The sequence below is a fragment of the Bactrocera neohumeralis genome, unplaced genomic scaffold, assembly GCF_024586455.1.
Source record: "Bactrocera neohumeralis isolate Rockhampton unplaced genomic scaffold, APGP_CSIRO_Bneo_wtdbg2-racon-allhic-juicebox.fasta_v2 cluster10, whole genome shotgun sequence".
Taxonomy (NCBI): domain Eukaryota; kingdom Metazoa; phylum Arthropoda; class Insecta; order Diptera; family Tephritidae; genus Bactrocera; species Bactrocera neohumeralis.
The window spans coordinates 1181688-1253776 of NW_026089623.1; the positions used below are offsets into that span (position 1 = coordinate 1181688).

Consider the following 72089-nt stretch of genomic DNA (forward strand, 5'->3'; position numbering starts at 1 on the left):
ACTTTTTCCGTTTTTTCTTTAATTGCAGACAACATCAGACAACGAACATTCGAACGGTGAGCATATTTGTTGATAAGGTTGACGTACCACATCATCTGCAGTCGACACACATCGAAGACCCTATCACTTGGATTGACTAGCCTTAAATCCGCGTCATCCTTATAGTTTTTCGCTTTGATTAGGGCCTCCGAATAAAGCGATAAATCACTTTGTGTCTTCGTCATTGCTTTAGCACATTTTTCGCAATGGATTTTACACAAAATTTTCTGGTAAATACCATAGCCAGTGTAATACCGCTTGATCTGGACGTCAGCTGTGTCGTCCTCTTCAACAAAGTTTTCGTCTGGAATAGTAAACGATTTCAGGTCGAGTTGCTCAGATTCGTGTTCAACTCCCTGTACTTCGAGATGACGATCTTCGGGGCCTAAGTTCCAATCTAAATTTATGTCGTCATCATCCTCACAATTAGCCCCCTTATTTTGAAAATGTTGCCTTAAAATTTTCATCGAAATTAAACGACTTACTATGTGGGGGAAGGTGGGGAATGTTGGGCCAGCGCGATATTTTTTCCCCTAGTATGGGTTGACAGCTGCAACCAACTGTCATCGGCTCGTCTCATACTAAGCTCAGTTTCTATATAGCACTCGAGCTGTGAACACGTGTTATAACCTCTCTGCGACAACAAAAAGAAATTCGACACTCCGAAAGTTTTTTTTCAACTCTGTGTACAGTTGATTTTTTTCACATTTTCCAATAAATTCATCCAGGTAAATATGTTTATAATATTAGTTGAGCCTTTAGCCTTCGACACACAAAAGAAATTTTGCACGAATTTACATTGTGTTCATTATCCACCGCCATTTTGCAAATATGAGCGTTTGGGGAATCTCGGGTTGTTTTTTACATTTGACATGCTAACTTCATATATTTGAAGTGATTTGTGGTCAAAACCATCGCGCGCAAAGGACAAAAGCAGGTCGGCTCATCAACATCTGCCGAAAAAGGCACCAATGTGTCTTTGGCTTTGGCCGTCAGCGCTAGTGGCCAGTCTATACCGCCATTCTTCCTCTTTCCCCGCGTCAACATGAAAGAGATTTTTATGACTCATGCGAGTCATGGCGCTGTTGGTGTTGCGAACGGTTCTGGTTACATGAACTCTGACGTATTCCCTCAATTCATGCGTCATTTCATCAAGCACACCGGTGCTAATGCCGATTCACCACCATGTTGCTGCTGGACAACCACGGTTCGCATTTATCGATCGAGGCGATAGATTTGGCGTTGGATCATGGCATCACGTTGCTGTCTTTTCCGCCGAAATGCACGCACAAAATGCAGCCGCTAGATGTGCCGCTCCTTGTCGCTCAGTGCCTCGATGTTATGTTAACGCCGAAAACCATCAAATCCGGCTTCCGAACAACTGGCATCTACCCGTTCAACCCGCAAATTTTCACTGAAGTTGACTTTGTCGCTTCGGAACTGAGCGGCAACGTCGAGTTCTTGCCTCTGGTGATGCCATTGTGACTGCTGCGAATGAGGAGGTGTCAACGTCGGAGGCATCGACAAGTGCCCCAGCTTCAACAAGTGATGCTGCATCATCGTCGTTGTCTCCTGTTTCGGCTCCACAGCTCCGTGATGCATTGAAATCGGTTGGCCCGTTGAAATTCGGCACACCTGCGCCGAAATCAAAACGTGACCGCAAGACAATGGAGTCAACGATTTTGACATCGCCTGAGGTTGTCGCAGATCTGCGTGACAAGGCCGAAAAAAAGCGGCAAAAATTGACGAAGGCAGCCAATGAACCAGCAGCCAAGAAGCAAAAAGGCCGTGGCAAATCGAAGACGCCACGGAAGAGAAGCCCGTCTCCGACCGAAACCGACATCGAAGAGGATTTCGATTTTTGCACGATTTGCAAGAAAAAGATGCCGAAGCACGAGAATCGTCAAAACACGGCCCATTGCATCGTTTGTGAACGAGGGGTTCACTTGAAATGTGCCGGACCGAACCCGAACACTTACACCTGCATCCACTGCGAGTCGGAATAATTTTTAATTCCTATTTTTCTTATTATTTATGAATCTCTCTTTCATTTCCATTGATAAATAAACGTTTTTCATCGGTAACAATCATGTTTTAATCGATTTATGTAAATGAGCGATATGTATTTATACATACATATGTATGTATGTATGTATCTACAAAATAAAACTCATGCACTTTTTAAATTTAAAAAAACATCACTTACCAAGGCTAAGGGTGGGCACAGCATGTGCCTTTAACTTTTTCACACCCACAGCACTTTGTTCAAAGTGCTTAATGCATACAAATGCATTGCGGGTGGGTAAATCCTGCGTTGGTGGGATACGTAAATTTTCCACCCACTTCAAGAACTCCTCATCTCTCTTTGGGAATGAGAAGAATCTCCCGGAAGATTCTATCTCACACTCGCGAATGCGACACTTCCTTACATTAGTCATTTTTTATTGAAAATTATTTAAAACACTTTAAAGACGAATTGGCGACCGAGTTAAACTTTTCGCGACGAAATTCTATCAGAACTAAAATTCCGTTGACGATTTCTTTTTCAACTTTCATTTTTGGCGCAATTTCCCCACCCAAATATATTAGGATTAGAAGAAATCCAACTACTTGCGTAGACATACATACATAGAATACAAGAACTTTTCCACCAACCAGAAAACACCTGCATATAAATATATGTATATGTTTATATTAGCTTTAACGTACATTGGCTCTCTTTTATACATATTAACATATTTTTTCCCATTGGCTCTAACAACTACTCACTTCTGTTATTTTCGTGCCCCTGATGTTAAGTGGTGAAACACGCTAATAATTTTCTGTGGTGAAACACGCTCATCCAAAACAGTAAATATCCCAAAATCGAAATATCCTGCGCAGATTGTGGGGTCTCCTTTTTTATGGATTGGGCATAGCACACTTAAATTCCAATCGTTGGGCATGCTCTCGTCCGACCATATTTTACAAAGAAGCTGATGCATGCTCCCTATTAGTTCTTCGCCGCCGTGTTTGAATAGCTCGGCCGGTAGTCCGTCGGCCCCTGCCGCTTTGTTGTTCTTGAGGCGGGCAATTGCTATTCGAACTTCTTCATGGTCGGGTAATGGAACGTCTGCTCCATCGTCATCGATTGGGGAATCGGGTTCTCCTTCTCCTGGTGTTGTGCGTTCACTGCCATTCAGCAGGCTGGAGAAGTGTTCCCTCCATAATTTAACTATGCTCTGGGCATCAGTGACTAGATCACCTTTGGGGGTTCTACAAGAGTATGCTCCGGTCTTGAAACCTTCTGTAAGCCGCCGCATTTTTTCGTAGAATTTTCGAGCCTTACCCCTGTCGGCCAGCTTATCAAGCTCTTCGTACTCACGCATTTCAGCCTCTTTCTTCTGCTGTCTACAAATGCGTCTCGCTTCCCTCTTCAACTCTCGGTATCTATCCCATCCCGCACGTGTAGTGGTCGATCGTAACGTTGCGAGGTAGGCAGCCTGTTTTCTCTCCGCTGCGACACGGCACTCCTCTTCCTACCAGCTGTTCTTTTGCACTTTCCGAAAACCAATGGTTTCGGTTGCAGCTGTACGTAAGGAGTTTGAAATGCCGTCCCACAGTTCCCTTATACCGAGTTGTTGACGAGTGCTCTCAGAGAGCAGGAGTGCAAGCCGAGTAGGAAATCGTTCGGCTGTCTGTTGTGATTGCAGCTTCTCGACGTCGAACCTTCCTTGTGTTTGGTGGCGCGCGTTTTTTGCTGCACAGAGGCGGGTGCGAATCTTAGCTGCAACAAGATAGTGGTCCGAGTCGATGTTAGGATCTCGGAGCGCACGCACATCTAAAACACTGGAGACGTGTCTTTCGTCTATCACAACATGATCGATCTGGTTGGTAGTTTTTCGATCCGGAGACAGCCAGGCTTGATGAATCTTCTTATGCTGGAATCTAGTACTACAGATAACCCATTTGGGAATGTTTCGTCGTGGAGGCTGAATTTACCGACCGTAGTGCCAAATATACCTTCTTTGCCCACCCTGGCGTTAAAGTCGCCAAGCACGATTTTGACATCGTGGCGGGGGCAGCTCTCATAAGCGCGCTCCAAGCGCTCATAGAAGGCATCTTTGGTCACATCGTCCTTCTCTTCCGTCGGGGCGTGGGCGCAAATCAGCGATATGTTGAAGAACCTCGCTTTGATGCGGATTGTGGCTAGACGTTCATTCACCGGAGTGAATGATAGTACTCGGCGACGGAGTCTCTCTCCCACCACGAATCCTACACCAAACTTGCGCTCCTTTATATGGCCACTGTAGTAAATGTCACAAGGACCTACTCGTCTCTGTCCTTGTCCCGTCCATCGCATTTCTTGGACGGCGGTGATGTCAGCCTTTATTTTTGCGAGGACATCAACCAGCTGGGCAGCGGCACCTTCCCAATTAAGGGTCCGGACATTCCAGGTGCATGCCCTCAAATCGTAGTCCTTATTCCGTTTGCCATGGTCGCCATCAAAAGGGGGGTCTCTCATCCGAGGCTGTTTCAACTTTTTCATTGGTATTGTTTTTTTTACGTGGCGGGTCCCAAGCCCAGCGCACAACCCTATGTAGGGAATGTTTCGCCTTCTCACATTAGCTCGCCCTCGAACGGATGTTCTTAGTCTACCTAGAGGATACTTGGTCAAAAACCGGAAGTAGTGAGCTGCTTGAGCCATGTGTAAAAGAATCGTTTCTGGCCACTCCCCAGTGAATGGCGATCAGAGGACTTTCCTCACTTGCGTGAACTTCTACACATGACTCCATCCATAAAATCTTTGCAAATATATGATTCAATAAGATTTGTATTACTACCAAAATATGCATTTTATATAGGTTTGGTACGACATACATATGTATATTTATATACTTAAATAAATATTTGCTTTGGTCATTAAACTTTTCGATATCATGTTAAAAGACCAAGCGGTCGCACATTTGTCCATATACATATCATTATGTGTGCATGTAGACAAATATAAAAGAACCATACGCATAATGTTTGTAAATTTGTCTACATGCAACAAATGTATGTAAATATGTACATCAATGCTTCATGCGAAATTTCCGTTGACGCGGACAACCAATGGCGAAGCTCATATTTTTTGCTTTCATGTCAAAGAGTCAATGTGTCGAAAGAATGACGCGACGACAAAGCTTCACAACATTGTTGAAAATCCGAGCTGTGCCGAAAACACAGACGAACGATCGCCAATTGCCACTGCTTCCCTTGCCGCTGTACCAGCTTCGCTTACAAACCAACGTAGATATGTATGTTTGTGTGTGAGCTTGCATACATGCCGACTCAGATTTTTGCAAGCCGCGTAACAATATTTTGTACATTCCTTGACAAATACAGTCAATCCCGGTTATGTGCCACAATCAAAGATACAGATTTTTGTGGTTTGTTAAAAAAAAAATTAATATGGCACATAAGCGAGTGCGGATACTTAATCGAGTGGTACTTAAAACAATAATTTCCATGTATATCAAAAAACAACCGTGAGATGCAGCAAGATATGGGGCAGTTAAGAGGGCTGATTTTATTTAAGCGGAATACTACTTAACCGGGATTCACCGTACACATAAATAGAGGAATATTGAATATTTTCTTTGGCACATTTCTTGACTTGAAAATCGAAAAATAAACTATGTTGTCAATTTTATTCTATACTTATATTTGCGGGGTTGTCTTTTTTCTTCTCATACAAATATCAGAAATTGTTCAATTTATGATTTTTAGCTTTTGCCATCGTTGCGAAAAGACGCTTGTTGGCAAAGGCATGCTCGGGGAGATGTAATGGTATTTGCTTTTATGAATGAAGCAAGTTTGCCTGTTGAAAGTGTGCTTGCGTTCATGAATGAAAATATTGTTGTTGTGTGTTTTTCTACAAATTTGGGCATCGACTTGGCTGCCATATTGACTTGTGACGCCGCTGATGCTACTTGAAACCATTGTGGTTTTTGTAGAACAATATTCGTAGTTTTTGCGGGTGACATACATATCTACATGTGAACGTATGTATAAGTATGTACGTTGTGTATGCATTATTTGTGTGGGAATGTCATGCGCACATATTTACATGTGTACTCATATTTGTATGTTGGTTGGTATACATTATTTGTTCGGCAATGTCGTACACATATGCGCGCACACTTTTTACTGATAAATGATATTACGATTTGAATTTGAATTGTACTTACATATGTATGTACATATGTGTATATGTAATTATGCGATGATATGTAGATGCGTATGAAAATTAAATGCCATATTATTGTAATATGTATACTAAGTTTTTATGATATCCTGCCAACCACGGCTACCCGCTTGAGACAAATATTCCAATACAACTACATATTTTTTCTCTATACACTAACACCAACGCACATTTTCGGGTTATTTTTTGTTTACCTAAATGCGATGAAAAAAAGTTTCTTTCATCTCTTGATTTATTCGAATGAGTGCGAAGGAGAAAACATTATTGTCAATAGTGATAAAAGAAAATCCCAAAAAGGGTAATAAAAAAACGATTGAAAGACGCATGTCATTCGTGATCGTACTATCGTAAAGGAGGCTCGTACAACAAGAAGGTAAGTGAATGATTTTTTTTAAATAATTTGCAAATAATTACTTTATTTGTTTTTATAGCATTGGAATTAGCAGCTGCAGCAATATCATCAGAAGCAGCAAATTTAAATTGTTAAGTAAGTATGTGAGAAAAAGTGTGTGTTGTTTGAAATTGGATTGCGCAGTTCAACATAATACGCAAAAATAATTACATATGTATGTACATAAGTATGTATTTTATGCGTTTAAAGCGGCCTGCACAATCCAATATAATATGTGAAAACAAATGTTTGCCTTATTTTTTAAATAATAAGATAATATTATTCTTTTATTTCAGATATTATTATGATTTTTATTTAATTATTCTTTTCAGATTTTATCACTATTTTTATTTAATTAATCTTGGCTTTCAGAGTAAATTCTATTTGTATTTAATATATTTTATTCTTTCAGATAATATTAATCTTTTCTTTCAGATATTATTATCATTTTATACAATTAATCTTTCTTCAATGTAATTATTATTTATTTTCAGGTATTAATAATCTTTATTTTATTTTCAGGTATTTGTCTTTTATAATATTTTTCCACTCTTTTATTTTCAGGTTTTAAAAATTCTTTTCTTTATTTAATCTTTTTTCAGATATTAAATATTTTTTAAATTAAATATATTTTTATTTATATAAATTGTAATAAATTTTTTGTAAACATCTAAAAAATAAAATAAAATAAAATAAAAATTTTGAAAATTAAAAAGTTTAGTTTGAAATTTTAAGAAATTTTAAAAGTAGGAATCACAAAATGCAACCCTGCATCAGCTATTCAAAAAGAGAAAATGCAACCCTGTATCAGCCGTTGATTGGGGAGATTAGAGCAGGACAGATATACTTTTTTATATGACACTGCTGAATGAGCGCAACAAAGATGTATGATCACATGTATACGTACGTGACTGGGTAAAATTGTCGCTCGGCCTATGTAAAGCAGAGAACGTATATTTATAGAGAAGGTTCACGATGACGAAAATTTAGGGATATTTCAATTTTGGGATATTAACTGTTTTGGATGAGCGTGTTTCACCACAGAAAATTATTAGCGTGTTTCACCACTTAACATCAGGGGACACGAAAATAGCAGAATTGAGCATTTTCAGTGTTAAATGAGAAAAATAATAATTCCAATGTTAAGGAATGTACGCTTACAGATTCGCATATTTACTATGCGCAAACGATGCTGCATATATGTATGTAATTTATAGATCGGTATACATATGTTTGTATGTATGTATATTTGTTATGGAAGCACATAAGTATGTACATATATATTTTAAAATTGAGCTATTTTATGATGAATTCCATAAAATCTTTGCAAATATATGTATAATTCAATAAGATTTGTTATATCGGGTGATTTTTAAGAGCTTGATAACTTTTTTTTTAAAAAAAACGCATAAAATTTGCAAAATCTCATCGGTTCTTTATTTGAAACGTTAGATTGGTTCATGACATTTACTTTTTGAACATATTTTCATTTAAATGTTGACCGCGGCTGCGTCTTAGGTGGTCCATTCGGAAAGTCCAATTTTGGGCAACTTTTTCGAGCATTTCGGCCGGAATAGCCCGAATTTCTTCGGAAATGTTGTCTTCCAAAGCTGGAATAGTTGCTGGCTTATTTCTGTAGACTTTAGACTTGACGTAGCCCCACAAAAAATAGTCTAAAGGCGTTAAATCGCATGATCTTGGTGGCCAACTGCCCATGCATCCCGAAAAATGCACTGTTTGGTGTGGTTTGTACGCTGGTGGAATCATTGGACCGTATTTTTTCAAAGATGCTGTTGGACGCAACGTTACGGTGAATGGCGATCGCTATCGTTCGATGCTAACAAACTTTTTGTTGCCAAAATGGAAGAACTGAACTTGGTTGACATGTGGTTTCAACAAGATGGCGCTACATGCCACACAGCTCGCGATTCTATGGCCATTTTGAGGGAAAACTTCGGAGAACAATTCATCTCAAGAAATGGACCAGTAAGTTGGCCACCAAGATCATGCGATTTAACGCCTTTAGACTATTTTTTGTGGGGCTACGTCAAGTCTAAAGTCTACAGAAATAAGCCAGCAACTATTCCAGCTTTGGAAGACAACATTTCCGAAGAAATTCGGGCTATTCCGGCCGAAATGCTCGAAAAGTTGCCCAAAATTGGACTTTCCGAATGGACCACCAAGACGCAGCCGCGGTCAACATTTAAATGAAATTATCTTCAAAGTAAATGTCATGAACCAATCTAACGTTTCAAATAAAGAACCGATGAGTGTTTTTTTTTTTTTTAAAAATTATCAAGCTCTTAAAAAAATCACCCGATATAAATTAAAAACAATTTGTTTGTCCCTAAAAACAGACTTATAACAATTTGTAAAAGTTTGCATTTGCCTCCCCAATTGATGACGATTGAGCAGACGTTCCATTGGAATTTAAGTGATGCTTACCCAATCCACAAAAAGGGAGACCCCATAATATGCGCCAACTACCGTGGAATAAGCCTCCTCAACATCACGTGTAAGGTTCTATCGAGTGTATTGTGTGAAAGATTAAAGTCCACCGTCAATAAACTGATTGAGTTATCAGTGAGGCTTAAAATCAAATCAACTACTACCAATATGCCAAATTAGAGAAAATTGAGAATACAAAATGCCTTGCGATTTCACCACAGCTGCTAAGAAGGAGAAATTTACAGCGATGTCTGAATTTGGAGAACTTGAAAACACATCTCATTTGTGGCGCGTTGAACAACACCAAGCTGCGCAGTCATTTAACGAACATCGCCGAGCCGTTCGATGGCATTCGGGCTATTACATTTGTCCGAATAGACGGCCATCTGAAAATTATACGCTTTTTAGAGGAAGAGGAAGGCCATCATTTGAAATGACCAGGTGGAGAAGGATCATTTTGGAATTTCCATTGCCGCCACTATGAAATTGTAAGAAACGACTGGCGCGTTGTTGTTAACTTTATAATCGTAAGCTAATTACATCAGAAAAGAAGAAGTAGTATGTATAGTTGACTTTTGACCGCAAATATCGATTTGTAAGACTTGTATAATTGAAATGCGGAGAACATTTTTTTCCTGTTAGTAGTGTGACTGTGCCAAAAATGGGTAGAATCGGATCAATATATGTTTTAGCTGCATATACCAAAAAGAGGATTATCAAATTTCAGGGTGATTTCATGCAGCCAATTTGGGAGTTATCTACATGAAAATTAGAGAATGTCTTTTACTCATAACAGTGTATATTTTACCTAAAATTTATAAAATTGAGCAAAACGACCTCACCCCCACATAGCTATTATCAGGATTTTCGAACATAGCTGACTTTATTCCATTAGATTGATGATTGCATAAAGGTACTTTATGAAGCCAGGGAACATTTTTAGCATCTAGTATGTTAACAGTATGTACGTTATGTAAAAATATATAAAATTGGGTTGATGCTAAAGTCGATACTTAATATAAAGTTTTGACAGCACCTGAAAAATTCCGCAGTCTTTGAACTTTGCTAGTTGCAAAAGTATAAAATGCTCATAAACCGAACTTATTCCTACATTACCTTTTATAGTTTATAGCTACCTTTAAGGTAATTGAAAATACTAGTAATACGAACTTTATTATTGTTTACTAGATACTTATGGACAAGTGTCGAGATTGTTTGAAGCGATTTGAAGGTACCGTTGTAAGAGGAAGGTGAAGTCCTCCTGATTAAAAAATATATAGGGTTATAGGCACCGCAAACGCTTAGTTTACGAGATATTCGACCTTAAAGTTCAAAAATTCGCAAAATTTGAACATTTCAAGAAGCTATTTCACCACGTTAAACCCACTTTATTCACATTTTTCTCTTCAAATTAATTAAATTACACTATAATCTTTTAAATAAATCCGCATTTTACACTTTTAGCAGGTTTTTTATTTAAAAAATCTTTATTTTAAAAATTACATTTTACACTCGTTTGAACCTCATTTGTTTACCAAAAATTACGAAGAAATGGAGGGCTGCCATGTGATGACAAGGCAATTCGGTGAAATTCCTCTTTTTCGCAAAAACTCCTCTATTCATGCATATGGATATTTTCTTTTTTAAATTTATTAAGCAAATAAGTAATATTATATACATGTATTAGTAATATTATATAATAATATTATATATACATATGTATAAGTAATATTATATAATAATGTTACGTAATAAAGGTTGTAAGGTTACAGTACAGTACGAAAACTCAAATTTTGTTTCAATATGTATGAGTGCATGATAACCGTAAAATATAACCACTTTATATCCAAAACTCATATTTTAAATATAATAATATATACATCGTCACCTAAAATACAAACCAATGTATCATAAAATTATAAACAAATTTAAATATGGAAAACTTTTAAATATTGGATATATACATCGATATAAAGTGGTTATATTTTACGGTTATCATGCACTCATATTGAAACAAAATTTGAGTTTTGGATATGTAGTTATATTTTTGGTTATATCAAAACTCATATTTTTTAATATATAATAATATATATATCGTCACCTAATACAAACCAATGTATCATAAAAAATAAATGGAAATCGCTGACAGAAATAATAATCAAAATTTATCAATTTTATAACGAAAACTTAAATTTTGTTTGAATATGAGTGCATAATAACCAAAGAATATAACCATTTTCACCACTTTATGACAAAAAGTCAATATATTTTTTATTTTTAACGCAGAAAGGAGTACTACGCGAAAGTACTTCAGTCACCCTGGGTATTCGCTCGACCAGGGTTATTTTTTTAAAGCGCGGCCGAAAGCCGCCAACGCAGAAAGGAGTACTTCGCGAAAGTACTTCAGTCACATAAATTACGTATTACACTTATACATATGTAGAAAGTATTTTTTTATAGTTAATATAGAAAAAAGAATCACGCGATAAAACAAACAAGGAAAAATTGTTAAAAATCCTACATATTTACCGTTTAAGATGTGGCAAGGCTCGTTTTCCTCATAATTGTAAGCAATCTAACCTTTTCAACGATGAGTGTGCTAAGTGATTTTTAAATTAATAAATTTAGGTAAAATATAGCAAAATAAAAGTGAAATGTAAGCTTATTTCAAAGCTTAGAGTGTGTATTTAAATACACAAAGTAAAAACTGTGAAAAAATTTTGTGAAACATAGAGAAATAACATGTTTTCTTAGTGCAAATTTTTGAACTTTTAATCGTGAATATTTTCAAAAATATTAGTAATTTTTTCATTATTTTTGGATATTCCTCCTCTGGAGAAGCTCCCCTATCCGTACATCCCCTATTTATACGGAAATTCGGTTTTTTTACCCCTCCGCCAAAGTAATCGGAATCGTGCCAAAAAAACCAATGTGTACTTATCTTTTCCTCTAGATTTGGTATCCACGCATGTGGTTCACTATATGGGATGTTTTACACGAACAACCACTATTTTTCACAACAAGAAACTGGAAGTATACACAAAGTTTCAGGATCGCAAACAAAAAACACGTCTGCCTCACACGGTATGTTGCAAAGTTTCCAAGAGTGACGATACGGTTGTCCGTTGTTGTTGATGTTTTTTTTGGTCGACCGCGAGTTACAACATTCTTTTTCATCTTTAGGACATTCTGCACGAAATACAATGAACGGTCTAATGTTTTAGCGATATTCCTAAGACTTTGGGCCTCTTTTCTGAGATTTAAGACGATTTCCTTTTCCTCCGCACTGCAATGCTTTTTTCTACCCATCTATACAATTTTTTAGTTTTCAATGCGTTTTAAACATGGAGCTATACAACCGAAAAAGCAAACCATTACAATAAATCGTCCGATTTGCTGAAAATCTTAAACCAATTACCAATGTACTTATTATTTTGACCAATTAGAAATACGAGCATCAACAAACAATTGCCACGCTACAAAGAGGGGATTCAGTATTTTCTTTTCATTATAAAAGGTACTACAATATCGAATTTAATAAAATTAACCCTTAGTTGCATTCGTGTACTTCACCAAATATTCAAAATTCAATCATGAATGCAGCCTAAAGGAATGTACTTATTATTTTGACCATATGTGTATATATCAACTGACTTATAGAATCGTTTTTGTAAACAAAATAAGGATTCCTGTTTTGTTTTGGATTAAAATGTAAGAAAATACCTTAATATGCAAAATTTTTGGAATATGCTTTTCGCTATTGCATATGCACAGTGGATATATATGTACAGATCATATTACATATGTAAATTAGTAAAAATGGCTTTTTTACTGACACAGCTGTTACTCGCTTTATTCTTTATTCTTAATGTCTAGCATTCCACTTCAACCTGACCGACTTTCTTGTTTTGCTCCACGGAGAAACGGTTCTGTTCTTATTTGTTCTTTCGAGCTGCAGCAGAGAACGTATATTTATAGAAAAGGTCCAACAACGGACAAGCGTGTGAATTGTCAAAAGCTAACAAAATGCGATGAGCGTGTTTGACCACAGCTAGCTCAGAAGGAGAAATGTTAACAGTGGCGTGTGAACAGAGCTGAGCATTTAATGAAAATTATGCTCTGAAATATACATTGCTATTACAGACGTATGTTGGCCTTTTGCTTATATTTTTATACGTTTACATGCCATCATATTAATTGATGATTATCATTTTGCGTATTTTTATGAATATATGCAAAACTAATAATATTCTAATTAAATTATGCTATTTCCAAAACAATATTTGTAGTTAATGTGCAACGAAAAAGAGTTATTTTTAAATATTTCTTATGTTTGATACTATAATATATGTATTTATAAATATGTTTGTATATATAATATATATATATATATATATGACATACTATCATAATATCATAAGGACTTAATATACATATTACAATAATATGTCATTTAATTTTCATACGCATCTACATACATATCAGCGCACAATTACATAAGCACATACATATGTATGTAAATACAATTCAAATTCAAATCGTAATGTCATTTATCAGTAAAAAGTGTGCGCGCACTGCTCTATATGTTTGTACATGCATATGTGTACGACATTGCCGAACAAATAATGTATACACAAACCAACATACAAATATGAGTACACATGTAAATATGTGCGCATGACATTCCCACACAAATAATGCATACACAACATACATACCTATACATACGTTCACATGTAGATATGTCACCCGCAAAAACTACGAATATTGTTCTACAAAAACAATAATGGTTTCAAATAGCATCAGCAGCGTCACAAGTCAATATGGCAGCCAAGTCGATGCCCAAATTTGTAGAAAAACACACAACAACAATATTTTCATTCATGAACGCAAGCACACTTTCAACAGGCAAACTTGCTTCATTCATAAAAACAAATACCATTACATCTCCCCGAGCATGCTTTTGCCCACAAGCGTCTTTTCGCGACAATGGCAAAAGCTAGAAATCATAAATTGAACAATTTCTGATATTTGTATGAGAAGAAAAAAGACAACCCCGCAAATATAAGTATAGAATAAAATTGACAACATAGTTTATTTGTCGATTTTCAAGTCAAGAAATGTGCCAAAATATATAAAATATTCAATATTCCTCTGATTTATGTGTACAGTGGATGCCGGTTAAGTAGTACTCCGCTTATATGGGAATCATGCCTCTTAACTGCCTATATCTTGCTGCATCTCACGGTTGGTTTTTTGAAATACATAGAAATTATTGTTTTAAGTACCACTCGCTTCAGTATTCGCACTCGCATATGTGCCATATTAATTTTTTTTTAACAAACCACAAAAATCTGTATCTTTGAATGTGGCACATAACCGGCATTGACTGTATTTGTCAAGGAATGTACAAAATATTGTTACGCGGCTTGCAAAATTCTGCGTCGATATGTATGCAAGCTCACACACAAACATACATATCTACGTTGGTTTGTTAGCGAAGCTGGTACAGCGGCAAGGGAAGCAGTGGCAATTGGTGATCGTTCGTTTGTGCTTTCGGCACAGCTCGGATTTTCTACCAACAACACAATGTTGTGAAGCTTTGTCGTCGCGTCATTCTTTCGACACATTGATTCTTTGACATGAAAGCAAAAAATACAAGCATTGAGTGTACATATTTACATACATATGTTGCATGTAGACAAATTTACAAACATTATGCGTATGGTTTGTCATATTTGTTTACATGCACACATAATTATATATGGACAAAAGTGCGACCGCTTGGTCTTTTAACATGATATCGAAAAGTTTAATGACCAAAGCAAATATTTATTTAAGTATATAAATATACATTTGTATGTCGTACCAAACCTATATAAAATGCATATTTAGGTAGTAATACAAATCTTATTGAATTATACATATATTTGCAAAGATTTTATGCAATTCATCATAAAATAGCTCAATCTTAAAATATATACATACATACATACATATGTATGTACACACTTATGTGCTTTCATAACAAATATATGTATGTATGTACATATGTATACCGATCTATAAATTATATGCAGCATCGTTTGCGCATAGTAGAAAAGGGAATCTGTAAGCGTACATTTCTAAACATTGAAATTAACATATTTTTTCCCATTGGCTCTAGCAACTACTCAGTTCTGTTATTGTCGTGCCCCTGATGTTAAATGGTGAAATGCGCTAATAGTTTTCTGTGGTGAAATGCACCCATCCAAAACAGTAAATATCCCAAAATCCAAATATCCCTAAATTCTCGACATCGTGAACCTTCTCTATAATATCCCTGTAGTTCGGCTGGTGTCAAGCGATTACCAGAGCGCGAATTCTACTAGCGATTTCATGCATTACCGCTAGTTAGTCTTTTCGCAAATGATTTGTAATGCAACGAGGCATCGAATCTGAAGAAACCCACCCCTAAAAAGCGAAACTCAATGCGTATATGAAATTCCAATAACAACAATGTGCGAGCAGATCAAAATTCAACAGAAATTTAGTGTCCCGTACTATTCCTTCAGAAATTCGCAGGAATTGTAGTTCGATCGATCGCTCAGTCTGCCATTGTCATTTTTACACTAAATTGTTTAGATCTTGAGTGTCAATTGTAGTTGAAGAGCAGTCGAAAAAGGTCAATAAAGAACAGACATTCCTTAAATAAAAATAATTTATTTTAGTGTTGTTAGTGAAAAAATTAAAGTCGAATAAAAAAATAAAAAAGTGAAGTGTAAAGTAATTTATAAGGTATACATTAATACCATAACAATCAATCAATATAATATTAACGTTAAAAAATTTTGCAAGCGAAATAAAACAAATAATAATAATAAAGTAGTTATAATAATAAAAAATAAAAACAAATGAAGGTAGCTAAGAAAATTGTAGGTAGGAGACCGAACCCAAAACGAATTAAAAAGACTTGCTACAATCAAGTATATACAGAAAAGGCATGTAAATGCGAAGATAAGGAAGCTTTAAAGGCTTTCTTCGAAGGTAAAGTATAAGCTGCCAACAAGTATATTCCTCTTTTCATTCATATATATTTTTTATTTCTAGAACTGATGGAAAGAAAAATGAGCCAAATTTATGCACAGTACCAAGTGCTCCTAGAAGAAGTAGCGCAGCAGAAAGTCCTCATTCAGCAGCTTCTAAAAGAACGCACCGACGACTCATCGATAATGAGAGAATTTCCAATTAAAAACAAAACAGATTTGGGCCGAATTAATGAAAATATAGAAGTTCGCGGAAAGAAGAACTACGTAAGTAATATTTTTTCTTTCGATTTCCTTATTTAAAATACGTTTCAGTAAATTTCGATTTTTTTTTTATTTTTACCGTTTCAACCCTTTACTTTCTTGCAGATCAAATGTATGACTCAAATTCTTCATCGTTCTGGAGTGGTGAAAAACCTGAAGAATATTATAACAGACGAATTGGCCATGCAGTACAATATTAATGGAGTGTTGGGCAAAGATTCGTTCAAAGGCTTTACAAATTTTTTCGACGCCCTTATTGGTAAGAACAAAATGCTTTTTAATTAAAACAGTTAATAACAAATATATTTTAATTATTTTAGAGTCCATTCCTACCGGGATAGACGCTGGATCGCCAGAGAATCAACTGCGCCAAGCCCTTCAGCGTCAAAAAAAACGCGTAATAAAAAAAATCATTTAGTAAATAAAGAAAATAAATGATTAATAAATAACAATATAATGTAAGATAGTACATATTTTAAAACTACTAAGTAAGAAACTAAATTAAAAAATACATATGTATAACTGAATTTAATATATCTATTGCTTTGAATTTCATAAAAATTTCTTGTATTTTCGTAAAATTGAACCAGTAGAATCGCTAGCGAATTAGAATTAATGAAATCGCTAACGATTTTGAATTAGTCAAACCACCTGTAATTTCGAATTAACGAAATCACTAACGATTTGGAATCAGTCAAATCACTAGCCATTTTGAATTAATGAAAGCGCTAGTGATTCTGTATTAGCGATTCACTTACGATTTTGGAACTAGTCATTTCACCAATGACTGGTAATGCAGCGTCGCACCGCTCGATTACCCTCGTAGGACATTGCAATGTAAAAATCGTTAGTTAAATAACATTGCGAGTAATCGGGCTGGAACTGGTTCTAATGATTAGGAATTAGTCATATCGTTAGCTCTTCCCCGATGGTAATGAACTACAGGGTAATAAGTCATGTCATGATTTCAGTCCCTGAAGGCGTTGTATGTACATACATAGTACATACATATGTATGTACGTGTGTGCATGCTACATGTGCATATGAATACGTAAGTTTTAAATTATAAAAAGTATGATTTATGTACATACATACATATATATTACTAGTTTTTTTTTATATATTATGATATTATTTTACACAGATACGTATACATATGTATGTATATTTTATACACATATCCCTGCCAACCATGAGCGGGTAAAACACCAGATAATTAGCGGGTAACATGGTGGTAAACATATAGAATGTTTCTTAAGCCTGGCAGATATTTTACCTACTCACGTACGTATACATGTGATCAGACATCTTTGTTGCGCTCATTCAGCAGTGTCATATAAAAAAGTATATCTGTCCTGCTCTAATATCCCCAATCGAAGGCTGATTCAGGGTTGCATTTTAAACAGCTGATGCAGAGTTGTATTTTAAACAGCTGATACAGGGTTGCATTTTTTGATTCCTACTTTCAAAATTTATTAAAATTTCAAAGAAAACTTTTTATTTTTTTAATTTTTAAATTATTAAATTTATTATTTTTAATAAATATTTATATAAGTATTTATATAAAATTGTAATTAATTATTTTAACGCTAACATTTCATAAATAAAAATATATTTAATTTAAAAAAAGAATTTCATCTGAAAAAAGATTAATTACAGAAAAGAATTATTATTAGCTGAAAATAAAGTGAAAAAAGACTATAAAAGACAAATACCTGAAAATAAAAGAGTGGAAAAATATTATAAAAGACAAATAACTGAAAATAAAATAAAGGTTATTCTTCTTCTTAATTGGCGTAGACACCGCTTACGCGATTATAGCCGAGTTAACAACAGCGCGCCAGTCGTTTCTCCTTTTCGCTACGTGGCGCCAATTGGATATTCCAAGCGAAGCCAGGTCCTTCTCCACTTGGTCCTTCCAACGGAGTGGAGGTCTTCCTCTTCCTCTGCTTCCCCGGCGGGTACTGCGTCGAATACTTTCAGAGCTGGAGTGTTTTCGTCCATCCGGACAACATGACCTAGCCAGCGTAGCCGCTGTCTTTTAATTCGCTGAACTATGTCGATGTCGTCGTATATCTCGTACAGCTCATCGTTCCATCGAATGCGATGTTCGCCGTGGCCAATGCGCAAAGGACCATAAATCTTTCGCAGAACTTTTCTCTCGAAAACTCGCAACGTCGACTCATCCGTTGTTGACATCGTCCAAGACTCTGCACCATATAGCAGGACGGGAATTATGAGCGACTTATAGAGTTTGGTTTTTGTTCGTCGAGAGAGGACTTTACTTTTCAATTGCCTACTCAGTCCGAAGTAGCACCTGCTGGCAAGAGCAATCCTGCGTTGGATTTCCAGGCTGACATTGTTGGTGGTGTTAATACTGGTTCCTAAATAGACGAAATTAACTACAACTTCAAAGTTATGACTGTCAACAGTGACGTGAGTGCCAAGTCGCGAGTGCGACGACTGTTTGTTTGATGACAGGAGATATTTCGTTTTGCCCTCGTTCACTACCAGACCCATTTTCTGTGCTTCCTTGTCCAGCCTAGAGAAAGCAGAACTAACGGCGCGGGTGTTAAGGCCGATGATATCAATATCATCAGCATACGCCAGCAGCTGTACACTCTTATAGAAGATGGTACCTTCTCTATTAAGTTCTGCAGCTCCAACTATTTTCTCTAGAAGCAGGTTGAAAAAGTCACACGATAGGGAATCGCCTTGTCCGAAACCTCTTTTGGTATCGAACGGCTCGGAGAGGTCCTTCCCGATTCTGACGGAGCTCTTCGTGTTGCTCAACGTCAGTATACACAGCCGTATTAGTTTTGCGGGGATACCAAATTCAGATATCGCGGCATAAAGGCAACTCCTTTTCGTGCTGTCGAAAGCAGCTTTGAAATCGACGAAGAGGTGGTGTGTGTCGATTCTCCTTTCACGGGTCTTTTCCAAGATTTGGCGCATGGTGAATATCTGGTCGGTTGTCGATTTTCCAGGTATAAAGCCACACTGATAAGGTCCAATCAGTTTGTTGACGGTGGGCTTTAATCTTTCACACAATACGCTCGATAGAACCTTATATGCGATGTTGAGGAGGCTAATCCCACGGTAGTTGGCGCAGATTGTGGGGTCTCCTTTTTTATGGATTGGGCATAGCACACTTAAATTCCAATCGTTGGGCATGCTTTCGTCCGACCATATTTTACAAAGAAGCTGATGCATGCTCCTTATCAGTTCTTCGCTGCCGTGTTTGAATAGCTCGGCCGGCAATCCATCGGCCCCGCCGCTTTGTTGTTCTTCAGGCGGGTAATTGCTATTCGAACTTCTTCATGGTCGGGCAATGGGACGTCTGCCTCATCCGAGGCTGTTTGCTAATTTTCATTGGTAGAATTTTTTACGTGGCAGGTCCCAAACCCAGCGCACAACCCTGCGCACAGTGATTCGCCTGGATCATTGTAGGCGGACAAAAGTCAATGTAAACAATCAAATAATTGACAGTACTCTGATTATAACAACCCTTGATATGTCACAATTTTAAGTAAGAATTGCGCAAAATATTCTAATACGGTTAACTACGACAAGTTTATTCGAAGTGATACGGTGTTATCATTTTTATTTTTTCAATTTAAATAATAAATACCATATAAATAGTGATTTAAAAAGGTTTGTAGAGGAAAACACGACTGTGGATGAAATGGACTTTAATTTAGATGGTATGTATGTTTATTTTATGCAATTTAATACTTGGTTTACGTTTAGCTAATACGTTGTACGGGGTTTTGAAAACTCATTTAAAAATTTTTGTGTTCTTTTTATTTTAAAGTGCTTAAAGTATGCAACTTTTTTTATCCACATATATCCAAGCTAATGTTTGAATATTGTATAGGTTGCCGTTATAAGCTATACAATGACCTTTGATCGAGTACCACATCTTTCCCCCATAATTTTTAATTATTTTTTTTCCAGATCGAGTTTGCTCTATTTCAAAAATGGAGTTATTTGAAGAATGGCGAAAATGTAAAATAGAGCAAAATTCCCGGTTAGTGGATTATGTTTTCAAAAAATTTAGTGCTACAGATGTAACGCCTGATACACAGAGGGATATAAAGTTAAAAATTTCGAGTGTTTCGTCAAAATTTTCCAAAAAATGGACTGAAGCAAATATGATTATTGAACGTTTTTTAAACAAAAATCGCAGTTGGTTAGAAGGAGCAGATTTACAATTTCACCTACAAATGGAACATACCTGTCCTACCTCATCAACTGGAAGCAATCGACCTCAAGGTAGACCAAAAAAAAATTTTGAAGAGTCGTCTTTTAAAACGAAAAAACGAAGGGTTGAAGACTTATTAGAATCGCGAAGTGCCATCGAGTTGACCGTAGCCGCTGAAGTAGCAAATCGCTTGGAGGGTAATAGAAACATAACTACTTCGATTAGAGAAAGTTTGAAATCTTCAGAAAAAAAGAAGTCTGGTAATACTACATGCGAAGGCAGGCAATTGACAAGCTTATTATGTTGATTCTAAGTGCACAGTTACTCGTATACACAGACGCGAAAATGGTCATTGAAGGCGGGACATAAAGTTTTTCCATCCTATTTTAGTTTACGTAAGTCAAAAATTTAAATTTAATTGTCCCGCCTTCAAAACCATCAAAAGTACCACGTCAAGTAATATGTGACCATGACGATAAAGATTATGTAGTACCTGATTCAGATGAATCTAACAGTGATGATGAGGCATTTAACGAGTAATGATGTAGTAGTATTGTGTGTTATTGTGTGTTTTTGTCTTTTTTATGTTATTGTTAATATTAGGTCTGTTCGTAGAAAACCCCCTTATTAGTCAGCACGTTTCTCATTAGTTGAAATGTAATGGACTTACAAACAGATGTCTATGCATTCCAACCAATGAAAAACGCGATGGTTAGTAAGGGATTTTCTACGAACACACCTATTATTGTTATTATAATTTTCTCTATGTTCAAATGAATGTTATTGTATGTTCTGATATTAAAAAATAATTAAATATATTTTTTACAAAATTTTTTGTTTTCTATACGTAAATCTAAAAAAATATATTAATTTTTTCAATGAAACTTAAGATAATTAATCAACACAACCAACATACATATATTAAATTTCAAACTAAAATATTTTTGTCCCCCTAGCTTGTATTAAACGATACACTGTGCTGCGGAGGGGATGTTTCGCCTTCTCACTTTAGCTCGCCTTCAAACGGATGTTCTTAGGCTACCCAGAGGATACTTGGTCAAAGACCGGAAGTAGTGAGCTGCTTGAGTCATATGTAAAAGAATCGTTTCTGGCCACTCCCAAGTGAATGGCGATCAGAGAACTTTCCTCACTTGCGTGAACTTCTACATATGACTCCATCCTAAACCTAAACCTCCATTAAAACCTGAAAATAAAAGAGTGGAAAAATATTATAATAGACAAATACCTGAAAATAAATAATTATTAATACCTGAAAATAAATAATAATTACATTGAAGAAAGATTAATTGTATAAAATGATAATAATATCTGAAAGAAAAGATTAATATTATCTGAAAGAATAAAATATATTAAATACAAATAGAATTTACTCTGAAAGCCAATATTAATTAAATAAAAATAGTGATAAAATCTGAAAAAAAAGAATAATTAAATAAAAATCCTAATAATATCTGAAATAAAAGAATAATATTATCTTATTATTTAAAATATAAGGCAAACATTTGTTTTCACATATTATATTGGATTGTGCAGGCCGCCTTAAACGCATAAAATACATACTTATGTACATATGTATATAATTATTTTTGCGTATTATGTTGAACTGCGCAATCCAATTTCAAACAACACACACTTTTTCTCACATACTTACTTAACAATTTAAATTTGCTGCTTCTGATGATATTGCTGCAGCTGCTAATTCCAATGCTATAAAAACAAATGAAGTAATTATTTGCAAATTATTTAAAAAAAATCATTCACTTACCTTCTTGTTGTACGAGCCTCCTTTACTATAGTACGATCACGAATGACATGCGTCTTTCAATCGTTTTTTTATTACCCTTTTCGGGATTTTCTTTTGGCACTATTAATAATTATGTTTTCTCCTTCGCACTCATTCAAATAAATCAAGAAATGAAAAAAACTTTTTTTCATCGAATTTAGGTAAACAAAAAATAACCCGAAAATGTGCGTTGGTGTTAGTGTATAGAGAAAAATGTGAAGTTGTATTGGAATATTTGTCATATGTAGGATATAATTAAAAATTTGGTATTAATTTAATATTAAGTAAAATATTGCCTTATATAAAATAGTTAGTTAATTAATTAAAAAGTAATCAATTTGTGAAAAAATAATTTTCAAATCAATTCATATAATTGCACATAAACGCTGGAGGATGGAGTCATGTGTAGAAGTTCACGCAAGTGAGGAAAGTTCTCTGATCGCCATTCACTTGGGAGTGGCCAGAAATGATTCTTTTACATATGACTCAAGCAGCTCACGACTTCCGGTCTTTGACCAAGTATCCTCTGGGTAGCCTAAGAACATCCGTTCGAAGGTGAGCTAAAGTGAGAAGGCGAAACATCCCCTGCATAGGGTTGTGCGCTGGGTTTGGGACCCGCCACGTAAAAAGCCTACCCCAATGAAAAACGACAAACAGCCTCGGATGAGGCAGACGTCCCATTGCCCGACTATGAAGAAGTTCGAATAGCAATTACCCGCCTGAAGAACAACAAAGCGGCGGGGGCCGATGGATTGCCGGCCGAGCTATTCAAACACGGCAGCGAAGAACTGATAAGGAGCATGCATCAGCTTCTTTGTAAAATATGGTCGGACGAAAGCATGCCCAACGATTGGAATTTAAGTGTGCTATGCCCAATCCATAAAAAAGGAGACCCCACAATCTGCGCCAACTACCGTGGGATTAGCCTCCTCAACATCGCATATAAGGTTCTATCGAGCGTATTGTGTGAAAGATTAAAGCCCACCGTCAACAAACTGATTAGACCTTATCAGTGTGGCTTTAGACCTGGAAAATCAACAACCGACCAGATATTCACCATGCGCCAAATCTTGGAAAAGACCCGTGAAAGGAGAATCGACACACACCACCTCTTCGTCGATTTCAAAGCTGCTTTCGACAGCACGAAAAGGAACTGCCTCTATGCCGCGATGTCTGAATTAGGTATCCCCTCAAAACTAATACGGCTGTGTAAACTGACGTTGAGCAACACGAAGAGCTCCGTCAGAATCGGGAAGGACCTCTCCGAGCCGTTCGATACCAAACGAGGTTTCAGACAAGGCGATTCCCTATCGTGCGACTTTTTCAACCTGCTTCTGGAGAAAATAGTTCGAGCCGCAGAACTAAATAGAGAAGGTACCATCTTCTATAAGAGTGTACAGCTGCTGGCGTATGGTGATGATATTGATATCATCGGCCTTAACACCCGCGCCGTTAGTTCTGCTTTCTCCAGACTAGACAAGGAAGCACAGAAAATGGGTCTGGCAGTGAACGAGGGCAAAACGAAATATCTCCTGTCATCAAACAAACAGTCGTCGCACTCGCGACTTGGCACTCACGTCACTGTTGACAGTCATAACTTTGAAGTTGTAGTTAATTTCGTCTATTTAGGAACCAGTATTAACACCACCAACAATGTCAGCCTGGAAATCCAACGCAGGATTGCTCTTGCCAGCAGGTGCTACTTCGCACTGAGTAGGCAATTGAAAAGTAAAGTCCTCTCTCGACGAACAAAAACCAAACTCTATAAGTCGCTCATAATTCCCGTCCTGCTATATGGTGCAGAGGCTTGGACGATGTCAACAACTGATGAGTCGACGTTGCGAGTTTTCGAGAGAAAAGTTCTGCGAAAGATTTATGGTCCTTTGCGCGTTGGCCACGGCGAATATCGCATTCGATGGAACGATGAGCTGTACGAGATATACGACGACATTGACATAGTTCAGCGAATTAAAAGACAGCGGCATGTTGTCCGAATGGACAAAAACACTCCAGCTCTGAAAGTATTCGACGCAGTACCCGCCGGGGGAAGCAGAGGAAGAGGAAGACCTCTACTCCGTTGGAAGGACCAAGTGGAGAAGGACCTGGCTACGCTTGGAATATCCAATTGGCGCCACGTAGCGAAAAGGAGAAACGACTGGCGCGCTGTTGTTAACTCGGCTATAATCCCGTAAGCGGTGTCTACGCCAATTAAGAAGAAGAAACGCATAAAAATATAAGCCAAAAGGCCGGCATGCCGCTGTAAAATCAAAGTAATTTGTATATTTTTCATTTAATGCTCAACTCTGTTCACGCGCCACTGTTAAAATTTCTCCTTCTGAGCTAGCTGTGGTGAAATACGCTCATCGCATTTTGTTAGCTTTTGACATTTTACACCCTTGTCCGTTGTTGGACCTTCTCTATAAATATACGTTCTCTGTCTGTACTTAAATAAAAACTAATCACCGAAATTTGAGAGAAAAATCAAGACAACCTACATAAAATTAAGCACAATTTTTTTTGCAAATTGTATCGATTCTACATTATCCGAAGGAACTTCGTTCCTACCTGGTGTCCCACCACACCACATTTCTTTTTTTCTCCATAACATACATCTATAATATCATCACACACCTATAACATATTTATTGTTTACATTTTTTTTGAAATATTTAATGCCTATGAAACAAAGGTAGTATTTCAGTTTACTACATTGCCGTGTGTGTCACCAACGTAGTAAACAGAATATCATGATACCTTTACTATGGTATTGTTACTACATGTCTGTCTCGGGTATTAGCATCCGAACATAGGTGCGCTACTTCGTGGTGAAAACCGTTTGGTACTAGGCGACTTTAAAGCGCTTGTTGTTGTTTTAGCGGATACCTAATCCCCATTTGGGCACAATTCCGATTTCTTTGGCGCCGCGATTTGAAGGTACCGCAAACGCTTAGTTTACGAGATATTCGACCTTAAAGTTCAAAAATTCGCAAAATTCGAACATTTCAAGAAGCTATTTCATCACGTTAAACCCACTTTATTCACATTTTTCTCTTCAAATTAATTAAATTACACTATAATCTTTTAAATAAATTCACATTTTACACTTTTAGCAGGTTTTTTTATTTAAAAAATCTTTATTTTAAAAATTACATTTTACACTCGTTTGAACCTCATTTGTTTACTAAAAATTACGAAGAAATGGAGCGCTGACATGTGATGACAAGGCAATTCGCTGAAATTCCTCTTGTTCGCAAAAATTCCTCTATTCATGCATATGGATATTTTCTTTTTTAAATTTATTAAGCAAATAAGTAATATTATATACATGTATTAGTAATGTTATATAACAGTATTATATATACATGTGGGAACGAATAAAGACAGACTAGAAGTGGGCGAACGTATGGACAGTAACATGCAACACTGATCGCAATAGACAACGAGTAGCGACGAAGAAACAAGTAACAAAGACTTTGAAAACGACAGTCAGTCGAGACGCGGACGAGCACGGTGCCAGTTGAAAATAAAAACTAAAACATTGTTAAGAACATTTCATGTAAAATAAAATAACAACATTTTGTAAAATAAACACTTTTCTTATAATAAATACGAATCCACCCCTACATACATATGTATAAGTAATATTATATAATAATGTTACGTAATAAAGTGTAAGGTTACAGTACAGTACGAAAACTCAAATTTTGTTTCAATATGTATGAGTGCATGATAACCGTAAAATATAACCACTTTATATCCAAAACTCATATTTTAAATATAATAATACAGCGCACGCTCGTTAATGTGAACACTCTATAGTTCGAACATCCCATAATGTGAACAGACTTTTTTATGCATTGACTGCACTATAATGTGAACAAACCCAAAAGGTTCTATAATATGAACAAAAGACGTTAAAGTATTTGAATGTAGTTTACACAGATCTCAGCTAATTCTGAATTTGGAGAATCCCCTAATTGTAGAATAAGACTCTCATTTGTATTGCATGTAATGCGTAGAATACTTCAGTTGCAATTTTGTATTCGCGTGGAGTGTTTCGTTTTAGATTTTCTGTTAAAAATGAATTCTAAAAAACACACGTTTTTGACATTGAAGCAAAAAGCTGATATTCTCGATTCTTTAAAAAGAGGCTCATTTATGACGTTCTTAGCAAAGAAATATAATGTTGGTAAATCAACAATTTGTGGAATCAAAGCAAAAAAACAAGTGATTTTAAAGTTCGTGAACAACACATACTCGGGACCTGAACAAAGAACTCTGCGTCCTTCAGAGCTGCCCAAAATGGAGAAAGCTCTTCATCGTTGGTTTATCAAAATGCGGAATAAAAACTGGCCAGTAAGTGCCTTAATGTTGAAAGAAAAGGCCAAAGTACTGCATGCACAAGTAAAGGAAAATGAATCTAACTTCAACGCTAGTGATGGATGGCTTCAAGCAGCATGGCTACAAATATCAGGCGAAAAACTGTCTTCGCTGCCTCAGCTCGTGGATCCATTTAAGGAAAAACTTAGAGCTAAAATGGCCGAACTGGAGCTGTGTAACGACCAGTTATATAATGCTGATGAGTCAGGCTTATTCTGGAAACTTCTGCCAGAAAAAACGTACGTGTCCAGTATGGAAAAGAGAGCCCCAGGCGTTAAGTCGGAAAAGCAGCGAATCACGTTTTTATGTTGCTCAAACGCCACTGGATCTCATAAACTGAAACTTTTGGTAATTGGAAAGGCAAAGAATCCACGCTGCTTTAAAAACTTTCAATGCCCCACAGACTATAAGAGCTCAAAACCGCCTGGATGACGTCGGCTGTTTTCAAGGAATGGTTTCATGAGCTCTTCGTTCCACAGGTGAGGATTTATTTTGTATTTTGTTAACTTTTTTCTTTTAAATTCGTTTTTTAGGTAACGTCATTTTTAAAGGAGAAAGGTTTGCCAATTAAAGCTCTACTCCTAATCGACAACGCTCCTTCTCACCCAAATGAAGCTCAGCTGGCAACGGAGGATGGACAAATTTTGGCAATGTTTATGCCACTAAACGTTACTCCCCTCATCCAACCAATGGATCAAAATGCCATAAAGATCACAAAGTTGCATTACAGATATAGTCTTTTAGCCTCAATAGCAGCTACAAACTCCAATTTACTCGATTCGATGAAAAAAATTACTTTACGCTATAAATCTTTTGGATGCCGATTGGAGTCGTGTCAGCGAAGTAACATTAGCTAATTGCTGGAAATATATTTTAAATTTTATGGCAGGTGATGACGATTCCGAAGAGAGTGTTCCGCTCGCAATTTTAAAAGAAAAATGGGGAGCTGCACTTCGCGCCTTGATGAGCAATACCGTCGATCTCCTTAACAGTTTGAATACTGAGGTTTGTTCGTTTTCGCAGAATCGCACAAAGATATGCAGGTTATTGAAAATGATTTTCTTATTAACCATTTCAGGCTGAATTAACGCTACCAGGCGTTCATGAATGGAACGAAAATATTGAAGATGATAATGCAAATGACGAGCATGAAGAAGAAGACGATTCCGATGAAGGCAGCGTATCGGAGGTAGAGGAGAAAATTAAGCGGACTGAAGCAGTTGAAATTTTCAACAAGGCGATAAGGTGGGCTGGTCATGAAGACGTCGATCCAAATGTTGTAAATGTACTAAGACGTCTAAGAGAGAAAGCTGTGCTCCAACTTTTAGAAACACAGAAGATATAGTAAAGGATGACTGATTTTTTCAAATAAAACCTAGATTTTGTATAATATGTGTTACGTAAAAATGTATATGTAATGAAAACATGAATAAAATGTGAATTCCAATATATAAATACGTACTATCCTATTCGTTTGGAGCATTCCATAATGTGAACACTTTCGATAATGTGAACTGCCTTGGTTTTAATTACGTCAGATTATCGAGCGTGCGCTGTATACATATATATCGGCACCTAATATACAAACCAATGTATCATAAAAAATAAATGGAAATCGCTGACAGAAATAATAATCAAAATTTATCAATTTTATAACGAAAACTTAAATTTTGTTTGAATATGAGTGCATAATAACCAAAGAATATAACCACTTTCACCACTTTATAACAAAAAGTCAATACATTTTTTTAACTCAGAAAGGAGTAGCTCGCGAAAGTACTTCAGTCACATAAATTACGTATTACACATATACATATGTTGAACGTATTTTTTTTATAGTTAATATAGAAAAAAGAATCACGCGATAAAACAAACAAAGAAAAATTGTTAAAAATCCTACATATTTACTGTTTAAGATGTGGCAAGGCTCGTTTTCCTCATAATGGTAGACAATCTAACCTTTTCCACGATAAGTGTGCTAAGTGATTTTTAAATTAATAAATTTAGGTAAAATATAGCAAAATAAAAGTGAAATGTAAGCTTATTTCAAAGCTTAGAGTGTGAATTTAAATATACAAAGTAAAAAATGTGAAAAAAATTTTGTGAAACATATAGAAATAACATGTTTTCTTAGTGCAAATTTTTGAACTTTTAATCGTGAATATTTTAAAAAATATTAGTAATTTTTACATTATTTTTGGATATTCCTCCTCTGGAGAAGCTCCCCTATCCGTACATACCCAATTTATACGGAAATTCGGTTTTTTTACCCCTACGCCAAAGTAATCGGAATCGTGCCCCCATTTGGTTGCTAAGGATTCGTTAAGTTGTTGGCGACGTCAACTAACGGGAAGTCCAAGAAACGTTCGTAGTTTCGACGGGGTTGGACACCACCCAGCGACAGGTTGAGAACCTTGCTGAGGTAAGTTACTCTCGCCCAGCCTAGATGCTTTAGCAAAAGCATGTTGATTCCATCAGCTCCAATGGATTTGGATAATTTTTTTGCCTTGCTGATGATATTCTGAACTTTCTCAACAGTCAAAGTAAGTGGTACGCAGTCTTTTGACATTTTTTGCAGCCGTCAGGAACCACATCGTTTGGTATTGTCTAATAGCTCACGCACTTCTTCGGCTCCGAAGAGGCATGGCCACTGAATTGAGGTTCAACTCGGTCATCATGCTTTTTCAGATTAGACAAAGCCTTAAGGGGGTATTCTACTCTAGAAGCATGAATTTCAGGTAATTTTTAAAATGTCGTAAAAAAAGGCAATTAATATTTTTACTATCCATTTTTTATGGTGTTTTTATTGATATCTTAAGAATACAGAAAAAAAATTTTACAAAAAAATATTAAAAATTAAAATAATTAGAGGGGGAGAGACAGGTGTAAAAAAATGGCGCATCCTGGTGACATTGATCCTGACTCTCCTGGTGGTCTGAAAAAAAAATCAAAAGAATTTCTTAATCAGTTTTTTTGAAAAATGGCGACTGTCTGAAAATAAAAATAATATTTTACGCTTTTTTTTGAAATTCCTGAATTTTTTTAAAATATTAAAAACAAAAATTTTGACATGATGCTTATAGGAACAATAAAGGATTATATAAAGAAGGTTTACACAAAATTTCAAGTAAATCGGTTGTATAGAACTTGAGTAATGCCGGTACCGTGTGGAAAAAAGTAGTTTCGAGAAAAACGCGTTTAAAAAATTTGATACGGTCGAACCGGGCTAGGTACTGCTCACTAAAGTAATTGTAGCTCTTAAAATAATTTAAATTTTTAAAAATCCTTTGGAGGATATGTTCTTAAGGGTCTAAACTTTAAATATATGAAAAAAATTCGAATTTTTCAAAATTCTAGAGTAGAATACCCCCTTAACAGTAGACCAAAGTCTACTCACACCGGTGGAGAGGTTTCAGGACATCAAGTGCTCTATCCATTTCTTCCGCTTCTGTTGATTTACCAATCTCCGAGTCTCCAAATTGAGATCCCTTATTCGAGGATCACAGGAATCGGCATGGCGTAAGGTGTCGCGCTCCTTAGCTAAAACAGCTGCTTCGGCTGGGAAATTAGGGTAGAATTCCGCAATTCTTCCAGACGGGATGAAGCAAGCGGTAGCTTCTCCGATCACCTTGCCGAATCGACGTTCTCCAACGGTTACTTCCGTACGAATGGGTAAAGCGGAGAAGGCGTTTTCAGTAAATTCTGTGAAGCCGATCCAGTTAGCTTTGTTAAAGTAAATAAAGATAAGGTTGTCCACAGAAACAAAATCGGGAGGTTTCTCGATCGAGATAATTAGGGCAGATGATCTGGGGCAAGAGTTAGCATAGCTATTTATCAGACTACCGCTAGCGATGGTAATTAGTCCTATCACACAATCCATCGTAGACTGTTTTTTCGGGAAAGATATGAAATTGCATGCAATCATGCAATTCCGAAAGCAAGTTCGGAATTCGTAGAGTGGCACATTGGAATTTTTGTACGACAAGTTTTTGCTAGCGGAGAAATAAATTAAAAAAAGAAAAATGTAAGTTTTTATTGAATTCAAACATATTTGTTACCAGTAAAATAATCTTTATTGCGATTTCCGCAGGTCTAAGGTAATTACCACCAATATGGACTAATGGTTGAGCTGTTACAGCAGAAACCAGAAATGGCGCAGGATTTTACCAAGTGTCCTAAAGAAGAAGGGACAGCTTTTTGGAATATGTTGGTTCGCCTATCAAGTATATTTCCAGCTGGAAGAAGGTAATATAATAAAGTTGTAGTTTTTATTGTTGTAACAGGATAATTTAAATCTTGTTTGACTTATTTTTTTATGAGGTATGGCCTACTACTGGAAGGCCTACATAAAAGGAAAATAGGTCGAAAATAAAAAGGAGCAGTCAGCTACTGGTGGCAACAGAGATAGGCATGGGCTTACCGATGGCAGCCGACGTTGGCAATGAGACAGAGGCCGACGTATCAGTACCATCAGTGACCTGTAGTCCAGCACTTCCTAGACGTACTCCTAGGCCCCCGGACACATGTACAGTTGAATTAATATAAGAACAAATTTCAATTCAAAAAGTATTTCGAAAAAAGGTTCTGGATAAGTTGGACAATCTTTCATCTGGCGTTGACTAGGCAGAGCTATGGAAAAGCAAAACGATTCGAAAAGTGGAGAATTCGATAGTGGCTAAGAATCCCATAAAAAATACTTTTTTAAATACTTAATGAAAACTATAAATATTTTGTGTTAATCAGGGGTGTTGTGGAATTTGATAGTTGTCGCAATCAGAATTGAAACCGATCAAAAAAAGCAAGAGGTGTCATGAATTCAGACATTATTGGTTTGATATTCGCAACAGAATTTGTATCGGTTTTGGGTGTCACGGAAACCAATTTTATAGGTTTTGCTGTCAGAAACAAAGCAAGAAGATAATCGCACACATATTTGAAATGCAAGTTAAGCAATCAAGTTATTTTATTGTTACCAATTAATTTATCTTTATTTCTATAGGAGAAAACATAAGAATAAAACACGTAATGTTTTAATTATTGAGTTTTGAAAAAAAATGCGGGTATTTAAGGGGGGAGACTGCTTTAGAGGCTTAAAAAATCGATTTTTTGAGGTTTTTTTGGAAGGGAAAGAAATAATTGATTAAAGCGAAATTTCTAGGATTTATAATTATATATTTAAACATCATCCGAAAATGTTTTGGGTACGAATTCTTTGATATTCTGCTTTAGGGAAGCAATTGTTCGATGCATTTCGCATGTGCATTTGTCCGACGGCGGGCAGTATGCAGGTTGCAATTTCTATCGGAAACAAAAAAGATATTCAAATTTGTTAATAACTTATGTTCAAGTTAAACTAGGAAAATTTCAAAAACAATTGAAAGATTTTTAAAAATTTTTAAAACTTCAAAAAAGTGACCAAACAAATTTTACTTCATGTTGTTTAAACATATGTTCAAACTTAACTTTTCTTAGGTTTTTTTAGTTTAAATAGAAGATAATTTAATCGCGCGTCAAAGTCTTCGCTCTCTGCCCATACATTTAAGCAAAAAAAATTTAATTTTTTTGAAGATTCTAAAGCAGTTTCCTCCCTTAAAGAAGATTTACAAAACGTAATAAACATAACTTAACACCCAAATGCGTCTTTATTCATTCGATATACATATGTTATCTCCTAAACCCTTTCTTTGATTCGGAACTGATTAAAAAATTTAATAGGATTGCTTCCAAATGTATTCATTTGCAAGTTTTGTCACATTAGTAAACAACTGGTTCGAATATTGGTTTTGCGTATGTTCGAAAAGACGAAAATCCAATCAGATTCTGTGTCACCATTGATAATCATAATTCTGACAGCTAAGCAATTCTGTCTTGGATTCCACAACACCCCTGAATATTTATTTAGGAAATTATATTCGTGTAAGTGTTGCACATATAGAATCTTTGATTTGTGAAGCTGCATCATTATAAGAGAAAAAATTGCATAATTTTCTGTAAAAATATTGGCTCCGAATTATTTTCTAAAATTTCATCATTTACGCGATAGTGAATACAAACGTTGTGTAACGCTGCCGCAACATTAACGATTTGAGATGCTTTCCATGGCTCGTAGTGAAGCTCACGAGCCCCTAGAAAAATTTTGGGAATTTTTGTAACATATACATATGTACATATTTATGTTTGTATAATACCTAAAAGCCACGTGTTCGTTCACCGTCAAGGTACTTTTTCTCATAATAAATATAGTTTAAAAAAAAACTAAAAAACACGCTTTTCAAGCATAGTAAACTAAAAAGTGAAAAATAATTCTTTGTATAAACTAACAATAATATGAAGGAAAAATTCCTGCATTACTGTGAAAATATCGTGGAATGCTCGATATATGAAAAAGCAGCAATTATTATTCAAAATTTTCATTATATTTTCAGTATAACATATTATATTGAAACAAGCGCCGCAGGCGAAAATTTGGAATAAAAAATCGCGCGATTTTTTATTCCAAATTTTCGTTATATGGACGTATTTTGTTAATACTTTCAACCTTCGATCCGAAACGAGTCCTATGTAAAGTAACCCAAATGTATATAAGACCTACCATTTTGATTCGTTGGGTTATTACTGTCTGTTTGACAGTTCATATTCAGTAATTTTGCTTACATTTCAAAGAACGGTATAACACGTAATTGAAAGCTGTTTTATTTACTAAATTGTATATAAAATTGCAACTTAAAATTCATAATTTATCATTAATTCAATTAAATATATTTCAAAGAATGTGTGTGTGTTAAATTGGTTAAATTTTTTGCAAGCAGTGCAACAAAAACCTCAAAAGAAGAGAGCCATTATTTGAGCAAATGTAAAAAGGTGCGTTTTTTGCTTACTTATATCTAAAAAACAAATTAACATTTAACAATAAATTTACATTTAAACCAAAGTTTAATTCATTGGCTATCCGTGCTATATAAATTTAAAAAAATCCGTGCACGCATTTAAGAGGAATAAGCAATGAAAATGTGATACTAAAGTAAACCCAACCCAATAAGAATTTTTGGGCATTTTAAATTAAAACACCCAACATTTATTACGATTGCAAATTATTATATATTGGACTTTTGATATATGACGAAACTAATTAAATTCTTTTTATGATTTTATGGTATATTTAAACAACTGACTTTTGATCCTTCAGTACTTAATAAGGTGAATTAAGCCTGTTAGTTTTCAATTATTAAATGTTTTTAATGATTTGTAATTGAAAATTTATTCTATTATGCATCAAATTACAAAACGTTTTATGAAATATATTTAAATTTCGCATTTCCTTTGATTTTCATTGTTTTAAATTTTTATTAGCGATCTTGAACAGCGGCAACAAATTCCTCCGTTCACATATATTTTTGGTATAATTTCAATCTGGCCGTTCCAGTCATTCCAATTACAAAACGTCAAAACCTACCCAATCCAGTCAACTGTCAAAGTTCGGTAGGTGACACATTTCCAGTTACAGGAGAGTTGGGGATCTCTTTATCTCTGACATGTAGTATTGGTTAAGTAAAAAAAATTACGGGGCATCTCGACAGGATAAAACCTATGTCTTACTAACTGTATTGTCGTGCCTATTGCCTGTGGAGACTCCACATTGCTTATAGCTTACAATATATGGCAAACTAATTAGTCTGCCATATATCGTAAGCTATAAGCTGTCACTTCAGCAGTTTGACAGCGCAGTTTTCATTTCTATGAAAATTTCGAAGAGGCAACATATCCCATTTACACTTATGTCGACGGCATTTTCATTTCGGTAATATGAAAATTAGAAGAGCGAGTATTAAGACGGGTGTATTATATTATAAAAATAAAGTACATTTTCAATATAACATTTTATCAAAAAATTATTATTTAGTTTAATATTGTTAATTTACAGAAAATTATGCAAATTGGGTTGGGAATGAGCGAAGTCTTAAATTTAATTAACTTATACAAGCATAAATCAAAATATTATTGCTCATTTTAAATTTATTATTTTAATTGCTATATAAAATTTATGCCGCAATTATTATATAGTAGTTCAAAAATATGAATTCTTATTTTTCCCAGAAATACATTTGTGAAAAAAAGGATCTTTCTCCTTTCTTTATTTTTCAGTTTTAGGAGTTCAAGAGCTTATCTTTATCTGGAGAGTCTACTTTATTAACATGGAAATCGTGGAATCTTATACTAAAGCCGACCCAAACATTGGAAATAATATCGGTTAACTAACACTTCTTTCACGGGCGAAATTAAAGGTTTGTATTTCTATATTACCCTTTAGCAGGTGGATTATCTTGCCCTTGCAAGATTGCGCGATGATACAAAATGCAAAGTCCTATACCTAAATATGCAAGGGCATGAGAGCCCTCATCCCAGAATCTAGATATACATATGTATGTACATATATCTGACCAGCTGATTCGGACGATTAATATTATAATGAGTATTGCGAATGAATACATAAATAAACAAAACAAATTGCAAAAGATTAACGAATTCATTTTTAAAAAGCCACACACTTCTGAAAAACAAAAACTTGTTAATTTAATGCTTGAAGAAGCCGCTTCTAATATACTACAACTTTGGTTGGTAATTGTTTCTTTACTCTTTAAGCTTTAAAAAATCAAACATTTGAACTTTTTAGTCGACGATAGCTACTGGAAAACTATGGATGAATTGGATGAAAATTTACAGTTATCTTATCTTATCACTCGCCTTCTGCTTTTGATTTGGCTGCTGCCTTTTCGTTTTAGGCGATGGTGCACTTAATCCATTTATATTTATTAAAAACTGTAAAAAATCTTTATAATTTCAATATCCTCAACAATTTAACGGCGAAATATGTCTTTATGTAGTATGACAACTGGCACAGTTTTGCAATAATTTGTTTGCGTGCCATTGCACGAAAATTAACAAGAGTTCTGATCTAACATATTTTACAGCCAATGCAATTATTTCTCGGCGTGTGTTTTGTTGTTTTGCCATTGCACAAATGGGAAAACTCTAAAAGGTTTTGCAAGAGCAAAAGAATCCCCCTAGTATGATATCGTTTTACAGATTTTACATGGATGAAAATTCAAGTTTTGGGTCGAAAATTAAATTTTTCTACTAAAACATGTTTTTATGTCGGTCCGAACATATGTATATATAATTTAACTTCTGTATCTTCAAAAAGTATTTTTTGCGTAAATGCAATATGCAAATTGTGTAAAGTATAAAATTTATGAATGCATGAGAACTGTTTTTCATGCCCATGAGCTATCAAAATTAGCATGAGTTTTTTGCATGCATTGATTGAAAATGTTCGAAATGGAAGTTTCGCCCATGAAGTAATTTACATATATTAAAATATAGTATATTTCTCGGTGAATCGTCTGCCTATCAACTCACTCTTGTGTTCTGTCCCAATTTAATGCCTATATATCGCTGTCTACTTAATTCTGGCAATTTATTTTGTTTCAATATCGGTGTTCCTCAAAATATTTTATTTTCATTTAACTTTAGTTTTTTATTATTGTTTATTTATATTATCAATGGGGCAATGCGCAGGGCATTCCTAAACGTCAATTAAAAGTATTGCATACTTTGGTAAGGCTGGGTTGTAATCAATAATGATAGAATACAAAACTACGCCAACCGCCACCTTTTTTTGTTTCCGAAGGCGGAATCTTTTTCACATTTCACCGCGGCCGCGCTTAAAAAAATAACCCTGGTCGAGCCAGTACTCAGGGTGACGGAAGTACTTTTGTGTAGTACTTCTTTTTGCGTTGGCGCCCTGGTCAAGACAATTTTGTTACGTGATATTATTATTTAATATTGCTTAAATGTTTATTACATTTAAATAAGAAAATATCCATATGCATGGAAAAATTGTTTATACTCATTTTAATTTGAAATAATGGGTTGTCAAAAAAGTCTTGAGGTACTTTTATTGATTTTTTTTATTTTTTTCGACCAATTCAGCGATTTTATCGCAATTTTCGACGACAGGCCTTCCGGAGCGTGGCGCATCTTCGACCACCTCTACACCAGAACGAAAACGTTGAAACCATCTTTGTGCGGTGGAAATGGAAACTGTATCGGGTCCATAAACTGCACAAATTTTATTGGCGGCTTGAGATGCATTTCTGCCTTTATCGTAGTAGTACTGTAAAATATGCCGTATTTTCTCTTTATTTTGCTGCATGTTTGCGACGCTAGAACTCACGAACGACTTAAAAGAAACGATCAATCAATAAAACACGTTTTTGCGCGTGAAATGAGCTTTCCAAAAAGGTATAGCATACCCGATGCGACGAATAAAACTAAAACTACGCGCAAGACTTTTTTGACAACCAATATAAGTATTTGGACACATGTTTTTATTAGAACTAAGATTGCTAAATAAATAAATATCATATGTATTTGCCTACTATCATATGGCAGCACTCCATTTCCTCATAATTTTAGCACATAAATGATGCTCACTACGAGTGTAAAAAGTGATTTTTAAAATATAGATTTCTTGCTTATAAGACCTGCAAAATGTTTAAATTGTGAATTTGTTTAAATATTTATGAATTTGAATTGGAAAATGAATTTAAAGTGAAAAATGTGCATAAAGTGTGTTGTAGTGAAATAGCTTGTTGAATTGTTCGAATTTTCTGAATTTTTTAACTTTGAAATCGAATATCTCGTAAACTAAGCGTTTGCGTTACCTATAACCCTATATATTTTTTAATCCTCTTTCCAATGATACTTCAGATTGTGCCCTATATAAGACTTGCGAAACAGTACGCCTAAGTACTAAACCCTAGTGGAAAGGACCTGCGGGACCGCCGCTTGGCCAGCTTGGCACGTCTCGTGGCTCTAACCTTTATGCTACGTACCTATTCAGATACTTTCTAAAACATCCGTGTCCTGTTAGAAACTGCGTCATGTAAAAGTCTATCTCGCCGTGCTTTCGTTCCACCCATGCTTGTACATTTCCGATTAATCGGTGTGTCCATCTTTCCTTTCCTGCTGTGCCATTCCTGTAAGCTGACTTTTCTTCCCTCTTTACGCTCTGCTATCGTCAGCTTTCTGCCTATAATTTTGCTTTTGTCATAGATCCGCTTCAGTTCTCAAGCCCTTCTATCTAGCGGAATTAGCCCAGATATAATGCTAGCCACTTTAGCTCTTATGGCACTTAACCGAAACACTGATTTTGTCATTCTTGCATATATTTTTGCATTAATGCTGGTCCCATACAGCCGTGGAATATATTAAAATTGATTAGCTAACCTTGGCCAAAAGTGCTCTTGTGCTTTGTTTTAGTCCTCTTATGTTGGCTATAATTCTGTATAATGCGGCATTTAAACGGTCCGCTTTTTCGCACACTTTCTCAATTTGAACATCTTAGCTGTGCAGCTATATCATAGGCAGCGGGAGGCGTAGTAATCCCTCATACAGGGCATTCCATAAGAGTGGACCCAATACGGAATCTTGTGGCACATCGCCAGTTACAGTATACTCTTTTGGTCTTTCATCCGTGCCATAGAAAAGCAGCCATTCGGACAAATAGCTATGTATGATGCTCAGCATGTAGGTTGGTATTTTTTTGCTCTTATAATGCACGCAGTATGTGGGGCTTACAACCCGAATTAAATGCGATTTTTAAAACGAGCGTTATAATTGCGCAGTATTCTTTCTTGCCGTACATTCTATCTCCTATGGTATTTTCCACAATACCTTACCTGTGAGCTTCTTAATTTCGTCAACGGTTGAGCGTTTTTCACGGAAGTAGAATTGGTTGCAGGTGACTTCCTAGTCGAACGCAGATAATACACTTCAGCATTTTGCCCATTGTGTCGTTACATCGTTTTGCAAACATAAGGTATCTGCAGTGTACGTCGCGGCTGTCAATTTAAATAAATTTCCAGAATTAATTTGTGTGATCAACTGAAACTGCTGCTTTAGTGTTTGTTTTAAAAAGGCTTTGCATACTGCGTTTAATTGGTTGACCGTTTAACTTATATAAATTATGAACTCATCACTATATCTTCTTCTTCTTTACTGACGTGGAAAGCGCTTACGCGGTTATAGCCGAGTTAACAACAGCGCGCCTGTCGTTTCTTCCTTTCGCAAGGTAGCGCCAATTGGAGATTCCAAGCGAAGCCAGGTCCTTCTCCACCTTGTCCTTCCAACGGAGTGGGGGTCTTTCTCTTCCTCTGCTTCCGCGAACACTTTCATGGCTGGAGTGTTTTTGTCCATTCGGACGACATGACCAAGACAGCGTAGCCGCTGTCTTTTAATTCTGAATTATGCAAATGTCGTGGTATATCTCATACAGCTCATCGCTCCATTGAATGCGATATTCACCGTTGCCAGCGCGCAACGAACCATAAATCTTTCGCAGAACTTTTCTCTCGAAAACTCGCAACGTCGATTCATCATATGTTGTCATCGTCCATGCCTCGGGACCATATAGCAGGACGGGAATAATGAGTGACTTATAGAGTTTGGTTTTTGTTCGTCGAAAGAGGACTTTATTTCTCAATTGTCTACTTAGTCCGATGTAACACCTGTTCGCAAGAGATATCCTGCGTTGGTTTCGAGGCTGGCGCTGTTCTTGGTGTTGATGCTGGTTCCTAAATAGACGAAATTATCTACAACTTCAAAGTTATGACTGACGAGTGCGACGAGTATTTGATTGATGACAGGAGATATTTCGTCTTGCCCTCGTTCACTACCAGACGCATTTGCTTCGCTGCCTTATCCATTCTAGAGGAAGCAAAACTAACGGCGCAGTTGTTAAGACGAAAGATGTCAATATCATTGGCATACACTCTTATAGAAGATTATACCTGCTCGATTAAGGTCTGCTGCTCGAATTATTTTCTCCAGCAGTAGATTGAGCAAGTCGCATGATAGGGAATCGTCTTGTCTGAAACCTCGTTTCGTATCGAACAGCTTGGAGAGGTCTTTCTCGATCCTAAAGGAGCTTTTGGTATTGCTCAACGTCAGTTTACACAGCCGTATTAGTTTTGCGGGGATACCAAATTCAGACATCGCGGCATAGAGGCAGTTCCTTTTCGTGCTGTCGAAAGCAGCTTTGAAATCGACGAAGAGGTGGTGTGTGCCGATTCTCCTTTCACGGGTCTTTTCCAAGATTTGGCGCATGGTGAATATCTGGTCGGTTGTTGATTTTCCAGGTCTAAGGCCACACTGATAAGGTCCAATCAGTTTGTTGACAGTGGGCTTTAATTTTTCACACAATACGCTCGATAAAGCTTTATATGCGATGTTTAGGAGACTTATCCCACAGTAGATAGCGCAAATTGTGGGGTCTCCTTTTTATGGATTGGGCATAGCACACTTAAATTCCAATCGTTGGGCATGCTTTCGTCCGACCATATTTTACAAAGAAGCTGATGCATGCTCCTTATCAGTTCTTCGCCGCCGTGTTTGAATAGCTCGGCCGGCAATCCGTCGGCCCCTGCCGCTTTGTTGTTCTTCAGGCGGGCAATTGCTATTCGAACTTCTTCATGGTCGGGTAATGGTACGTCTGCTCCATCGTCATCGATTGGGGAATCGGGTTCTCCTTCTCCTGGTGTTGTGCGTTCACTGCCATTCAGCAGGCTGGAGAAGTGTTCCCTCCATAATTTAAGTATACTCTGGGCATCAGTGACTAGATCACCTTTGGGGGTTCTACAAGAGTATGCTCCGGTCTTGAAACCTTCTGTAAGCCGCCGCATTTTTTCGTAGAATTTTCGAGCATTACCCCTGTCGGCCAACTTATCAAGTTATTCTTACTCACGCATTTCGGCCTCTTTCTTTTTCTGTCTACAAATGCGTCTCGCTTCCCTCTTCAACTCTCGGTATCTATCCCATCCCGCACGTGTTGCGGTCGATCGTAACGTTGCGAGGTAGGCAGTCTGTTTACTATTCGCGTCGGTACGGAACTCCTCGTCGTACCAGCTGTTTCCGAAAACCAATGGTTTCGGTTGCAGATGTACACAAGCAGTTTGAAATGCCGTCCCACAGTTCCCTTATACCGAGTTGTTGACGAGTGCTCTCAGAGAGCAGGAGTGCAAGCCGAGTAAAAAAGCGTTCGGCTGTCTGTTGTGATTGCAGGTTCTCGACGTCGAACCTTTCTTATGTTTGTTAACGTACGCTTTTTGCTGCACAGAGGCGGGTGCGAATCTTGGCTGCAACAAGACAGTGGTCCGAGTTAATGTTAGGACCTAGGAGCGTAAGCACGTCTAGAACTCTAGAGACGTGTCTTCCGTCTATCACAACATGATCGATCTGGTTGATGGCTTTTCGATCCGGTGACAGCCAGGTAGCTTGATGTATTTTCTTGTGCTGGCTAGTACTACAGATAACCATATTTCGGGCCCCGGCGAAGTCGATCAGTCTCAACCCATTTGGGGATGTTTCGTCGTGGTGGCTGAATTTACCGACCGTAGTGCCAAAGAAACCTTCTTTGCTCACCCTGGCGTTAAAGTCGCCAAGAACGATTTTGACATCGGGGCGGGGGCAGCTCTCATAAGTGCGCTCCAAGCGCTCATAGAAGGCATCTTTGGTCACATCGTCCTTCTCTTCCGTTGGGGCGTGGGCGCAAATGAGCGATATGTTGAAGAACCTCGCTTTGATGTGGATTGTGGCTAGACGTTCACTCACCGGAGTAAATGGTAGTACTCGGCGACAGAGTCTCTCTCCCACCACAAATCCCACACCAAACGCTCCTTTATATGACCCCTGTAGTAAATGACACAAGGATCTACTCGTCTCTGTCCTTGTCCCGTCCATCGCATTTCTTGGACGGCGGTGGTGTCAGCCTTTATTTTCACGACCATCAACCAGCTGGGTAGCGGCACCTTCCCAATTAAGGGACCGGACTTTCCAGGTGCATGCCCTCAATTCGTAGTCCTTATTTCGTTTCTCATTGTCGTCATCAAAAGGGGGGTCTCTCATCCGAGGCTGAATGTTACTTTTCATTCGGGGCATTTTTTTACGTGGCGGGTACTAAAGTCAGCGCTCATCCCTGTGTAGGGGATATTTCGCCTTCTCACTTTAGCTCGCCTTCAAACGAATTTTCTTAGGCTACCCAGAGGGTACTTGGTCAAAGACCGGAAGTCGTGAGCTCCTTGAGTCATATGTAAAAGAATCATTTCTGGCCACTCCCAAGTGAATGGCGATCAGACAACTTTCCTCACTTGCGTGAACTTCTACACATGACTCCATCGTCTAATTTACTGAAATATTTTTGATTTATTCGTTACATTTTTAAAATGAGCTCTGGCTCAAAAGAACTTAGCCAACTCAGTTGCTAAAGGTTCTAAAAACGATTCCTGACGAAAAAAGTCCATGTACACCTGCAGAAGCTACACTCTCGATGCAGGGTGCTACAATACATTGTCATTGCTGAGAGTGACGTTCTAATAACAACTCTGAATTGGCATTAGAAATCAAAAGGGAAAATCTTGACAATTTTTGGATACGCCTCCAAGCTTCTTATGAGGCAATAGTAGAATCCGATGACTCAGATCTACCAGAAAATGTTAAGTCCTCGGCTTACGCAAAATATGAAAACCGCTCACAACAGTTTGAAGATACAATAACAATGATATTTGAGCAGTTAAAATGAATTAAAGCAATTGCAGCTACTCCACCTCCGAGAGTAGAGCTGCCACAAATTCAAAATCAACACAAGTTCGGGTATCCACCTCAAGGTGCCCGCATGTGACACTGAAACTTTTCATGGTGGTTATGAACAATGGCCGTCGTTCCGCGACATGTCCACAGCCGTTTATCAAAGGCACAAAAGTTGTATCATCTTCGATACAAAACAAAAGGTCAAGCAGGCGTCATCATAAAACAGTTCGCATTAAATGACTACAGTTTTCATGTGGCTTGGGTACGAAAACGACCGAATAGTGGTAGATAAGCAAATAACGATATTTATGAACTTACCAAAAATTCAAAAGGAAACAAGTGAAGAATATGTGAAACTTCAATCCACTGTTTCCAACTGTTTGTCACTTTTATCGAAACAAAACATTCCCACATACAATTGGGACCCATTTATGGTAAATATATGCACTGCCGCACTACCAGAAAAATCGTTATTGATATGTGGCAGCAAATGAAAGATTTCCTAACTACCCAGTATGATATCGTAGAAAGGGTTGATAAAAAGATAACTAAACCAAAAGCTATTTCCCATGACCTAATAGAAGCTTCCAAAGACCCCAAGTTAGTAGCAACAACAATTTAAATAGAAGCTTCTTCAAAAATTAAACGTTCACATCAGAACAGTACAAATAATCGTCATGTGAACCATGCACAGGACATAAATTAAAAAAATTTAATATAATTGACCGAAACAATTTTGTAAAGTCAAAAAGACCTTGCACAAAATGCTTATCACATGCACACAAGCTTAAAGACTGTGAAAGCAAATTTAATTGCGTTTATTGCCATAAACGACATCATTCGATGTTACATAATGTATTACCAATTTTTCCATAATTTCTCCCCAAGCGGATAAGCGCATTCAGGCAGAAACTATTGTCTTACCGCAATTAACAAATATGCTTTCAAGCCATCACATCACATAGATAGCAGACATTGGGAAAAGGTATCACACCTTAAACTAGCAGATCCCAACTGCAACACTCCCGCTCAAATAGATCTTTTATTAGGTAGTGATCTCATACCACGGATAATACTGTATTGAGAAAATTACAAAAATGCTTCTGGCGCAAAATACCATTTTCGGATGGGACCTAAGTGGCGGAACCAGTTGCCACGATGACAGCTCAAGTTGAGAAAATCTCCAACGAATACCACAATTCACAATTAAAAAAAATGTGGGAGTTAGAAGTATCAATCACAACCCCTGAAGATCGGTATTGTGAGAATTTTTACAAAAGCACAACTACTCGATCAGATGATGGCGTATTTGTGTAAAGTTTTATTCCGCTATCATCATTGCTTCGTAATGTATATACTATGTATTATACAGAGAAGGCATCAGATGGAATTCAAAATATAAAAATAAATATTGGAAGAAGGCGTGGTTGTGAACCGATTTCACCTATATTTCGTACATGTCAACAGGGTGTTAAGAAAATATTATATACCGAATTTCATTGAAATCGGTCTAGTAGTTCCTGAGATATGGTTTTTGGTCCATAAGCCACGCCCATTTTGAATTTTTAAAAAAAGCCTGGGTGCAGCTTCCTTCTGCTATTTCCTTTGTAAAATTTAGTGTTTCTGACGTTTTTTTGTTAGTCGGTTAACGCACTTTTAGTGATTTTCAACATAACCTTTGTATGGGAAGTGGGCGTGGTTATTATCCGATTTTTGAACTGTATATGGAAATGCCTGAAGGAAATGACTCTATAGAGTCTGGTTGACATAGCTATACTAGTTTCCGAGATATGTACAAAAAACTTAGCAGGGGGCGCCACGCCCACTTTTCCAAAAGATTACGTCCAAAAATGTCCCTCCTTAATGCGATCTTTTGTGCCAAATTTCACTCTAATATCTTTATTTATGGCTTGGTTATGACACTTTATAGGTTTTCGGTTTTCGCCATTTGGTGGGCGTGGTAGTAGGCCGATTTTGCCCATCTTTGAACTTAACCTTCTTATGGAGCCAAGAAATACGTGTACCAAGTTTCATCATGATATCTCAATTTTTATTCAAGTTACAGCTTGCACGGACGGACGGACGGACGGACAGACAGCCATCCGGATTTCAACTCTACTCGTCACCCTGATCACTTTGGTATATATAACCCTATATCTGACTCTTTTAGTTTTAGGACTTACAAACAACCGTTATGTGAACAAAACTATAATACTCTCCTTAGCAACTTTGTTGCGAGAGTATAAAAAAGCGAGCTGAAACCAGAATATGATAGGATTGTAGATGAATACCTCCATTTAGACCATATGGAGGTAGTCAGCCCTGGCGAAAAAATCATACAAAGTGAATACTATTCGTTTTATTTGCCACATCATGCAGTAGCAAAGTCAGACAAAAAAACACAAAGGTAAGAGTTGTCTTCAATGCGTCAAATTCCACCAGTTCGGGAAATCCCCTAAATGACATTTTATTTACGGGCCCACACATCAGCCACACTTAATGCTGCTTATTGGTGTATCGTCAAATACGTATTCAACGGGGACGTCGAAAATTTTATAGACTAATAGTCGTACATAAAGACAAATTGGCAGAAAACACCAGGTCGGAATTCCCTCTGGCAACCCAGGTGTTAAAAAGGCAAATGTATATAGACGACGTTTTGTCTGGAAGTCACAGTCTTCCACAAGCATACGAATCCTTATCACAGGATAAAAGGGCCCTTAAAACCGCAGAGTTTCTACTGAACAAGATTACGGCAAATCATCCAGATATAGTAAAACATATACCGAAAGAAAACTAATTTCCTTAGATTCGAAAAGGAAAATACAACAAAGACTCTGGGGATTACATGGAATATGATATCTGACCAGTTCTCATATCATCCGCATTACAAAACGTCAAATTCTATCCTCTGTGGCAAAACTTTTCAACCCCGCAGGATGGCTTTTGCCAATTATGATACAAGCCAAAATCCTGATACAAGAATTGGGAGGAACAAGTAAAACCACTTCGTTTAGAAACATAAACGATATCTTACAGGGACAAATCCGATGGTGGGTAAACTATTCCCCCGAATACAAAGTCGAATTACACGGCTTCGGTGACGCCTCTGAGAAGGCATACTGTGCCAAAATTTACTTATTAGGAGCAAAGGCAAAGGTGGCCCCTTTAAAAACGCTAAGTCTACCTCAACTTGCGCTCTGTGGAGCCCTACTTGCAAAATGAGTTTGCATGGTGCAGACCCACTTAAATGTGAAGAAATAGTCAGTAGCCAGTGCTGGAAATCCTGCCGATTAAGGTACAAGAGGGTACAAGCCGCTGCACCTTACCACCACCACCCTCTGGTGGAATGGCCCCCGATGGTTAACAGAATCTTCCGATTTTTGACTAAAATCGCCATGCGCAATATAATTGCCCCAGAAAATCGAAAAATCGACTGCTTTCACGCAACATTGAATGATAGTGACATTCATGGAGCGATTTTCATCGTTCCCTCGTGCCTTTCGAGTTATCGCCTATATGCTAAAATTCATAGAGCGACTCAAAAATAAAGTTAAGGGAGTTCACCCAGAATCCCCCAAAGGTCGCTCTAGTCGCTTCAACTAAAATGCGCTATTTCAGCCGCGATATCTCATTATTAAAATAATTAAAACCCATTAATAAAAGGAGTTCACTCTTGGTTATTAACCCATCCTTAGACACGAAAGATCTGCTTCGTGCGAATGGTAGGCTTGCTAACTCAGGCCAGACGCATAACGAACGCCACCCTCTAATTATACCAGAGAAGTTCCAACTTTCCACATTACTCCTCAGTTTTATCCATTTACTCATGTTTCATGCTGAACATCTCCTAATGCAGTATATAGTCCGCCAAGAGTTCTATATTCCTCGACTTAAGCCCCAAATAAAGAAATTCATTTTCATGTGCAAGCTCTGCACTATGCACAAGCAGAAGTTGCGAACAAAGATTATGGCAGCACTTCCCTTCAAAAAAGTAGCTGGAAACTGTAAATTTAATTATGAACAGTTCACCACACTGTTAGTGCGAATTGAAGCCATTCTCAATTCAAGGCAACTCACAACCCTTGCAAGATCCCTCTGACTTCACAGCTCTGACCCCAAGGCATTTTCTCAAACGAGCACGCATCCTGGCCTGGCTCATCCTGGCCACACGTGAGCCGAGGAGTGCTATCCTTATTAAATCGATGGGAAATAATCAAAATTCTCCATCATGATTTCAGCCGCCGATGGAAGGAAGAGTATATTCTTCATAAAATGTACAGATGGAAGAGTCCAGAAAAGGCGGCAAAGCGTGTTGATTGTGTCATCATCCATGAAAAATCGCCTATACTACCGCAACTAAAATTAAATAATCAAAAACCGACGTAATAAACCCTAAAGAAAAAACCTTGTAGAAACTAATAAAAAACTTAACCAATCGCCATATAAATTTTATTGCAAAAAGTGCATAACCATACTATTCCTTCCACACAGATTACTATGGATGTGGATATGCCAACAATGCCAACGCCAACGGTGAGGTCAACTATAACCGTGCCGCGCCCTGGGGCAACTCCAGCGCCACCAACCCCAGCGGCAACTGCCACTGCAACCGCTCCTCGTAGAGGCACGCGACCATTACCACCATCCTCAGCACCCGTAGCGGAACCTCAGCGCAGCCGATATCCCCTATGTCGGCGCCCAACATTGTAGCATTTTTCGCAGCATGCAGCCCATGCAACGGCAGAAGATGGCTTACGGGCACTGCCTAAACTGCTTGGCGACGGTACACACCATAGAACTGCAAAACTCACTTTTTTCTTGAATCAGCTCATACGCAAAAGTTTCTATTCAAGTCCAATCACTGAGCGAAACACAGCGTTGAGTAAAAATCAGCTCATGTTGCCGAATCGCTCAATCGCGTACAATGTGAGCCTTCGGTCCGAAATGCTTTGGTCACGTTTGCTCACTTCACGAAATATTTAGCTCATGCTCGCTCACTTTACGAAATGTTTAGCTCACTTTCGCTCAGTGATTGGAATTAAATAGAAACTTTTGCGTATGAGCTGATTTAAGGAAAAAGTGACTTTTGCTGAGCTGAATTTAGCTCAGTAGCGAAAACATTCACGAATGCCATTTTGAGCGCTTGAGCCGAATGTGCTGATAGTTCGGGTATTGATCGTGCATGAACATTTTTGCGCTCAACGGAAGCCGTTCTCTGGTACACACCACTGATAATTACAATACATTATTATGTGTATATGTCATGACACATGTTTTTATACCCTGAACAGGGTATATTAAGTTTGTCACGAAGTTTGTAACACCCAGAAGGAATCGTCGGAGACCCAATAAAGTATATATGTAAATGATCAGTATGTCGAGCTGAGTCAATTTAGCCATGTCCGTCTGTCTGTATATATACGAACTAGTCTCTCAGATTTTAAGATATGTTTTTGAAATTTTGCAAACGTCATTTTCTCTTCAAGAAGCTGCTCATTTGTCGGAACGGCCGATATCGGGCCACCATAACATATAGCTGCCATACAAACTGAACGATCGGAATCAAATGCTTGTATGGAAAACTTTCACATTTGACAAGACATATTCACGAAATTTGGTACATGTTATTTTCTAAGGCAACAATGTAATCTCCGAAGAAATTGTTCAGATCGGTTAACTATAACATGTAGCTTTCATTTAAACTGAACGATCTCAATCAAGCTCTTGTATGGAAAAATTTCGCATTTGACAAGATATATTCACGAAATTTGGTATATGTTATTTTCTAAGGCAACAATGTAATCTCCGAAGAAATTGTTCAGATCGGTTAACTATAGCATATAGCTGCCATACAAACTGAACGATCGGAATCAAGATCTTGTATGCAAAACTTTCACATTTGACAAGATATATTCACGAAATTTGGTATATATTATTTTCTAAGGCAACAATGTAATCTCCGAAGAAATTGTTCAGATCGGTTAACTATAGCATATAGCTGTCATACAAACTGAACGATCGCAATCAAGTTCTTGTATGGACAACTTTCACATTTGACAAGATATATTCACGAAACTTGATATATGTTATTTTCTAAGGCAACAATGTAATCTCCGAAGAAATTGTTCAGATCGGTTAACTATAACATATAGCTGCCATACAAACTGAACGATCGGAATCAAGTTCTTGTATGGACAACTTTCACATTTGACAAGATATATTCACGAAATTTGGTATATGTTATTTTTAAGGCAACAATGTAATCTCCGAAGAAATTGTTCAGATCGGTTAACTATAACATATAGCTGCCATACAAACTGAACGATCGGAATCAAATGCTTGTATGGAAAACTTTCACATTTGACAAGACATATTCGCGAAATTTGGTACATGTTATTTTCTAAGACAACAATATAATCTCCGAAGAAATTTTTTAGATCGGTTAACTATAGCATATAGCTTCCATACAAACTTTACATAGTTACAAACAAAAAATGCACCTGTGAAGGGTATTTAGCTTCGGTGCAACCGAAGTTAACGTTTTTTCTTGTTATGTTTACATCTGATATGGATTTGTTGATATATGTATTTGGGTTCATGAGTATGATAAGGAATGTTATCTTCCGTAACTCGCGCTATGTTATTTATTTCGCGCGCGCTTTTTTTATTTATTAGTTATACAGTAGAGGCCCGCTAATGCGGATCAATTAAAACCGTCCCCTATCCGGAATATAAGGAAATCCGGATTACCAAAGACATATCACAACTATGTATTATGAAAAAATATTTATAAATTTCTGTTTGTTTATTATAACAAATAATACACATGTTCCAAAAAAACCAAAAAAAATTAAACCAATAAAGCATAAAAGCGAATGTAGTGAATAATAAACATGTGATCCGGATTAGAGAATACGGATAGAGAATGTCGGTCCGGATTACAAGGGACATAATAGAAGTTTTGAGTTTTTTAACCCTGTCCGGATTACAGTGGAATCCGGATTAGCGGGCCTCTACTGTAGTTTTTTACCTTATAGTTTTATAGTTTACACCTTATTTTTTTGGTTTTTATATTTTATGAGGCAAATGTTTTGCCTAGTATCACACGTATGTATGTACAAATACATATCTCGCCACTGCACAACACTTTTATGTGGTCACTGCACTGTCAATTTCTTACTTTTTTCCCCTGTTTTAATTTTACTTTTGTGTCATCGTACAATTTGTTTTTTAGTTTTTCTTATTTTTTTCAAATTCGTTCTTTTGAAATCGAGGAAAGAAAGGGACCTCTTCTCTGGAGCGGTCGGTTTTGATTGTTAGGTAGTGTAGAGTGTTATATCCGCATGAGTGGTGTATATCCGTGTATATCCTTATCAGGCAGACTGATGGGCCGGCGTACTTCTGGCGCAGAAGGACAGAGAGGCTTCTGAAACAGCTGCTCTCCAGGTGCGTGCGCCTCAACGCGCAGAAAAACAAACTTCGCCGGTACCCGAAATATGGTTATCTATAGTACTAGATTCCAGCATAGAAAAATTCACCACCCAGATCGATCATGTTGAGATATAGGGAAGACACGTCTCCACTGTTTTAGACGTGCGTACTCTCCGAGGTCCTAACATCGACTCGAACGACACCTCTGTACAGCAAAAAACGCACTTCAACAAACACAAGGAAAGTTCGACGTCCAGAAGCTACACTCACAACAGACAGCCGAACGATTTTCTACTTGACTTGCACTTTTGCTCTCTGAGAACACTCGTCAAAAACTCGGTATAATGGAACCGAAAAGATTGGTTTGGCATTTTTCAGAAACTCACGATTTCAGGGTTAAAAATATATGTATATGAATATAGCCGCCGCAAGCTTATAGTTTTCGAGATATTTGCATTTAAAATTGAAAATCTCGCAAATTTTATTTTGCAATTTCTCGATTTACAGTAACTTTTTTTTTATAGTTATTAGTGCTTTTTATACACTTACACTTCACTACATTGTTTCTACATATTTATTTTATATTAATTATTTAAGTATTTTCAATTTCATATTGTTCAATTCAATTTAGTTAACAACAACTAAAGAGTTGAGTCTGACAAATAATCAATGTTACCTTATCGAAATCTTTTGTAAATGAACTAAAAGAAACAAACAAAATATGTTATATCTCAATCCAACCACACCACTTTTAACTCTATACTAAAGTTTCCCCAAATGGAAAAGAACAGCTGGTACGATGAAGAGTGCAGTTTCGCAATGAAGAGAAAGAAGAGTGCCGACCTCACTTCGTTACAATCGACGACAACACGTGGGATGGGATACATACAGAGATTTGAAGAACAGAAGGTCTCAAAACCGGAGAATACTTTTGTATGACTGATGTCCAGAGCATACTAAAATTAAGGAGGGAACACTTCTCCAGCCTGCTGATTGGCAATAAAAGCATAACACCAGGAGATGGCGAACCCGATTCCCCAATTCATAAGTTCGAATAGCAGTTACCCGTCTGAAGGACAATAAAGTGGCGTGGTGGTGAGTGACTTATAGATTTTGGTTTTTGTTCGTCTGGATATGGTAACCCTAGGTATATCCCTCATCTTTACTTCTAGAATGCTGTTGTCTTCCTTAGCATTCTTTCCTCCGATAGTGTTAATTTCAAACTTCAATCTAATCGGTAACCGAAGATCATTACTAAAGATTAATTTTACTGGAGTCTGTCTTGTTGTTTCATGAACAGTAGACCGATATGCCATCAGAAACAAGGATACAGGGGGATCCCAATCTGTTTTGATATTTGTCATAACTTTCCTAAAACGTCGTTCCAAAGTTTGATAAAATCGTTTTATCATTCTATCGTACTGCGGATGTAGTACATTTGCTGAATATCTAGTTTCTGGTACATCTCATGAATTACAGCTGATTCAAAATTCTTCCCTTGGTCGGAATGTAATTCTATTGGAACACCATTTCTCGATACCCAATTGTTGATTAATACATGCGCTACTGTTTTTGCCTTTTGATTAGAATTGCGTACACCTCTGGTCATTTGAAATAGTCCATGACTATCAAAACATACTTACATCGTTCGTTGAGAATTTCGGGAATTCTTATTTTCGGAACAGTAATCAGAACTCGTGAGGTTTGACCATATTTGACCTTTCCTATATACGCTACTGATTCTATTTGAATTTAATATTCGACTCAAATGTGTTTTAGAATTCTGTAAATAATCGAATTAAGCTTATAAATATGCGAAATTTGTACCGTCCTGTGTCAGAATTTTCGATGGTAAATGTCAAAATAAAATGAAATAAGTTAAAATTTATTTGAAAAATATGGATTCCGTTGCATTGTGGATGGAGGACGAGGAAATTATTGAGGAAAGTATTACGAGAAGATATTTAAGAAATGAATTTAATATTATGGAATTATCGTCAAAAAGGTAATTTGTTATGTATGTACCAGAGACCTGCACGATTAAGGTAGGCATCGTACGATTACGTTACTAAGTAACACTTCTGACGATTACCACGATGCGAAGGTAACATTGCGCATCGGCATCGCGGCATCGTGGCATCGTACGATTACTATCTGGTATCGTCAATGGCAAATGAAACGAAGTATGTACATATGTACATAAAAGAAAATTCTTGTGATTTTTCTTTCGTACTTACCTTATATTAGGAAAAAATTAATAAAATTCTCTTCATTTAAACATAAATTAATTCAATAAAACATAACATAACACAACATAAATTAATTCAATAAATAAAAATAAATTAAATATATCTCGTTATTTTCGATCAAAATAAACAACGAATTAAAAATAAAAAAATATTTAATATGAACTTAATTTTTTTGTTGTGAATGCAAAAATAAAATGACGTCCAGATTTTCTCCTTTCAAATTTGTTCTTCTTTCTTCTAATATACGGTTTGCCAAACTAAAACATCTTTCGTTTGCTGCACTAGACGCTGGAATACATAAAATTTGTCGTGCCAGTCTAGCCATCAATGTAAACTCATCTTCATGACGCGCACAATACTAATTGAGTAACATGTTAGTAATCGGCGATGCCGCGATGCCGATACCCACGATGCCGATGCCCACGATGCCAAAGTACCGTTACGTAGCGTGTACTCGCCGCATCGGCATCGCCGCTTGCTAACATGTTACTTTTTTAATTACTCGTGCAGGTCTCTGGTATGTACATATGTTATGTATTATGTTCGGTTATAAACTGCTTTTGCATTTTGGATTATCAGGCATGTGTTGCAATTCGTTTTCGTCTAAAATTGTTATAGACAACGTGACACCATGTGCTGAATTTGACGTTTTCGAACATCAATCGTATCATATTTACCATGTGACAGAAATCGATTTCATCATATTTTTTCCGTTTTGAAATCGTGAGCACACGAAAAATATATTTGATTGTGGGAAAGTTGGAAAAATGTTTGTATACTGATTATATTTTGTTGAAATGTATAAAAAATTGCTCAATTTTAGAGACAAGCATAAAACACAAGCACAAGATGAAATATTTAAAAATTTCATGGAAATTTATAGCGAAAAATTTTGTTAAGATAGACCGCGCGGCAATGGAGGCTCTTTGGGCAGATCTGGCGAAAAAGCTTAATTGTGAAGGTCCCCCACAAAAAGATATAAATGGCTGGAAGAAAGTAAGTATAAATATTGTAGTAATTACATCTTAATTACTTGCTCACATATGGAATTATAAAATTATTTCTTTGAGCAGGTCTGGTCGGACCGGAAGGACTGTGTAAGAAAAAAAATTGCACACAATAAACGCGAGACTAGAGCCACCGGTGGAGGTCAGTTTAACCAGTTCGTTTTAACATCAACCGAAGAAAAAATTGCTGAACTAGCCGGTATATGTATTTACGAGTGTTGAGGGGATTCCCAAAATATTTTCATTCACTATAAATGAAAGTACATCAATACCCCGAAAACGTCCTCGGCAAGACTCGATTCAAGATTGCATAAGGCAACATATCGTGAAGGGGGCAGGTGCGGTTGAATAGTTGTCTGGGACATTGGGGTATCTCCTTAAAAGTTTCAGAGAAACTTCAACAATTTTAAAAGAAGCGAATGACAACTTGGGAAAGTTTATAAATAGTTTATGTATCCTAATTGCCAATCAAAACAGATTAGCTCCGTTGCACAATGAAAGTGTTCGAGTGCATCATGCAAATTTATAAAGAATAGCTAAAAGAAAAATTTAAACAAAAATAGAAATACAACTTTCTCATTATTTTCCCAATCATTTCGGTATATTAAATACGCAGAAACCATAAAAACACTCATATTCATAAAAATATTTCACACGAAATTGTTATTGAATGTCAATTGTTTGATTATCAGCTGTTTCGAATTTAAGTTCGAATCAGAACAAAATCGAGTGAATTTCATCACACCTCATCAATTCGTGCGATTTGCAATTCGGTGAAATCGCGCGATTTCCAGCACATGCTCGTATAGCTTCATACAAAACTTTAGACTTTATAAGGAACCCATTGTCTTAGAAGGCATAACTGAGGAACTAACGGTACCTATAAGATCCACGGTAGTAAGTCCAGCTATAAAACTTGCCGCTATTTTAAAATTCCATTGTCTGAAGCTGAAGCATAGCGTCAATGCTATGGTGGTATGTTTATTTTACAACGTTATATTCAGACTTATTTATTACAACCGCCCCAGCCTTTGGCCAAGTTTGGATGTGTTTCCATAACTTCCATCATTATTTCAAATTGGTTTTGTTTTGTGTGCTGACTTTTGCTAGCCCAGTTCCTAATAAAAAAAATATTGCCTTTAAACTTCTTATCTACAGTATAATATGTAATAAAATTTATTAAAATACTTACATTTTTCAAAACTTTCTTACTCTACAACTCACAAGCTAACGAATATTTTATGCGAAACTGGAATAAATTTGATAATTGACAATTAAATTTGTTTTTTCCACGCACTCACCTTCTCGGTCACCACAAAAGCTCTTCAAATGGAAAAAACGAATTTCTTTAAATGTATAGATATATACGCGTGTATATTTATTGATGTTGTTCTGTTTTATGTAAAAATATTAGTATTTGCGTGATCAATATAGTTCTGTGTTTATAATTCCGAAACAGGATGACGATAAAAAAGCGCTGATGTCGTTCCGGGAAGAGGTTCGCACACCCTCTAGATCGCTGATGAGGTCGGAAGTGAAATGAAGTAGGATCTCCTTGTCGGGCCCTATTTTTCCCTTTGGTGCGTGGGATCAGATGGTGTGATGTGGTTGGTTGGTGTACGTGTATGTGGGTTTCGATGTGTGGTGCTCTCATGAGTAGTGTGGAATGTGGGTTGTAAGCCGTGATATGGTGAGTGTGGTAAAGGTGCGTGTGGGTGTTGTGAGGTAGAGTTGATGTGGTGTGCTTTTATTTTTTTGTAGTAGGGGGAAGCATCGAAAGCCGGACTGCGGAACTTTAATCCGCTAAACCTAACCTACTCCCAACTCGAGACTCTCGCACGGAACCACAGATTAAGTATTACTTCGTGGGTGGTGTGGTAATGTGGTGTGTGTGTTGATGTCGGGGGAGGATGCCCATTTATACAAAATTCGAATTACATAATCCAAATATCACAATAAATATTTTACCTGTGACTGAATCCATTGAAATGGTATAACCTCTATCTTTAATGCCGTCAAGTTTTGTTTAGCATATTGTAGATCACTTTTACTATTGTGAATGGCTTAAATGACAAAAGAAATTATAAGTTTCTTTTTTTCTTGGGGGTTTATAACATAAGATTTAAAAGCAATTATAGTAATTTATAGCAAACCAAAATAAAGGGTTAGAACAAAAAATAAATATATCCATTAAGAAAGGAACGTAACAGTATTGCGTATGCATCAGAAGGCATGCTAGCGCAGGGTGGCACTACAAGGCTGGCTGTTTGTTTAATCATCTGGTACATTTACATATGTATATAATTTAACAACTATATAATTTAATACTTGATACGGTAAAAAAAGGACTTAATAGAAGCCTATAGATGAAAATAGATATCTCCGGATCTACTTGACCAATTTCAGCTAAATGTTGCAGTGTGGTAATGGGCAAAATCAGGCCCCTTTCTCATATAACACAACTGTAAATTCCATCTGTGTCTTTCATTTTCCAGTATATAAATCAACATCAAATGAATATTTCGGAATTCAACTTTGCACAAAATGTTGACTTTAAGTGTTTCTCAAAATATTTCAGCCTCCAGATACCGAAGATGTGGCCTCCAGTGTTCATAGCTGACTTATTACCGAAAATATCGATCATTGTGTATAATATATAATTAAAAATCGAAGAGAATTCCTTCTTGTTAATAGTATGTCTGTGTTTTAGAAGTGGGTAGAATCACGATTAATACTTCCCTTAGCCCCATATAACTCATATAAATATTATTTTTTTCCGATTGATTTTGTACCAAATATATTTCTAGTAGCGGTGCATCTTTGTGCCTAAAATGGATAGAATTGTGTGAAAACTGGTTCTAGCTCTAGCATGTTTTTCTCTTAATAATTGTATTTTTGGAAAATCAATAATACGTAGTAATGCCAGAAATACATTTAATCGGTACAATTTAGTCTACGAATTACTCCAAATCCCATAAACTACATGTAATGATTTTCAATGTTCTAACAAATATTATGCCGAATATGTCGGTTGTGTGTGAGTTGTTTATTTATAAATTGCTTAAAAATACATATGTATGTATGTTCTCGAGTATACCTGAGCAATGCCAAAGGTTGTGCCACAAGCCAAGACCTTTTTTTGCCCCAATATATCCTGCTTATTGAATTTCGACCGCCCAACTGATATGAATAAAATAAATTATTAATAGAAATTTTTGTATTTTTGGAAAATCAATATAAATTTAACAAAAAAATTCGTTTATTATTAACTACGTTAAAAGATAATAGAGTGGAATTAAAAGCAATAATTGATCGTATTGCGGAAAAAGTTTGCGAAAAAGTTACGAATATTGGAAAAATGGATAGCAAACTGTGAGTTGTTTATTTTCTGCCATTTAAAAATATTAAAATTTGTTTTTGTTAATATATCTGCACATAATTTAATTAGCAATATAAAACTGCTTATCTCTGATGCTGTAAATGCAAAGGAGGCGGCAGACTTCAAGCGACATCTATCAAAGAATAGCAAAAATCGGCCATTTTTGAGCAGTGTTGCCTACTCAAATTTGGAAAATTCAGCTAAATGCACGGAATTCTTGTGCATTACAAACTTGCATTAACATGGGTAAATGTAAATTAAGCCCGCTAATACAAATTAGCGCTGTCGTCTGTCAGGGCTATAAACCTACAGGTAACAAATCCTATAATTTTCACCCATACATACACAGGCGAAAGCTTATAGAATGACAGAAATTATATTAAGAATGCCATAGAATGTCTCCCTCATTCAGGGCAAAAGGCCAGCCACTTCATTAGGGTTTCCTAAATATTCTACTACTAAAACGACCAAATGCCTTATAAAAGGCACGAGTGTGTTGCCGAGTTATGCTATCCAATCTATTATTTTAAAATATATTTCGATTATTAAAATTCATAAAGATGTAATTTACCTAGCTTTGATTAAAATTTTATATATTGTATCAAAATATTGGTAAATCTTTCCTATTCTATTAAAAAAGAAGAATATCAGGCATGTTCCAGAAATCGCTTTCGCATGAAAATGATAATGAAACAAGAATGATAGAAACAAGATTGCGCAATGCGCATATTTGCTTTCAGTCAGCTGTTCTTGCTGACGTCACGGTTGACTTATTATTCGCCCGCGCTTTTTAAAGTGAATTCGAATTGTGTTTTCAAGTGCTGTATTAATTGTTAAATTTTATATTTTTTAAAATGAGTTGCGCAGTGTTAGGTGCAATAATAATAATGGTAAAAATTGTACTACGAAATGGAGATTTTTCCATTTCCCTAAAGATAAAACAGTGGCAAAACAATGGATAATTTTTGTCGTCGTACGGACAAAATTAATGCAACTTGCAGTTTGAAATGCGTAATTATAGCATTTTGATTACAATAATTTTACTTTTATAACCAAACACTCTTGCAGGTTTAAGTTCGCGGAATCCAACTAAGTTACTGCCTAGCGCTTTTCCCACGTTAACCACTGCTCCTGCAGAGGCTAATGAACGGCAGAAAAGGATGGAGTCTCGTTCAAAAAAAGGAAAGTTAACAACAATGTTGAAGAATACCGCCCCTGTTGAAGTAATTCAAGAAGACGAGGTTGGAGAGGCACCTCAAACTGCGGGAGAGGAGGTCATCAATTAGAAAGCCGAGAAAATACTGCATTTGGAAACAGAAATGTTAGTTCTAATTGATATTGATGAAGTATCTTTTTCTTACATAAGTATGTGTATTTCTTATTCTTTTTAGACAAAGGCTGAATAGTGTTGTTAGAACTTTGAATAAGTGCAAAAACGAGCAGTCAGCAGAAATTAAACGCCGTAGGATTTCCATTAAAACCTCGGAATTCCACAGAAATAATTTGGAGCAAAAACTTAGCTGTATTTTCATCAACGGCCAGGTAAGTGCCTCAATTCTAAAAAAGTATTATAAACATATTATAAACCTAAAACTACAGAAGACATTCTTATATAAGTACATAAAAATGTATTGATGTTAACAAATGCAAATATGTACTAATATACATACTAAGTTTTTGCACTGTTTCTTATTCTAATTATAATAATAATCTTAACTAACAATTTATTCCATTTATTTATACGCATGTATGTATCTTTATTATATTTTTACAGGTAATATTTTTCAACGTGTGTCAGTTGATCTAAATTCCACTGACCCAATTGAAAAAAATGATGACTTGGAGATTCTCAACAACGACGGACTTGAGAATTTGGCAGGGTACATCTGCCACAAAGTCGGTAAACACAACCTCGAAATTTGTGGCAATTCAGAAAATTGTTCGTCTTATACTTGGGTGGATCACCTTTCTGAAGGAGGACTCTCAAAACCAGCAGATATGTTAATGGAGCATATGAGAGTCTTGCAAGCAGGCGATGTATATGGTACTGATTTGCATATATGTATGTATGTACAAATTACGCACAGAAGCACTTAGATTTAAATAATTTTGTAAATGGTAGCTCGAAAGTAAAATAATTGTTTTTCATAGCTATAATGTATTTTAGGATTCGTTCCTTAAATAAAAACTTAATTGAACATACATATGTATAGCAAAAAAAAAGAAAATTAAATAAGACAATAAATTGATACTTGGTCACAAAATATTCAATCTTTTTATTTGCATAAATGTATATGGTTGAAACAAACACAGCAAAGAGACAAAATTAAATAATACAATGAAAATACAATTAAATGAATATGTACATAGGTAAATGTTCACTATAAAATATTCACTTATATTGATATCTTTTATTAATATTCACTTATATTGATGTTAACTTTTAATTATATTCATGTTTTTGTATGCCTGCAATACAAAATTGCTTCTTATTGCAAAGAAAAACAAACAACTGAAAATCAGCTGATTGTACGTTGGTCAACCGTGACGTAGATGCGCAGTACGAACAAAATTTGAACTCGTCATTGCGCAATCTTGTTTCTATCAGTCTTGATAATGAAATCGTGAGACGGTGTTCTGAATACCACTTTGCGATTACGAATTTACATTTTTCGAACATGAAATCGGTGCGATATGGCATGTTCTAGAAATCGTTTTCGCAAATTGTTTGACGTTTTGATACCGGTTAAAAATAAGTGCGCGAAATTATTGAATTTGCTTGTAAAATCTAAAATGTAAGTATTTGAGCCAGTTATTTGGATTTCTTCACAAAAATTAATACTTTCCTTTTCTTATTTTAGGGGAAAATATAAAAGCCAAAGTCAAGAACAAATTTTTTTAAATTTTATGGGGAAAAATCCTGACTTGAATTAAGACACTGTGCAAGATTGCCTCAAAAAGCACATGGCAACGGAAGCAGGTGCAGTTGAAAAGATATCTGATACCTTGCAGCTTCTTTCTGCAAATATGGATAAATTGACCAAGTTAGTGGCGTAACAAAATGAGCTCATTGCCGAACAAAACCAAGATCTAAAATGTTATAAAGCAAAAGATGCTAGAAATTGAAGAAATTCGAGTCCAAAGGGATATTTATTTCAAACCAAATACTAAAAATATCGAATAATTAATTTTACTAAACTTTACTTTTATTATTAAATGATCTCATAGTCAAAAAGTTTAACTTAAATGTGATGTTTTTATTGAATAAAAAAATATGAAAATTAAACTATGCGCGTTAAATTATTTGCGATTTCATCTCGAATGGATACAGCGGCAGTTTGTAGATGTCTGCTATAATCAGCAACTTCTTCGTCCTAAAAATCGTCCACTACATCTAAAGCAATGGCATCCAGGTTATAATGGCGACAAATGTTGTGCAAAGCACTGCATACATTTATAATTTTTACAACTTTCTCTGGGACATATGGCATAGTTGTTTGAAGACATTTAAAGCGGCTCTTGAGGACTCCGATTACTCTCTCAACGATATTTCTTGCCTTGGAATGTTGTAAATTAAATTTGTGTTCTGGTGATCCAGCGGGTGCATCACGATAAGGGGTAAGTAAATATGGTTCCAAGCCATATCCTGAATCTCCTAGTAGCCAAGATCTATGGTCTCCGCCCACATACTTGGATGAAAGATATTGTTTGGCACCACTTAAAGAAAATATAAAGGCGTCATGACTGGAGCCAGGGTGGCATGCATCCACAGCCGTTATACGCATTCTGTAATCGCAAATCTGTAAAAGAACTGAATTAATATCACCACCAAATTTCATATTTGTAACTCACAATCATCGTATTAACGCTGAAGTAACCCTTTCTGTTAAAATACAAATGCTCATTTTGGTGGGGCTTCGTAATTTTTATGTGTGTCCCTCCCGTCTACACAACCGACTATTCCGGGAATACTAAAATTGTTGAAAAAATGTGCTTTCGACATTTTAATTTCTTCTTCGCTCATTTGTAGTTGAATCCATTTTGGACAGAGTGCTTTTTCCAAAGCATTTAGCATCTCATGTAAGATTTTGCACACGGTACTTCTTGCAAGAGATGTCTTTTCCTACCGAGCGCTGAAATCCTCCCTCTGCAAGGTACCTCAAAGTAGTAGCAAGCTTTATTTCCACCATAATAGATGACGGTTTTATTATTGGTTGGACATCGCGAACAATTCCCTGAAACGCTTCTTTACTTATCCTGTAATAGGCAACAAAACTTTATTGGGACAAAATGCATCTGTTGTGTTCCAAACTTTGTTTTATATATACTTACACGGAATCTGGGATATCCAAAGGACTGGAATGATCCCTTAAAATTTGCCGCCGAACCTTCTCATTTCTTTCCCATTCATTTTTGGTCAATAAATACGCAGCAATCGAAAATAAACTCATTCAGGTGATCTCAGCTGTTGACGACCATATGTATGAGCATGCCGTCGCACAATTATTGAATTAGGGCTGAAGAAATTTTGTTATATCAAGTACATAAAACAAAATCCTTCAATTTTTGAATGATATTTGCTTTTGGCGTCGAATTTTGTGATGTATAATCCCCTACAGGTTCTTAAATATTCAAATTTAGAAAAATCTTTAGGCGTGTTTTGCTTGACCCGTACGTTAAGCTATTGGCTTATTTTGTATGAAAGGCTTGTCATAACCTCCCTACAAGACGGGTATCTGTTAGTAAACATGTAAGCGACTTGTTTTTTGTTTGTATGTATTTGTTAATTTTGTTCAGAGAGTGGGAAAAGTGTAGCACATCGCCATTTGATATTCAATCACTTTCATTTGTTATCAAATCTCTTTATAATCTGTTAAGGGTAACAAATACTTTTGTTAGTGCATAGCCTACCTACATAGATATGTATGTGTTATGCATAAATAAAAGTATTTGTAACCAAAATGTCTGTTAGTGTTATTATTTTGGTTAGCAGTTTGTTACCTTTAACATACAGTGAATCAATAAATTTTGCATACACTTAGTTCTATTAAATTACGACACGTTTATTTGTATTAAAATTGATAAATTTTGTGGTTTTTTCTATCCATTTCAAAATACGTATGTACTATATATTTAACATTAAATATGGAATATAAAAATATTTTTTTTACACAAATAAAAAAAACTAATTCTAACATTTTAAGCGCCTAATTCATATTCTAAGAAGAAGAAGAAGAAGAATTCATATCAAAAAAGTTTATGTACACCAATGATTATTTATAAAAATCAATAGTAATTACAATAGTTTTAGCGGTTTTTGACCTACATTTGCAATTATAGTCACTGGACGTCGACGCATGCTTCCCACTCGATTTCTGGTATTATTTCCGGATATTTTGACCCACTAAGTCGATGATCCAGTTTTTTGGACTTATTTTGATGACACTAGATGTTTTCGAACACGTTTTTTCAAAAAGTTCCAGATATTTTGAATAAGATTAATGTCTGATAACACTGGTAAACAGTGTTTTTGTCACATGAACTTTGTTATGATTTTTATTTATGTTGGTGTACCCTCATTAAAAATATATAACAGTTTTGTTTCTATCACATCCAGTTTTCTTGTGACAGCTACTTATTCATTTCTAACCTCATATACGTTTCTTTGTTTACATAACTGCATTTACTCGACTGTGTAAGTATTGTATTTGCTAAATTACATTTTACTTATGTACATTAGTTAGATCGTAAATATGCCACGAAAGTGTTTGAACAACCCGGACAATTTTTGTTTTGTGTGTGGAGAATTAACTTTTACATCTCAGCGGCGAAATTTCACATCACTAATTGAACAGCGCTATTTAGACTATTTTGGTTTTCCTGTGAGGAATCACGACAAATCCTGGGTTCCACATAAATGTTGTGTAACGTGTGTAAGGCTCCTTTTAGGTTGGGCTAAACAAGAACCTAGACATTTGTCATTTGCTATATCAATGATTTGGACGGAACCAAAGGATCATGACTCAAACAAAAGGTATTACGACCAAATCCAAACACACTATCCAGTATCCAAACTTGTCTTCTGCCAAGAGACCCATCCCACATAGTGCCGAACTGCCTGTGCAGATGCCTCCAAATCAAAAAGTGAGAATTCTAGTCCGATAGATGGAGATGGATTTTTATATCTAAAAGAGAAGTTCCCTAAACTCAGCCAGACAAAAATCAAAGAGGGGATATTTGTAGGCCCACAAATACGGCAATTGATGAAGGATAAGAGCTTTGAAGAAAAACTGAATGATCAGGAAAAACTCGCCTGGAAATGGTTTGTGAATGTTGTTCAAAATTTTCTAGGTAACCATAAAGCGGAAAATTACAAAGATTTAATAAATGAACTTATGATATCATTTAAAGCTTTGGGGTGTAATTTGTCCTTGAAAATACATATTCTGGACTCTCATCTGGACTTCTTTCCGGCAAATTTGGGTGCTGTGAGTGACGAACAAGGTGAGAGGTTCCATCAAGACATTTCCTTAATGGAGAAGCGTTATCAAGGGAAATGGAGTCCAGGAATGCTAGCAGACTATTGTTGGAGACTTAAAAGGGACTTACCGGAAGCCAAATATTCAAGAAAATCATAAGTATCTGTTAGATATTAGGAAATAATTATATAAGTGTGGCTGAATTTTGTACTTTCTACGATAATACATGTTTTGATGTCACAAGAAAACATGATGTGTACATTTTTCGTTGATATATTATTATTTGGTGGCCCTAGTCTATTCAAAATTAGATATAAATTTTCGTGTGACAAAAAAAAATTACAAATTCGTTGACCAATGTAATTGCGGGACCTATGGAGTTATTTTTAATTTCATTGCAACCCTTTTCGTACAAGATACAATGTGTATTTTGGGTCGGTATCCTGTTGTAAATAGAAGTGCATTATCTGTTACCTCGATATGTTATTATATTTGTTACCCATTTGTTACTTCTAACAAATTCAATTTTTTTTTTAAATTCAGTATTCTTATATAATTTTTTTTTTATTTAATTGTAAAATCGTATTTATTAAAACTAAGTGTTAAAATTAATTAATACCATATACATAATTATGTATAAATAGCGTATGAAGAATAATCAATTTTATAAATACGGGTTGTTAATATAGAGTTCCAAAGTTATCAATAGAAAACTGTCCTGTCATTTTAACGTAAATATATGTACATATTTTTACAATTTATGTGAACAGAACACAAAAAAGTAGGTATAACTTTAACAATAAAAATATTAAATTTTCTTCTAAAACCTTTGGTCCTTGCTACGACTAATGTGGTTGGAATAGCTCCTCAAAACCTTTATCACACAACTATCCGGTAACTGTAGTAAAGGAAAAAATATTTAAGGGTTTCACATAGCCTCATAAAGTTATAAGTTATAACGATCCGAAAACATAGCGTTCACAGTTGTATTTGCGTAAACTTATTTTAGTATGCAATCCAACAACAAATTTTTTACACTAGCATACAAATTTATGATTTTATGATTTTACGATGCTTTATGACACGTTGTGAGTACCCCAACTATGTACATATATTAGTAAAATTCGTTAGTTGAAAACTATTGGTAACAAGCACAGTTGTTTCCAATGCTATTCACTGTTCCATCTCGATGTCATAGGTTATGTTGCAGAGTTTCTCTTCCATGCACAGTTTCAAAGGCAGCAGTTTGATTATTTTATTAAGCTTCTTTTGTATAACTTTATTATTATACTAATGTATGTACATTATGTCAATCTGAATATAGACTTCTTAAAAATCGCTATCACGACTAGTTGCATTCCTCATGGTGGTGTGGAAAATGCAATATATGTTATGTACAAGCATATGTACTAGAAAATAAATAAAATCTAACGAAATAAAACATATATTGTTTGGTACAGATTTTATGTTTTTTATTTAGTTATAAACTACTAGCTGACCCCGCAGCCGTTGTCCTGCCTGAAATTATGTGTTTTGAAATGAAAAAAAGTTGAAATTATATTGTGTCGAAAATGATTTATTTTCGATTTTTCTACATTTTTTTTAATGTAGCGCAACTTAATAAACATAATTTTTTGATTTCTATTCTGGTGCGTAAATATACAGAGAAGATGGGTTTCCAACTCGTCAACACGCCACATACATCTGGCCGTGTGAAAAACATAGCATTTCCCGATTTCCTTGTGTCCTGCTGATTGTCAACGCGAAGACAATTTTCCCTGGAAATTGAATACGTTTAAACTGAAATGGCTGTCCCTTGTATTGGATAACTGCGTCATAATCAGTCGGGTTCCATTACACACATTGTGTGAAACGTAATAATGACAGATCCAACTGTGAGATGCAATTTGGAAATTCCACTGGATAAATTACGGTTTCGTCTTTCTTGTCAAGACGATCGATCGATTTATATGAGCGCAAACCTCCCAGAATTTGACTTTGAATCTTCCAGTTTAAGTCAACAACATCGGTATTTTTGGCAGCTAAAACTGCGCGTGCACTCAAGCAATTGCAGTTACGATAATTTGACCAATGTTCGGATAAACATTCGTGATGAATTCATCTTCCGTTGAAGTGAATTGACAAAAGGGAGGTGAAATTGATATCAAACCACTGGAAGTATCCACCGAAATTTGCCGAATACAATGTAAAATGTCGTTGGCAATGTCAGTTTTTCGTATCCCATAATTAACGCGAATTTGAAGGCTGATATGTCGAAATGATCTTCGCGAAAAGTATGCGAACTTCAGTGGCATGCGAAGTAACTATCGCTTATCGTCTGTTTCCAGTGATTATCATATTCCAGCAAATGCAACTGCTGGCATGCTTCTCAAAAAGTTGCACACTCTGTACCATTCACAATATGCAATGACTTAAATGAAACTGAACCGCGACACGCACAACAGTCGGAAGACTTTCATGAATTGCAAAGGTAAGTATCCTACAAAGCGCTTTATTACAGTTCACACCCATTCGATACTGCTGATCTCATATCGTTCAAGGCCAATAACCGCTATGTTGCTTTCTTTGGTGACGTACTTGCAAACGTATTTGATCGATTTCACCAATCTGCAATATTCAACATTGACATGTGTTTTGAATGTGAATTAGACAAAAGTGGCGAATATGGTACGATCCATGTGTTGTCAACTTCGATGTGTTGTTAACTTCGATATTCACGCCTCTAAATGCTAAATGTTCTGCCATTGTCGTCTGGTGAACGACGTCGATACTGTGAATATCCATCATTTCCCCATTTCCGTTTCCGAAAGAAAAGCACATGAGTAGTGTTTCGTGCATTTATTGTCAGACATACAAACCAAAGTGGGATTGTAAGGTTCGCAAGGTCGATGAACCATATTGGTTTTCACCACCTCGTATAATTCTGGATCTATCTCTGAATCAGGAATTTCCGCTGAAATGATTTCATCAATTTGATCTGGTGTAATCACCATCCGCATCCAAAGAAGAATGTGTGCGTGCGGCAAACATCTTTTTTGCTACTCAACAGAATACATTCAGCATCTAACAGCGCCATATATACCATAGGTTGCTTCAAGATAAAGACCATCAAATATCGCAGCTATTGTTTAAAAAGTCGTGCTGTGATATCGTTACGATCGCTAGCTGATTGACCGCGATCCATAATTCCGCACGTATGTCATCTCATTTTGGGAGTACTTCTTGCCTTTTCTTGTGCTGCCATACGTTGATGGCAAAAAGAACGCCGACCAATATTAGCGCGACCTTTTCGTGGCTTCGTAACAAATTTCAATATGCAATTGATCACATTGTGTGAAACACACATAAAGTTTTCACTGAATAATTTTTCCTTGGATAGCCGGAATAAAAAAGCAAGCGATCAAAATTGAACAATTCAAATAATTTACAAATCAAAATATTGAAAAACAAAACAAACAAAAATTGAAAAAAATGTGTATGGAAAATGTTACTTTTTGGAATTGTCCAATTATCCGACTTTTCCTCATAGAAAGTATAAGGTATTCTGTTTCTAAACCTTTCCCGATCCACAACATACAACCTTTCAATCTAACATTGGTTCAACCGTTCTCTTAGTGTTACTAACAAACAAACATTCATTTTTATTGTAACCTTTGTATGGGGGCTGTTTTTCGGGGTTTTCCGGAAATTATTCGAATTTTTCTCGCCGTAAAAACCATCTTTGAACTTCAACGAACATTTAAGAAAAAGAATTGGCCAAATTGGTCAAGGCGTTATTGAGTTATGAGCGTACATACATTTTGACGATTCATTTTTATTTAAATAGATTTTGGTTTGGGCGTAACAAAGTATTTATATCGATATATTCAACTTATCAGGTTGGACATGAAAATGTACAGTATACTTGTACATACTGATGAAAAAGTACTCGGTCACTATCTATTACAACTCGAATAAACCGTACCCCCAAATAATACAACTCTGTATAAGTTTTATCCTTCCATTTTGTATTCTGTATAAACGCAAGTTACTCGTTGAATAAAAGCCCATGAGTATAGACGTGACATGCAATTTTCTTCATTGTGTTATATTTGGTGATCCTCGGTTATACCTCCAACATAGGTTATGGGCCCAGAGTATTTTTTCCCACGTAATGGTTTCATTGTGTGTCGCATTAAAAGGCTTAAAAATGAATTCGTTGTACCAAATCGAAAAATTGGTCGAAACGAATTTTGATTCGTGGAAAGTACAAATGAAAAGTGTCCTTATACACGGTGGACTGTGGCATATAGTGAACGAAAGATTGATAAAAAATTGAAGAAAATGCGGGTGAGTGGGAAGCACTCGACGAAAAATCATTGACTACAATAACTCTAAGCGTGAAAGCGTCGCAGCTTGGCCATATCAAGCAATGCAAGTCGTCTACATAAGCGTGGAAAGTGCTAGAAAAATTGCATCAGCCAAGTGGGCCTGTGCATAAAGTGTCGTTATACAAGAAACTGTTTAAAATAAGTTAGTGACAATGAAGGTATGCCGAAATATTTAAATGATTTTACATCAGTTGTTGAAAAATTATCACAAATCGGCATTGAAATTAAAGATGAGTTAGTGACAATTATTCTTCTTTCAAGTCTGCCGGAGCAATACGAACATTTTGTTGTTGTTATAGAAACAAAAGACGCGTTATCACCGTTAGCCATTTTATAAGTAAAGCTTTCAGAAGAATGAGAAAGAGAGAAGCAGTGTAAAAGCGGTACAGTTGAATCCCAATTAGAATCGCAAGTGTTGCAGTGTGCTCGAAAAACGCTGAAAAAGGGGAAAAATCTTCGAATAACCGTAACAAAAAGATGCAAAACATCAAGTGTTTTATAGCAGAAACATTCAAAAACGCTACTGCCTTCCTTCCTTTTTCTTCCTCATCGGCAAAATGTGTGCACAGTGAAAAACGTGGTAAGAACGCAGAAATCAGCCATCTTTGTTCTCAATTACAATTTTTTACAATATAAATAATCAAAACTGAAAACAAACTATTAAAAATAGTTTACATGTTTATAAATAAAAGCATTCGACTCTGATTTTGAGTTATTTTATGAAAATTTCAAACATATTGAAACATATTGAACAGATTGAGTTATAAAAGTTGATAATTACTACAGTATATCGATATTGGCAACCCTGCGTTGTGAGAGAGCAATCAGCTGACACGTTTCCACGGCAAAAATCCAAATGTCGTGAACTCTCACGTCATCCCACGTCAAAGAGAGAAGGGAGTAGCGTTTTTCACTGTGCAGTTACATTGCGCGCCCATAACGGGGCATCTCGACAGGATAAAATCTATGTCTTACTAACTGTATTACCGTGCCTATTGCCTGTGGAGACTCCACATTGCTTATAGCTTACGATATATGGCAAACTAATTCGTATGCCATATATCGTAAGCTATAAGCTGTCACTTCAGCAGTTTGACAGCGCAGTTTTCATTTCTATGAAAATTTCGAAGAGGCAACATATCCCATTTGCACATATGCCGACGGCATTTTCATTTCGGTAATATGAAAATTAGAAGAGCGAGTATTAAGACGGTTGTGTTATATTATAAAAATAAAGTACATTTTCAAAATAACATTTTTTCAAAAAATTAATATTTAGTTTAATAGTCGTATTGTTAATTTACAGAAAAATTTTGCAAATTGGGTTCGGAATAAGCGAAATTTTAAATTTAATAAACTTATACTAGCAAAAATCAAAATATCATTGCTCATTTTAAATTTATTATTTTAATTGGTATATAAAATGTATGCCACAATTATTAGATGGTAGTCCAAAAATATGAATTCTTATTTTTCCCAGAAATACATTTGTAAAAAAGGACCATTATCCTTTTTTTATTATCTTATATTTCCCAGAAACACATTTGTAAACAAAGGATCTTTATCCTTTTTTTATTTTCCACATAAACGATTTAAACAGTTCAAGGGCTCAAAACAAGCGCTACATCAGCTACCTACCCAAATGCTACCTTCGCAAATGATAAATAAATTTTTCAAGAGCTCAAAGCATGCGCTACATCAGCTCGAACCTACCTACCCTACGCTTTTGCGCAAATGATTATCTTATGATAACAAATGCCCACATACAGATTTGGCAATGGCAATAGCCATAGATTTGACAGTTAGCAAGACATAGATTTTATCCTGTCGAGATAGGTCGTGGCAACTGACACGAGCCACGATTCTACGTTCTCCACTATTTCTGCTATTAGTGCGGGCAGCGCGGTCATATCGCCGCGAACTGTAACGTAAAGAGAGACAATGTCGATCATAGGTCAATAAAGAGAAACGAGCATTCGTTTACGTTGTTAGCAGCAGCGGACGCAGTCATCAAGTCATCAGTATTAGTCTAATAGAATAAAAGTCAAAATTTCATATATGTATTTCGATTTTTAAGTTTGAATATCTTCAGTTGAGTTCACTTTTATGGAAATATGGAGTCATGTGTAGAAGTTCACGCAAGTGAGGAAAGTTCTCTGATCGCCATTCACTTGGGAGTGGCCAGAAACGATTCTTTTACACATGGCTCAAGCAGCTCACTACTTCCGGTCTTTGACCAAGTATCCTCTGGGTAGCCTAAGAACATCCGTTCGAAGGCGAGCTAAAGTGAGAAGGCGAAACATTCCCTACAAGGGTTGTGCGCTGGGCTTGGGACCCGCCACATAAAAAAAACAATACCAATGAAAACGTTAAAACAGCCTCGGATGAGAGACCCCCCTTTTGATGACGACCATGGCAAACGGAATAAGGACTACGATTTAAGGGCATGCACCTGGAATGTCCGGACCCTTAATTGGGAAGGTGCCGCTGCCCAGCTGGTTGATGTCCTCGCAAAAATAAAGGCTGACATCACCGCCGTCCAAGAAATGCGATGGACGGGACAAGGACAGAGACGAGTAGGTCCTTGTGACATTTACTACAGTGGCCATATAAAGGAGCGCAAGTTTGGTGTAGGATTCGTGGTGGGAGAGAGACTCCGTCGCCGAGTACTATCATTCACTCCGGTGAATGAACGTCTAGCCACAATCCGCATCAAAGCGAGGTTCTTCAACATATCGCTGATTTGCGCCCACGCCCCGACGGAAGAGAAGGACGATGTGACCAAAGATGCCTTCTATGAGCGCTTGGAGCGCGCTTATGAGAGCTGCCCCCGCCACGATGTCAAAATCGTGCTTGGCGACTTTAACGCCAGGGTGGGCAAAGAAGGTATATTTGGCACTACGGTCGGTAAATTCAGCCTCCACGACGAAACATCCCCAAATGGGTTGAGGCTGATTGACTTCGCCGGGGCCCGAAATATGGTTATCTGTAGTACTAGATTCCAGCACAAGAAGATTCATCAAGCTACCTGGCTGTCTCCGGGTCGAAAAACTACCAACCAGATCGATCATGTTGTGATAGATGGAAGACACGTCTCCAGTGTTTTAGATGTGCGTGCGCTCCGAGGTCCTAACATCGACTCGGACCACTATCTTGTAGCAGCTAAGATTCGCACTCGCCTCTGTGCAGCAAAAAACGCACGCCAACAAACACAAGGAAGGTTCGACGTCGAGAAGCTGCAATCACAACAAACAGCCGAACGATTCTCTACTCGGCTTGCACTCCTGCTCTCTGAGAGCACTCGTCAACAACTCGGTATAAGGGAACTGTGGGACGGCATTTCAAACTCCTTACGTACAGCTGCAACCGAAACCATTGGTTTTCGGAAAGTGCAAAAGAACAGCTGGTACGACGAAGAGTGCCGTGTCGCAGCGGAGAGAAAACAGGCTGCCTACCTCGCAACGTTACGATCGACCACTACACGTGCGGGATGGGATAGATACCGAGAGTTGAAGAGGGAAGCGAGACGCATTTGCAGACAGAGGGAGAAAGAGGCCGAAATGCGTGAGTACGAAGAGCTTGATAAGCTGGCCGACAGGGGTAATGCTCGAAAATTCTACGAAAAAATGCGGCGGCTTACAGAAGGTTTCAAGACCGGAGCATACTCTTGCAGAACCCCCAAAGGTGATCTAGTCACTGATGCCCAGAGCATAGTTAAATTATGGAGGGAACACTTCTCCAGCCTGCTGAATGGCAGTGAACGCACAACACCAGGAGAAGGAGAACCCGATTCCCCAATCGATGACGATGGAGCAGACGTTCCATTACCCGACCATGAAGAAGTTCGAATAGCAATTGCCCGCCTGAAGAACAACGCCAAAGCGGCAGGGGCCGACGGACTACCGGCCGAGCTATTCAAACACGGCGGCGAAGAACTAATAGGGAGCATGCATCAGCTTCTTTGTAAAATATGGTCGGACGAGAGCATGCCCAACGATTGGAATTTAAGTGTGCTATGCCCAATCCATAAAAAAGGAGACCCCACAATCTGCGCCAACTACCGTGGGATTAGCCTCCTCAACATCGCATATAAGGTTCTATCGAGCGTATTGTGTGAAAGATTAAAGCCCACCGTCAACAAACTGATTGGACCTTATCAGTGTGGCTTCAGACCTGGAAAATCAACAACCGACCAGATATTCACCATGCGCCAAATCTTGGAAAAGACCCGTGAAAGGAGAATCGACACACACCACCTCTTCGTCGATTTCAAAGCTGCTTTCGACAGCACGAAAAGGAGTTTCCTTTATGCCGCGATGTCTGAATTTGGTATCCCCGCAAAACTAATACGGCTGTGTAAACTGACATTGAACAACACGAAAAGCTCTGTCAGGATCGGGAAGGACCTCTCCGAGCCGTTCGATACCAAACGAGGTTTCAGACAAGGCGACTCCCTATCGTGCGACTTCTTCAACCTGCTCCTGGAGAAAATAGTTCGAGCTGCAGAACTAAACAGAGAAGGTACCATCTTCTATAAGAGTGTACAGCTGTTGGCGTATGCCGACGATATTGATATCATCGGCCTCAACACCCGCGCCGTTAGTTCTGCTTTCTCTAGGCTGGACAAGGAAGCACAGAAAATGGGTCTGGTAGTGAACGAGGGCAAAACGAAATATCTCCTGTCATCAAACAAACAGTCGTCGCACTCGCGACTTGGCTCT

At 36.6% G+C, this 72089-nt stretch overlaps 3 protein-coding genes and 1 long non-coding RNA gene across 4 annotated transcripts; all 4 read left to right on the forward strand.

The window, feature by feature from the left end:
- The first annotated feature begins 15634 nt into the window (after positions 1 to 15634).
- LOC126764911 (uncharacterized) lies at positions 15635 to 16875 on the forward strand. The gene is made up of 4 exons (XM_050482593.1): positions 15635 to 16133; positions 16197 to 16399; positions 16502 to 16655; positions 16717 to 16875. The coding sequence occupies exons 1-4, from the start codon at positions 16001 to 16003 to the stop codon at positions 16812 to 16814; spliced, it is 588 nt and encodes a 195-aa protein (XP_050338550.1). The 5' UTR covers positions 15635 to 16000; the 3' UTR covers positions 16815 to 16875.
- Positions 16876 to 26887: 10012 nt separating this feature from the next.
- On the forward strand, positions 26888 to 28239 carry LOC126764905 (jerky protein homolog-like). Its single transcript, XM_050482582.1, is given in 3 exon segments — positions 26888 to 27202; positions 27205 to 27263; positions 27318 to 28239. Coding segments are annotated over 3 exon segments (645 nt in total). The 5' UTR covers positions 26888 to 26940; the 3' UTR covers positions 27642 to 28239.
- On the forward strand, positions 27667 to 28239 carry LOC126764925 (uncharacterized). The gene is made up of 2 exons (XM_050482601.1): positions 27667 to 27789; positions 27863 to 28239. Exons 1-2 carry the CDS (start codon positions 27667 to 27669, stop codon positions 28127 to 28129), a joined length of 390 nt encoding a protein of 129 aa, XP_050338558.1. The 3' UTR covers positions 28130 to 28239.
- A 28244-nt stretch (positions 28240 to 56483) lies between these two features.
- Positions 56484 to 59784, forward strand: LOC126764977 (uncharacterized). Its single transcript, XR_007668189.1, has 4 exons — positions 56484 to 57509; positions 57567 to 57819; positions 57890 to 58040; positions 58273 to 59784. It is a non-coding gene; the product is annotated as an uncharacterized LOC126764977 (long non-coding RNA).
- The last annotated feature ends 12305 nt before the right edge of the window (positions 59785 to 72089 follow it).

Bases quoted from the DNA above. Each gene is read 5' to 3' on its own strand.
- LOC126764911 (XM_050482593.1), top strand. From the start codon at position 16,001: ATGAAGGTAGCTAAGAAAATTGTAGGTAGGAGACCGAACCCAAAACGA. The intron at 16,134-16,196 runs GTAAAGTATAAG...TTTTATTTCTAG, and splicing joins TTTAAAGGCTTTCTTCGAAG to AACTGATGGAAAGAAAAATG. The intron at 16,656-16,716 runs GTAAGAACAAAA...TAATTATTTTAG, and splicing joins TTTTTTCGACGCCCTTATTG to AGTCCATTCCTACCGGGATA.
- LOC126764925 (XM_050482601.1), top strand. From the start codon at position 27,667: ATGGCAGGTGATGACGATTCCGAAGAGAGTGTTCCGCTCGCAATTTTA. The intron at 27,790-27,862 runs GTTTGTTCGTTT...TAACCATTTCAG, and splicing joins TTAACAGTTTGAATACTGAG to GCTGAATTAACGCTACCAGG.